Raw genomic sequence first — 53,316 nt, 5'->3', positions numbered from 1 at the left:
GCATTTCATTTGCAGAGTGTGGAGACTGACTTGCTAAATAAGCAGTATAATAAATGAATGCTTGAAATAATATGGTAATGATTTGAATGGCTCAAAACTCCTCTTATGATTTGTATGCAATCTATGTGGGAAATGGCATTTACAGCTTCACTGAGGAAGGTTTCTGTTTGCTCGAAGGCTCTCACTGTTTGTCCCAAAATAAACTCAGGGAAAGAATTTCAGCTTGCAGCATGTTTCTAGAAATCTGCATTTGTTATGCTCCTGTGTCTTCTTTATCATGTACCACTCCCTTACAGAGCCCTTGTCTTGCAGGTTTTGCTCTCAAAGCTGGATACCAGGCTGCCTGCAGCAATGGAATTCCCTGCTTCCTAACCTGAGCAGGGGCAGAGGTAAGCAGGAGGGGAAAAATGTTTTTTTTTTGCTAATCTTTGTGAATTATAAACTTTTTTGTAACATTCTGGTTTTGTATTGACTGAAATCTGTTGCTTTGGTTGGAATTTGTTTTGACTGTATAAAAAACAATTATTATAATGCTTAGATTTGTGAAAGTGAATGGGAAACTGCCACACATCGTTTAAAGTGCGTCATTTTAATTTTATGCTTGCATGATCTCAATTTGATAAAAACACTGATGCTTACCAAGTACAGCACAGAGTAGAGGATAAAGGACAGGGTGTGAATGGTTTGTCATTATGTCCTGGATCCTGCAGGGAGGATGATCCCAAGCCCTGAACTGCCTTTAGCTGGACAGGAGCTGTTTGGAAATGTACGATGGCCAAACAAGATGCCCATGGCAGGGCAGCATTAAATGTCTTGGCTCTGGAGAGCATTAAACACACAAGTATTTACAGGACCTGTGCCCTAGGACACCTCAGGCTGGAGGAATGTTTGGCCAAAGTAGCCCCTTGCCAGCTTCTTTTCAGGTGCTGCTCACACAAGCAGGGAGCAAGTGAGCTGCGCATGTGAACCAAATCTTTGCTTTGCTCACAAGCCAGGCATGCTCCAGCAGACCCGTGGAATCATTCCATGCACTGAGAAAGTCCATGGTAAATCAGGACCTGCTGTGTGTGCAGGCATGGACATACCTCATGAAAGAAGGCACTTAGGGCCCTAAGTGGCCATGTGTTTGCAAAAGCCAGTCCACACAGAGGGCTGCATGTGAGAGGTATTGGTTACTTTATACTTCTCCCCACATAAAAAGGCAGCTGTGTTGTTGCACTCCCAAAAGACAGCTGAGTTCTTGTGCATTGGAAAAATCAGCTGTGAAATGACTGAGAAAAATTTAATTGTGTATCCCAAAGGCAAAAATAGAGGTGTGCTTACACAGTGTGTTTATAGACTGACTGGATCCAGCACTTTGCAGGTCTTGTTCCTGCTATATGGAACCAGTTGCATTTTGATGAGGAATTCTGTTGTTGAAGGGAACATTTAATTTCTTTAAAGATATGTTTTTTTATTATTAGGTTATCACTGACTAGGTTATGATGAGCTGTATGAAAACACAGCCTGTGATATGTCAGGCAAGGTAGAAAATTGTGCTTCCTTTTCCACAAAGGACAGCTCCTGTCGCTGTCAGCAGGTAAGTAAGGCATACACACACACCACAGGGAAGCAAGATCCCTGAACTAGTCTTGAATCTGTTGTTGATGTTCTGCTTGACTTTTTAGAAGACTCCTCATATCTCCTGGGTTCTGTAAAACAGAGTGATAACATGATAGACTTTGATCTTGCATATTTAAATGCTTTTTGCTCCACCAAATCCTTTAATATCTTGTTTTTATGCAGTAAATATACTACCTAACTTCTTTAAAACCACAGCCAGCTGACTGGTTATATTCCTGCCAGGGTTAGTCACTAGCCTGACTTACAACTTATTACTCTTCTGGCTGATCTCCTCTTATGTGCCACTTTACCTGAGTTCCTCTTCTGAAATTGCCATTAGTGCTTAGGTAATAAAAGCCCAGCATCCTGTACATACTTCAGTACTTCACATCACTCAAGAATCTACCTGTCAGGATTTTCATTCTTCTCAGCAGCTTTTCTACAGATAAAATTAGCAACATGATAGAGGCTTTTATCAACAATTAGCTTATTGTAGAACATATTTCATAGACCAAGAAATGTGTTGTGTGCCATTTTGGAATGGTTTTGTGGTTTCATAACATCCTGTCAGCATGTAGGCACTGCAGTGAGAAGCACACGATTCTGATTTTGCTCTTACTCTGTGCTGGAATAGCTCCATTACTTCAAAGACACAGAAGTGAAATCAGAGTCAGGTTCAGTAGAGTTGCAGAGATGAGCTGATGGGCAAAGCAGAAACTGTGAGAGACTGGACAATTAATGGTTAATGACTCAAAGTATTCTGCACTTCATTGGGAGCTATAACAATTCTTAAATCGGCAGGTAAATTTTAATTCATCTTCCTTATCCATAAGTGTGTTTGTAGGCCTGAAGTTTTCTGTGTGGCAGAGTTGTTGGTTCCAAGTGCCCTCTTCCCCAGTACCAGGCAAGTAAGGAGTGGCACAGTACCAAACACCACGCTGCTATTTCATGATGTTGCTGCTGCTCACGTAGCTTCTCCCAAATTAGCTTTTGACTAATTGCTGGGTCCCTCTAAGAAAATAGCTGCTACTGCACAGAACCCAGTGCAGCTGCCAGGGAGGTTTGGTTCCTCTCCAGCTGAGGTCCATGCCACTGCAGCTACACAGCTCTTACCACCTGACCTACTTACAACAGTTTGGGCAGAGTTACCTAAGCTGCAGTCAAGCCCTTTTGTTTAGGGTAGATGAAGTCTCAGGTCCAAGTGCCTATCATAGCTGTGAAAACCACAGTGTTATCTATGTGCTCATAAATTTCTATGCAATTATTTGCATAATTTCCTGTCTGTAGTATGGCTAGTGTTAGGTCTTAGTTAATGACATGATTATACCTTGGCAGCTCACAGGTATTAACTTTTTTTCAGAAATATAAAATCTTGCTTCCTTAAACATAGTTTTTATTTTTGTTAAAAATAATGATGTTTTATATAGTAATTTTTAATGTGCTATTCCTCCTTTCTCTTGGCTAATCCATTGTATTATCCACTTTGGGTTCCCACTCTACACTTCATGGAGTATTGTAGACCTCATCAGCAGGACCAACTAATACTGCCATGAGGGTTTTGAGCATAAAGTCTGACATAGGTTTTGACATGTCTGCTCACATCCTGAGATTCATTCCCTTCCTGCTGTCCCTGAGTCAAAACTTTTGGGTTTAGGGATATCAAGGGAACATTCCTGCCTGTTCCTCTTATTATCCATTTATGGACCTGTTGCCCATCATTATGTGCAGCTGCTTTTCGAGCCTATTGATACTCTTTGTTATCACAAATTCTCATGGCAAGGCTGAAATGGAAACAATCAGCTTAAATACCATGGTTACACAGAGAATGTTTTTTGAATGTTTTATAAAAGGGACTTTCTACCATAAATATATGTCAATAGTTTGACTTTTTAGTGTAGCAGATAGCTGAAAACATGAAAAATAAGAAAAGCAGAGTGATACTTTTCTGTCATCAGACACTGACACACAAGAAAGGCAGAGGTGGGCCAGATAAAGGCACGGCCAGTCATGGGCTTCATCCAGTCACTTCTTTCCAAGACTCACCTTGCTGCTTAAGGTGATGATAAGCAGAGGGAACACCTATAATGCTACTACTTTTACAGCACTTTTCCAAAGGTTTCAGTGATTTGGAATTCAAAGATTCCAAAGTCTTTGGGTTTAATAGAAACTTGTGGTGGTTTTCCTTTGCAAAGTTATCTAGCTGCTTTTTGAATCCCTACAGTCTCAGCTCCCAAAACTCTTTTGTGGCAGCCTGTTACCTTCACAGGAATTCTGAAGCTCTGATATTTGCATGGGGTTGCTGTGAGCACCTTGTGTGCATGTGGAGAACTGCATAGATAAATGCACAGCTATTTTGAGCAACAAATTCAAAGTGTGTTTATGAGCTGTGAACAGAAAAGAGGGTTTGGTTTGATTTGATTTATTCACTTGAATTTTTTAGTAGGGCTATTGGCATGATAGGCATGGACCTGCTGCCTGGTTCCTGACTATAATAATGAAAGACAAACAAAAGAATGAATGGTGTACGTAACCAGGCAAGTTATATAAGTTGTGGGCTTACATAGTTACACATACATGTGGAATCAAAGATCATTTTTATAGTCAGAGCAGCTTGTTTGGGTGGATCCAAAGCTATAGCAGCGCATTAAACTTCTGAGAAAAACAGTCCTGGTTCTGCTGGACTCTTCAAAATGTGATGTTTTAAACAAGGCCTGCTTCCTGCTGCAGTCCATGGTGTGGCTTATCTCACAAGGCCAGGCCTGAGCCTTCAGTCCCAGCACTGAGCTGGAGCCTGCTGAAAAAGATGGGCTGCTGGAGGAGAGGGGAAGGTTTGTAAACAGCTGAAGTGGGGCCTTCTGGGTTTAATGTGTTCCATAACCAGTTCAAACAGGGCAGCAACTGAAAACCCCAGATGTCAGAGTTACACAACAGCTCCTTCAGGAAAGCAGCTTCAAGTTTTCAGTGGGCTTTATAATAAAGAGCATGCATTAAATGTTCACCCACAGATAGTGAAGTGTTTGCTTTGCTAGCAGTACACACCCACCATCGACTCTCAGCTCATCCTTTCAAAGGGGAGAGAGGGATCTTCATCCCTAATGCATGTTTTTACATTACCCTTATGTTACTGTGCGTGGGTTGTGTATAGCAGACTTAATGCAGCAATCTGTAGACCTGCATCAATTTTGTGCCTTTTTTTTTGTTCTTAAAGAAATGCTGTATTGAATGAAAGTTTGAGGCTTTTTTTTTTTCCACCTGTGCTAAGGTTGAGTACTTTGAATGAAAGAGGGTTTATTTTGAAACTTAGAGAAGTTTGGCATTTTCTATTCATACCTGTATCTTCATATCCCAGCAGTGTTCAATTATATCAAATCTATTTTAGCCACCTACCATAGGATGTGAGTAGCTACATCCTACAAGAAACCATTTCTCTCCTGCTCTGAAGGGAGTCAAGACACTGCCATCTCTTGTATTGAAGCTGTTTAAAGAACCTCACATCAGCTGTCCTGGTTTTAAACGTTTGGCATTTCTAACATTTTCTTATGGAGCTCTGCAAATTTAGTGTTTCTAATGGTCAGAGCTCTTCCACATGGCACTGGTTTTGGGCAGGGTATTTTTTTTACCATTTTATGGGGGTATAACAGCACTGTTACTCATTTTTCTGTCTTGCAATGACTGAATTAAAACCTTCAGTCTTTTTAAGCAGGTTGTTTTTATTCTGAAGAATGACTTAAAAGAGCCAACCTTCAGACTGCCTGGAAGGGTTTGGCACAGTCAGGGCTTAGCTGGCCAGTGTCTCACCTGCCTTGCTTTGTATTTCTCACTGGATTTTCTTCCCTCCTCTTTGACTCCCTCTGTCATTTACCATCAGCATGCTGATGTGTTCCCACCCGTGCTGAGGACTTTATCCCAGTATTCTCACATGATTAGAATAAAAAAGATGGAAGTTACTCAAGGCGTTCCATCTCTCATTCTCACACCTCAGTGTTTACCTGACCTTGGCCTCACTAAATAAACACTAGTGCCAACCTCTAAACAACTTTTCCACCAGCAAAAATCTTCTGATGAGAACTATCTGTGATTGCTGATTCATCTGCACTGGAGTGCTGTACAAGGATTTTAATAGTTGTTTTTTTTTCCTATCAGTGCTTGGTCAGTAAGGCTTGACTCAATATTCTTATTAATGAGGTGTCTGACTGTTTCATAGACTTTGTTTTTCATATTGTACTCAGTGTAATACCCTAAAAAATGAGAAGACACATCAGATGCTGATTTGAACTTATTATATAATTATTTCTTATACATTTATTTTTTATGGCAATTGTCTTATTATCTTACCTTATTTTTCCAGAGAATGAGAAAAATATAAAGAAATACAAATTCTGTTTCTGCAAGTTCATTGAATGATGAATTCTTAGGTTACTTTTCACTTTCCATGTTTGATCAGTGGCCTGGATGCAGAGAGGGAAGAGCAGAAGAATCTAAAAGCTGTCCCTAGCTAGCATTGATGTAACAGCACAGGAGGAAAGCAAATAGCTGGGACCTGTTCCTGCAGTGTTTAAGCAGGTGAGGAGGGTGCAGTAATTCCTCCAGAGGCTTTCTGAACCTTTTGTTTGTGTGTGTTGGTGTGAGGCCATTCACTGGGGTTCTCCACAGGTTACTGGGTCCTGCTCCATGCCCATACATCAACAGAAGCAACACAGCAGGGTGAAACCTCCCCTGGAGATTTCACGGCACAAAGTCAGAAAGAGCCTCTGTAGCCCATTAAAACTTCACTTTTTTAGTATAATGAGAGAGCTTCCATGTATTGCAGGGTCAAAATCTTGTACTGTGTCATAAACAAAATCCTACCCATTGAACTGAAAATGTCACTCATTTGGAGACTGAATTTGAGTTGAGTCTGTCAGTTATCCAGGGCTGATGCAGAGTTGCAGAGGGGGTGATGCAGTTCCCTGTGTTTAATGTCTCAATATCTTGTGTGCTTAGAACAAAATCATCACTTTGTACTTGCAGAGATAAGAAGTCTCTAGCACAGCCCAAAGTGTGAGCCTGGGTGAGGAGTACCCAAGTTATCCTGGCTACTACTAGGAAAACCACAAATTCTTTACCTGTTTTCAACAAATTTTACTTATTCCATCATCTCTGTTTCCTACTTCAAATTGAAGCTAATGTAACATAGGTAATAAAATTTAAAAGCAAGCTTATTTTTCTTCCTAATAAGACCAATCATTTTTCTGTATGGAGTTGCCTTCAGTGTCCTTGATGCAGGAATGTGAAATGTTTCTTTTGGGCAGCTGGGTGTAGCTCAGCACTGTGGTATCCTGATGGTTGGTGCTTTTTCCTGGTGGTCAGAACCCTCTTCTCTGGAGGAGACTTGTGACAGCAGATGATGCTGGTGAAAGCCTAAAATGACTGAGAAATGTGATGAATTGTCCATTCTGTTTCCTCCCGTACTATGCCTTTTCCCCAGGATTCTTGGTGGGCAAAAGGCTGTAGTGCAGGAAGAAATAGGTCAGTGCACTACATTTTATTCCACAGGCTCTGTTGGCAAGGTCCAAATGGTCCTTACATGAAAATTATCCAGATATTCTTGCTCTGACTGAACTGGCAGAATTTCTTTGCTGGAATAGAGATAGAAGTAGGCTCTAAGTCACTTTTGGTTTTGGACAGCAAGTGCCTCTTCATGCTGGGGCAACATAGACGCTCCAGCATGTTTTGAGTGCATAGTCCTTGTACAGAGTGTGTCCTCTTCCATCCCCTTTCAGATGGGAGGGGCAGATACACTGAGTTTGTTGCTATTACATATTTTTCTGGTGACTCCATGATTTATCACAAGCTTTCTCTCATAGTTTTTCTCGTATGGAGAGAGCTGTTTAATATAACTGCAGGAATGACTGGATCGTGGTAAGGAGCACGTAGAGCTTGCACCAAAGGGTATTTTGAAAGAGTTGACTTTTCCAAGAACTCCTAAAGGTAGTGAGGACTGACTTGGCTCTGACATTAAATAATGTAAATCTTGTATTTTGTAATAATTTTCTGATAAGCTACAGCCTCATTCAGTTAGCGTGGTAAGCAGTCCTACTTTGAGAACTCTATTATTTGAAGGTTCAACTTTCATCTAAATTATGCCACATACATGAAAATAGCATCCTCTCCTTATCAGCATGTAGGGGTTGGTTTTTTTTCATAATTTGTGTGAAATAAAAATAGAAGGTGTAAGAAGTGACAGAATTAATGTAGTACATAACTCTGGAGGCATCACTATCGGGCAGAACATTTCCTAATGAAATCATCATTCAAAGGAAACCTTGCTCCTAGTTACAGAATGAATATGAAAATGATAGATGAATATGCTTACAATAAAAGTAGGTAAATAGACAGAAGGCATGATTGAATAAAATTCAGCTAACTTGGGTAGTTTGCATTTCATTTTGTACTTATAAATCCACGTTATTGATGCCTAGCAGAGACTTGGAGTTTTCTCTGGGCTTTCCATCACTAATTCATCACTGTGGATTTCTCTGCCGCACCCCTGATTGATATCATATCACTGACTGTCCTGTGGCAACTGCTCCCCAGCAATTTGGCATGCCCTTATCACTCACTTTTAATCAGATAAGACATTTTCTTCAGCACCTGCTCTTATCCTCAGTAGGCTTTCTTAATCTTGCATAAATGTTACTGACAACTGAGTCAGTAACCTAGTGTGGTTATAGAGGTGTCCCCTTAAAAAATTAATTATTGCAATGTACAATAAAACTTACTCATAGTTTCAATATTTAAGAGACTTTTTTATGATCGCATTTGATGGGATCCATCAGGAATTCAGATCTATTTCAACGGAAGTGACTTTATCTACCTATGTCAAAGAAGGCACAGACTCATTTTTGAATTCTGCCTCCTCCTGCAATTCAGGCTGCCTTATCAAGACTGAAATCAGACAATTTTCAGGTGTTTCCTGCAGCTGTTCAGAGAGGAATACTTTAGTAGTTCCCCTTTCTATGTTTCTTGTAGTTTCTGTGCTCCCAGAAAAATGCAGTTTTGCCTTGGGAGACTGAGGAGTCAGGATCAATTACTCCACGGCTCTGCTGAACTCTAGAGTTTAAGGTCACCATCTGAATTTCTCCTCCCATGATGAGCAACTTCCTCTCACCAAGCATGGAAAGGCATATTCAGTATGACTCTGGACCAGAATGAGGAGTGGTATTTCTATTTTCCTTAAGGAACAGTGGTCATATAACCCACTTAAAATAGCCCAGGTTTTGGGTTTTCATTCTAGAAACAAAAGTATTCATGGCTAGCCTGAGGTATGAAAGATTTACTTCGAAGAACAATACAAAACTGCTGATGGAATTATAATGAAAATATGGAGGTAGGCTATAGGATGAAAAAGAAATATAAAAGCAATTTAATTTCATGGGATTTGGAAGTCTTGCCCTTTATCTATTTAAGATCTAATTTTATTAAAACTTTGCAGCCTGGATGCTAATTCATTTTTTAATGCATGTTTGTCTTTCAGAGTATTATTGATTTAAGCAGCAGGTTGCATGACTGTGGTCTAGAAACAGGAATTGGTGTGCACAGTATTTATATTTCCTCTTCAAGAAACAAAACCGGCCCCTTTGTTAAAGCTTCTTGTTTGCTTTTCTTGAAAACCATGCTAAATGTACGTTGGTTCACTAATGAATTGTTCCATGATCCTCACGATTATGAAGTTTGTCCCACAAGAACCAACAAGTGTCCCCACAGGCATTGTGTTCTTTTTCCAGCCTGCTGGCTGAGCCAGAGTTGGGCTGAGCTGCTGCTTAGCACCTTGCTAGAAAAAAAGACTTCTCCAGTCAGAGATGCTCTGTGTTGTTCCCTAACAGGGAGTTCAAACCAGAACCTGATCCTGAAGGTGGAAGTGGTAGTCATGTAAGAAACTGCTGGCTGATCTCACAAAGTGAGTTTATCACCTCTCTGATCCTGCAGTTTTCCATGTGCTACTATGTTCATTCATTCCTACCTCAAGCCTGGCCTGCATTTCCATGCTGCTGTTGCAAAATGCTACTTTCAGAGGTTCAGGGTATTCCAGGATTTCTTGGAGAAATCTACTGGTGAGTTTACTTCTGATTTTGAAATCAGGTAGCACTGAGATTCAGATAAAGCTAAGCTTATCTTGCATGTTATGCAAAAGGGACTTTATAGCTCAACCCTTGGTTTAGAAATATATTTCTTTAGAAATAATTCAAGCAGGGCTATGCACTCCCATATATTTACCAAAGAGCCTGAGTGTCTAATGGCAAATATGAACCTCAAACATTAAGGAAAGAAAATTTGCTTCTAACAGTTTCACCAAAAAACTTTATTCTTGTTTCAAATCACACAATGTTTGCTGGGTTTGCACATCTATTCTTTGAGTAACATGATTATTAATTTTTTATATTCCTTACTTTTTATTTAAAATGCAAATGAAATTTTATTCTCACAGTTACTGAGGAAACATCAGAGCAGTGTTTTCCAAATGATTCAACCCAAATAAAGCTCAAACCAGAATGAACCCAAAGGCTCAGAAGCCCTCAGAATTCTAACAAAAAATTCAGATAGGCTCAATCTTAAAAATAATAGTTTAAAGCTTTCCATTTGTTTTAGAAGACATCACACCAGAAAAGACTCCTGAGAGACTGAAATGAATCTTTTTACTTTTTACTCAACTAGATCTTGCTGCCTAGGAGATGCACAACTGGCATATGTAATTGCACAGTGTACCTGAGCTGTATTTAAAAATAGGAGCCCTGTGAAACAGAGAGGTGAAAGCTTGAATTAGCATGATTAACAGACAGCTCTATATCAATTTTATTTATGATGAATAATTCAGAGCATCCCAAGTCCCTCATCAGGTTGGCTACCATAATCCATGGATCACAGAACAAGCAAAAAAATTACAGTACCCTCTTGAAAATGTCACATTGTTTTGAGACTATCTAATCAAAACCATCCAAAAGTGTAGTGCAGTACCAAAGCAAAGTGTTGGACTGCCAGAAATGGGAATCCTGCTGCATTTCACACCCTCCCCTCATGTCAGCATGGAAAGGTGGCACTGTTGATGCCTGTGTGCTGCAGTCCTCTCTTCTCCCTGGAGCCTCTCCTCACTGGTGAGGCTGTCTGACTGAACTGATCCATGTTTCTGAATCCCAGCCAGCAGCACAGTGATCACTCACTTCAGCTGTTTAACACAAGGGCAGTAACCACACTGTCTGGAGTGTGGTTGTAAGTCCTGCTTTGATGGCCTCTGAGCACTGGCGTCCTGCTGTGTGTGTTTTCTCCTCAAGTACCCACATCAGGCTAATTACTTACCCAGTGTGCTGTCCCTAATGCTCTGCAGAATGAGTAGAGCAGCATCCCCAGCCATTCACTGCTCTTAAAAATTGATGGACAAGACATTTTCCTCTTGTGATTATTTGTACTCTTGCTACAGCAAGGAACTTCTCTGAAATGGGAATCTTTACCCAAAAGCTTCATGGTTTCCAACTTGGCAATTCTCTATGAAAAATGCTCACTGCTCTCAACAAATTTTAATTCTAACAATGTTTAAAGAGTGCTTTAAACAGAGAAAGTCAGTAAAACCCTACTCAAGGTGTCATTTGGACATTTCAAAAGCCAAATAAATAGTGAGACAATTGGGAAGTGATGTGTTGATGTGTGCTGGTGCTTAGCTATATGCAATGAATTAACTTCTTGGTTTGACTAATTTAAAATTCATTATGTGGACTCAGTTTTCTTATTTTTTTGAGAGGAAGCCATGAATGAACGCAACAAATTCATTCTCTTTAGCACATTAAAAATATATATAATTACTGAAAAAATATAATTACTGAAATTAGTACTAGTATTCATAAAACACCATTTCTATTCCTTGTATACAGAAATATAAAAATGACAATAATGTCTGAGCAACTTTCAGCCATGCATGGTGATGGTTTTATTCCCTTTAAAGAGGTAAAGGTGGGGGGGGAAAGAGTTGGTTGAATTACTAATACAGCTATACTTGTCTCTGTGAATGTTTTTGAGAAAATAATTTCTCATACCTGATGGAATCATTATTGACATTCGCAAGGAGTCTGGTGCAGCCTTTCACCTTTTTATCTGCAGAAAGTTCTGTCTTCTGTAGAGATTTATGTCCCCTTCGTTCTGGAGCTGTGGGAGCTCTCCCTTCACTCTGAGGAGGCAGAAACCTCATGGCAGACAGGCTTTGCTTCCAAGCAGTTTTCAGTATGGAGCAGTATAATAGCATTTCCATTATCCTGGAGTCATCTCCAGGTACTGGCCATGACAACAGGTGGGACATAGAACAAAACAACTCCTGGACCCTAAGAATGGTTTTTTTTGTATTTTTTAGCTCTATAGATGCTATTCACAACAAGGGGAGCATCTTTGCCAAGGTTAAATATTCTGAGAACAGAGAAATTAGCTTTATAAATACTGCAACAGGCCTGAGGGACATTTTTTTTTCCTTACACAATATTAATTTTAAAAGTAATCAAATCTCCTGGGAGTGCAATGCCACATGAAATGATTTAAAGTGTGTCAGAAGATGAACAGAAAAGTTAACATTACCACTTCATCTCTGCCGTTGTTTCTGTTATGCCCAAACTTCACAGCATACAATAATGCATGTAAGAGATCTGGCTGGCTGATGTCTGTCCATCCTGAGGCACAATGAAAGGAATCAAGAATAGAGCAGCTGCTTGAGTTCTGAACCATCTTGTTTTTATAGGCTCTTACATAAGCCTTTTTTCCTTCTGACTCTGTATTTACCAAGTCAAGGGTCTCTCTCGTTGTTCCATTAGTGCAGTACCTGAATTTACAGCAAAGCAAGGAAATATGGCAATAAACCTTATTAGCTGTTGTTGTAGATGGAACACAGTCCCAATGGCTCTCCAGAGCGAGCTGCATCCCTCTCAAGCAGATATCAAAGAGAATAAGATTATGTTCAACAAAAGAGAACAAGAAACTTTTCTTTCAAAATGGCGATTTCTAAACTGCATGGCATGAATGCCATTCTTTGGGAAAGCGAGGATTTTCAAATGATCTGTGTATAGAACCACTGATAAGATATGTGAGAAGAGGGGACAAAGTGCTCCTGCTCTCATTCCTGTCTCTCTCTCTCTCTCTCTCTCCATGCTCCTGGCAGGAGCCTGCGTGGGCCAAGGCTGCAGGGGCTGCCCCACTGTTTTCAAACCCCACAGCTGATGAACTCAATCATTAGTCTGACTTCAGTGCAACTCATTTAAAGGATCAGTGTTGCCACAGTTCAGTCTGAAGAGAGAAGCTGCAGTGTTTTTAAAAGCATGTTTCTTGCCTTGCTGTGGGTGAGGTACCTGGCTCATTTGTTCTTAATAAGTTGCAGCTCTGAATATTTCTGAGAATATTGAGATTGCCTCTCTGCTGCTTTGCTTTGCTTTCCTTCGTGTACCTACTGGAACTGTGATGTGTCTTTGAGCAGGCCTGTCTGCTGGCCACATTTTAACTTATAGTTAGGCTGACATTATTTATAACCCATTCAAGAGATACAGGTAGGCTTTCAGGTGCTTCTGGCCACCAGGTAAACGTTCATTGGGACTGAAACCTCTTGGGCTTCTCCTGGCTCTCAAGAGGTTCAGCACTGGGCTGGCACGAGCTTCCTCAGCACTGTCAGGAATGAAATGTTTCTTGGCACGTGCAGGAGCTGAATGCTGGGCACCTGGAGAACTTTAAAATTGAAATAGACACCTACTTAGGTTTAAGAGCCTTCTGAGCTGGGCAGCAGCTGAGCAGAAGTTTTTAGTATCACTGTTTGTAATTGCAGCTGACTTCTGCCCGCCTTGGATGCCTCAATACCTTTTTGGGATCTGGCCCTAAATGCATTAAATAATAAAGGACAGGCAATTAAGAACTCTTGCTTAACTGGCTCAGCCTCTTGAAGAGAGCTACAAATCAGCCTTGTTTCCTCCTCCTGAGAATCATTAGATCATTTGTTACAAGGGCGCAGGGAGCCTCTGCAGTGTTTCATGGCAGAAAGTGCACAGGGCTGCTCTGTGGAGTGCTCTGTGCTGTTGTTTACAAACCAAGTGTGCCACACTGAGCATCCCAGCTGGATGTTTAGTTTGAAAAGTGATATGTCTGTTGCTATTTAATTAGGACCCTGCAGCCCACCTTTCTCAGATGCAGCAGCTTATTAAAGCATTCCCTGATTGGGAATATGCAGATGCCATTGATGGAAGAAATAGCTGCCTTTAGTTAGAGTGAAAGGACTTTGCCACGTCTAGCCTGGACTTAGAGCGGCACACTTGGACCCCAGGGTTTAGGAGTAAGGACAGAGGAGACAAACAGGCTGCTATTCTCCTTCCAAGGAAAATGATGTTGGAAGGGGTGTTGCTGTGCTCCTGGTCATGGGAGAGGAAATTCTCCTCCACTGCTGCCTGTGTATCCTTCTCACATGGCTCTTCTCTGCAGGAATTTCAAGAACAAGTGGGCAATTTCTCTTTACTGCTGGCTTGTTTGGGCTGGGACAGAGGCCAATAGGAAGCAAAAAAAGTTGGTGCTTGGTACCTCTGGGAGAGGCCTGCAAAGAATAAGCTGCTTCCAGTAAAAAGACATGGCAGTGTTCAAGGCCAGGCTGGATGAGGCCTTGAGCAGCCTAGAGGGAGTGTCCCTCCCATGACTGAGGGGTGGGAATAGAAGATCTTCAAGGTCCCTTCCAGCCCAAGCCATGCTATGATTCACCAGTGGTGCGGCTTTCTCTCATTTGTAAGGCAATTAGTTCTTCTTTAAATTAAGGGAATTGAGGCTGCAAAGAGACTCCCCAGTAAGCTCTACCAAAATTGTAAAGATAAATCTAAAATAAACTATAGTGTGCTATTCAAATGCCTGGGTTTATTCTTAGTGTTGTTATCCACTTCCTATTTCTCTATTGCTGCACCCTCAAACTCACCAAAAACTGATGGTATTCATGTGAACTCTGGTACTGATACACTTGGGGAATTACATATTTTATTTATGCTGAGCTACAGGGGCTTTTCCAGAGCTCTTAGCCTGTTTGGTTTTTTGGCTCAAACATATCTTTCCAGAGGTGATAATCCTCTGTCTTACTTTGAAATATGAAAGATGAGTTTAGAAGAAGGTGTTTAATTAAAAAAAATATTAATTCTTTTTTCTTCTACAAAAGTTTACACTAACAAAGTAAAACACTGAGTACTGTTGCATTGGACCCATCTCCTCCAGAACACCTTTGTACTTTTAAGATGGGCACAGTGTTTGCCCTAGATGTTAATGTGTGTGTGTATAGAGGCAAGAGCTGTTTAACTGGTGAGAAAATTCCATTATGGAATAAGAAGATGGAGCTCAATCTTCAGCTCTCTTATCCTGACTTTGGGATTATTATCTCTATTTGATAGTGTGCTCTGGCTTTTGTGCAAGCAAAATTCTCCTGCATTTCCCACCTCCTCTGGCTTTCTGGGAAGTGACAAATCATTGTGGGCAATATCTTCCTTCTAAGTTCATTTTTCAGTTTCAAGATACTAGTTTTGCTCACTTAAAGACCTCCTTTTTTTCTTGTTAAGGTAATCACATCCTAAGCACAGAGGTACCCATAGAGTGGGAAATAATCATGACAATGAATCTTGCTCCCTACAAGAAGCTAAACAAGTCGCATGACTGAAGCCCGTGCCTGAATGACAAAAAGTTCTGGCCATGATTTGAGCTAATTAAGCCCACAGCTTCTGTATCTCCAGCTCTAAGAGAAAAAGTGGTGATAGCTCACCACGGTCATTGTGAGAATTAGTGCAATCATGTATAAATATTTTACACATTTTACTATGACACGTGCTATTTCACCTAGGAATTAATTCCTTGCTTTCTCACTGTGATGGGAAAGGAACAATGTCACAGAGAAAAGAGAAGAGCTGGATAAGTGTTTCTGATGGCTGTATTTTATTTACTAAGAGATGGGTATTACTCTAGAAGTATTTTTCTAGCCTTTTCCCTCACCAAACACACAAGTTCTTTTGTTGAGCAAAGAAAAGCTAATGAAAAACCTATGATAACAAAATCACAACAGCAATATGAAAAGAAACTGGGAACTGCTCACAGTCTTGATGATTATTATAATCTATAATAGAAGGAAATTATATTATTACTTTAATACACACTCTTGGCAAATGGAGTAAAAAAAACCACACCCCAAAAACCACCAAGCAATTGTTAAATTTTTAAAGGCATTTATGAAACTGCAGCAAAACAACTTTTCACTTCCATTTAACATATATTTATTTAGAGCTGGGAAATGGTATGTGGTATTAAAAACATGGCAGTGTTCCTTGTAGTAAATGCTTTCTGTCCTGTAAGCCAAAGAAAGGGTTCACACTGCCCTGTTTCTGCAAACCAGAGTGTTCATCAAATGTTCCTACAGTCACTACTCACACCCAATAAACCATAAGGAGTGTTATTAGCTGAAATATTATTGAAACCACTTATGTCAAGCAAAGGGGGAAGGAGAAAGTAAAGTGAATGCAGCTCCACTGGACACAGTCCTGCAATTCCCTTGTTTCATGAGAAGTTACTTGGGAAAGATGGACATTCAATATTTGGTGACAAGCTGTTGGAGTGTGATGTTGGTCTGAGGGTGAAGCAGGAATGCAGAATCACCCCTGTTCTGAAGATTGCCATGTTGGAATGCAAGACAGGGGCAGGGATGTTAGCTGTGCCAGCAGGGATGGGTGTAGGACGGACATTTAAATATTGTTTGACCAGAGGGGAGCAAGACTCTAAGACTGTGAGGTTTTGTTTTTTTCAAACTAAGAATTAGTCAAGATCAAAGGGATCATTATTTCACCACATTACTCTTGGTTTGTACTGGTGTCTCTGTCCTGTTAACCATTTAGACACATATGCATAAAACTGGCAGATATTCTGTGTCATATTCTGGCTAATCCATCCAAAAGGTGTCCATACACATCATTCCCCAGTTACAGGGGCTGTGCCTAAGCCTGGAGGATTTGCTGGGATATTCTGTGAGTGGCTACACTGACAGCAGGACTGATGCCAGAGCTGGGTGTCAGTCAGTGCCTGGACTGATCACCAGAGCAGGAAAACCAGTTCTCCCAGGCTTTTCAGCAGCCAGGAGCTGCTGGGCTGCATCCTCAATCACTCCAAATCCACCTTTGCTGCAGCCTGAGAGCTCCATCAGGAAAGCAGGGACAGAGACTGTGCTCAGTCTGTGGCCAGTTAGGGAGCAAAGAAACCCTTGGGGTGACTGTGAACAGCACTGAAGCTGCCCTGCACTGGGTCAGATGCTGCTACTGCTCCAGCTAGAAATTTTGGGATCACCTCAATGTGGTTTTTTTTTTTTTTTTCCTGTGGGGAGAAGGATGGAGGAGAACGGCATCATCCAGCATATGAGGGTTTCAATCAGTTTTCTGCTTCTCCTTTAGTTACTTTCCAGCTGCTCTGCACTTCCCTCTCAGATGCAACAGGGCCCCAGATTTCAGCTGCTGAGATGGAAATATGCTTAATAATAGATTATGAAAAAGACATGGTGAAAAATTCCAGTTTAGATGGAGGATTTGAGTGCCAGATTGTGCCCTGGGATTCCAATGCATATCTTCCATTAAAGCCATTAAAAATGTTTGCATTTTAAGGAAGAATTTAGACTTTTGACACAATTCTCTCTTTTTCTTTGGGAGCCAAACATTTTCTGTGGCAACAGAACATACTGTAAGAAGAATAAATATAATGCATTCAGGCATTAAAATGAATAACAGTCCTTGATCTATTTGCTGAAGATTACAGGCATGAAATGTGAAAGCTGTTAGTGGTTTGAAGAAAGATACTTGCTGTAATTGGCACTGCAACTTTGGTTTTATTACAAAATACGAAGGAGATGACCAGAGAGGTGTCCAGATCCTCACATTCTGTGGAGAGATCACAGTGCATCTCAAGTTCATAACTTTGGCCAGTGGTTTGCTGCTTTTTGAATCAAGAGATCCTAAAATCTCAGGGTAATGTATTTGTCACACTGCTGCTGCCTCCTATTCCAGTGGGGTCAAAACCTTGGTGGTGAGGGTGTATGGCTACAGGCATAAGGAAGATGTTTCCTGTATTCACAAGGTGCTCTATGAATTAAAATGGCATTGCATGAATGGAACACTTTGCTTCAAACACTCAACCCTTCAATTTCTGTATTGTTTCAAATTGGAGCAATATAAGGATGGATGTACAGAGAGAAGCCTTTTCCTCCAGAATGGAGATAACTCTCATCCTTCTCTCCCTCCTCAAGTGTTTGAAGCAGGCTCTTTCCCTTCCTTTCCTTCAGAAATGAAAGCAACTGCCTACAACTTGTGCTTCTTCCCTGGAGAATGAGCAAAGATAGAGCTCAACCCAGGAGTTTCTGAGCTCTCTGTTGCCTCCTGCTCTTCTGGGGCTTGCAGTGGATCTGCTGTAAGTGTAGATCCAGTGGTGATGGCACTGCAATTTTAGAGGAACCTGCCTAGCACCCCCTGAGTCGTGAGGTCAAGACAGACTTCACAGCTGGGCTACCCAGTACAATGCAGTTTGGTGTGAAACCTTTAGAAATTTGTGTGATGGCAGATTTCACCAGAAATTTAACTTCCTTTACAGACTGGTTTTTTTTCAAGGCTGGTTGTTCTCCACAAAGAAAAAAAAAGCTGTTTCATCAAAGTTGACTTTGAAAAAAGAAAAATCATTGTCCATCTCATCAGAGAATCCCCAGCTAGTTGTGAACAAACATTGTTTTTAACCTTCCTATTCCTTTATACATAAGGCATAAGTAATGCCTAGTGTGTATTTCCTTGGGATGCCATGTGTATCTTCCAATTTGGTCTCCTTGAGGAAAAACTAGCACGTTATGTTTTTGGCTGTTGGGCAGGCCATAACAGCAAAGCCAAGGGCGTTTCCTGCAAACACCAACCACAGCTAGATGGGGTGTGGTTTCCAATGATTTAAATACTTATAGAATGTCACCAGAGGGTGAAACAAGGAGGAGGGGGCATAGGATACAGCAGTGAAGGAGTTGTTTTGGTGGCTGTAACCTCTGGGGGACTGTACAGAGCTGTCTCCTCAAAGAAATATTCGGGAATAACTGTATAGTGGTGAGAAGAGGGGGGAAAGACCCTTGCTTCTTGCTGATATTGTTCAAAAAGTTTGAGATGCTTGCAACTGTTTCCAGAATTTATTTAGACCTCTAGATAACTTTTCTGATCTGTGGAAGGGATGGGAGCACCTCTAAATCCAACAGTAAAGCTCATCTGGGAGCAGACAAGTAAATGAATGCTTGAAGATTGCTTTGCCACGTCGCTGTGCTCTTCCTGCCTCCTTCAGATCTCCAGTGTATCAGACAAGCCATTTTCCCTTGATGTTACAATCCACCTAGCTGCTGTACCAAGTCATGTTTGGTGGTGGCATTTACTGAGTGCTTTCTGAGGCTTTTCTGGTCTTTATTCCTTCTGGTTACTCTTAGCATCACTGAAGTTCAGCTGGTCCAAGAATCAGTTGTACCCTGATGGATTTAAGAAGCCAGAACACACAGCAAACATGAATGAACTTTATTTAAAATAGAACCAATCAGTCCTTTTCCTCACCAAAGAAACAGACTGAGGCAGAAAGCTGGGATGTTTCTCTTCTGTAAAGAAGATCTCACACCAGTCATACCTTAGCTGGTTCCCCTCCTCTTCTTTTGTCAGTGTTAGGCATCTGCAAGCTGTGCTTTTCATTCCAGAGTGATGAAAGGGAACAACAATAAATTACAATGCCTTTTAAGAACTCTCCAAATCTTATCAGATCTCACATTTCATCCTGGTTGCTTTTTCATGTCATTCTTTTACTGTTACTCTAATTGCCACTCAAAATTTATTTTGCTGCTGTTGTGCACCTAGCACTTGCAGCTACTGTGGAGAAATTCTAAGGAGGCAGAAAGCAGAGATCCTCTCTCCTCCCTTTCTGTAAATTCCTGTTGCTTGTGAAATTCCCAAACTCACAACCTCCCAAGTTTCTGAAAAGAGTGGCCCTCTATGTACTCTGAGGTATTGTTACACTGTTAAAAATGGAAATCTGATGCTGCTTCTTGTGGGGTGCAGGGGAAGGAGCTGAGAAAGGTGGCGGTTTCACTCCAGCTGTCTCATGATGCTTGAATGCTGGGAGTAGAAAACAATATAACAAATACCTGAAAATGCAGCCACCTACCACTCTTTTATATAAATTTGAGATTATGAGCCCAACTCACTGTTGACATAAGCAGATGCAAATCTAATGAAGTCACTGCAGTTACTTCGACTTATGCCAGAGGTGAATTTGTCCCTATTTTTGGAAGGTGCTGGTTTTGTGCTACAGCATTGGCACACTGTATCATGTCAAAATCCTTTTGAGCAATGGCAGTGTGCCACTGGCTGAGTAACATGATGCATCGTGTCAAACATCTGCCTGATAATGGTCCTGATCTGCTTTTTGACAGGATGCATCATGCCACCGTACCGTGCCTGAAGGCATCTGATAGGAATTCTGTCAGGATCTGATAATAAGAAATGTGTGCTAACTGAATAGTGGAGCATTTCAGCATTCTGTGGAAACAGTGATCTCTGTGTTAGTGCATTTATAAATCTCTTCCAAATGCCTCATGTACTTGGGTGAAAAATTATCACTAATGTACTCCCACTTCAATGTGTCACATTAACATAATAAACGATAAATCATTTTCTATTTTAGTCCGTTCTGCTTTAAGGACCGATATTGGATTTTCTCTTAAAAATGATCAATTGGTATTGAAAGAATTTGTTTCTATTTGTGATTTTACTTGTTTTCTCAGTGTTATTAAGCATAAGAGGGTTTTGTTCAGGGTTTTTGGGGTGTCATTTTTTATAAACTAACAGCAGGCCTTGTTTTCACTGCATGTGAGAGCGTTTTACCTCAGACAGAACGGTGCTGAACACACCCTCCCTAAACCAGGAAACATGTTTCACAATCCTTCATGCTTCCCGGGGAGGATCTGCGAGGGTGGATAGCAGCCAGTCCTCCAGAGGCGAGGAGGCCAGGTGCCAGGAGACACGGCGGCCAGAGGAATGCCTGGAGGCAGCCTGGCCATGTGCTTGCGGTAAAACCCTGCAGGTCAGGAGTCAGGAGCAGGCTGGTGGCCAGGAGCAGCGAACTGCAGAGGGTGGTGCTTGGTATTGCCGGCCTGCGGTCCTGCGAGCGCCCCGGCGGGATGATGTCCTGCCTTGGGCTTGCTGCAGGAGGACAGGAGGGGAAAGAGATCTCTCAAATTAGGGGTCAAACAGAGATTTGCAGATAGCAATCAGCACCTGGATTTTCTGTTTTGACAAAGAAACCGGTCAGGAGCCCATGCATTTGGTATATGCAAGTGCATTTTACCCTTGCAGAAACTTCGCAGTGACTGCAAAAGTGAGAGCTTCAGCTGGAGTCCATTCACATCGATCTACAAAATGCAACAAGAACAGGCTATCAGAGTGCTGGTTAAAAAGCATAAAACTACCTTAAAAACTGTATGCACAAAACTTAAAAAAAGAAAAAAAAAAGAAACTAAACATGTATGCAGGAAATTGGACCTTTGTTCAAAGTATTGCAGTTTGAATGTTTTGAAGATATGCTTTCTACAAACAGGGAATGCTACTGGGGTCAGACAGAGCTATTTTAACCTTGTGTATTCATCTGACTGTTCTGGCCAAGGGGATGTGTCTGTGTGTTAGTGTGCATACAGATGCAAAGAGAGGGAGAGAGTATAAATGTAGAAATTTTGATCAAAGGTTTCAATTTCTGGCGACTATTAAATACAGGTAAACTTCAAAACAAATTTTGTGAAAAAGAAACTTCAAATAATTCACTTTAGACCTGATGAGAAGAATACAAGAGCAAACAAGTGTAAATCCTTCCCAGGCTCATAAGCTGGGATAATGCTAACAAGGCATAGTCTTTTCCATGTGAGGAATGGCATCGAAAGCCTCCAAGCACAGCACTGCAGCAGGGCAGCTCGCTGGCAGAAATGTGCACACAGAAGTAGGCCAGGAAAATATGTGAATACAACTGAAGTCATTACAACCAGATCCGAGTTTTCCATTTATTTTTCAAGCTGAGAAGTACACTTTTAATTTTTTTTTTATTTTTTATTTTTTTTTTAAACATTCAAATGTGGGGAAGGAAGAGTGACTCCGGGCTAGTTCAGCCTGCATCCCACATCCATCCATCCTCCTGTGGAACACGTAGGTTCCTCCTTCCTCCCCGATGAATTTCCAGGATGAATCCTGGGGAGCTGAAGCGTGGCCCATACAGGTGACACCAACTCCAGCGATCCCTCGCTGCTCCAGAAGAACTCAGCGGAGCGCCTCCCGCCCGCAGCCGAGGGCGAGGGGACGCCGCGGCCGTGACCCGCGGGCCGCTCGGCGCGGCGGGCGGGGCCGGGCAGGTGCTGCGCGCCCGCGGACCGGGCGGGCGGGGCGCGGAGCCGTCCCCGCCCCGCGGCGCTGCCGCCGCCGCCGCCGCGGCCGCCGGGGCGCCCCGCGCAGCCCCGCCGCGCTATAAGTGCGGGCGCGGGGCGCGGCGGCCGCCGAAGATGCGCTGGCAGCCGGGGCTGCGCGGCGCCCGACCGCGGCCGCCCCGCGCCGGGGAGCGGGAGCAGCAGCAGCAGCAGAAGAAGAAGGAGGAAGAAGAGGAAGGGGGAGAGGGCGGTGGCGCGGGGCGGCCGCGGCCATGAGCTGCTCGGACGTGGCCATGCAGCAGCCCGGCGCGGCGGCGTGCGGGGCGCCCCGCTATCTGGCCGCGCCCGCGCAGGTGAGCCGCGGGGAGGGCAGGGCTGTGCGGTGCGGAGGGCTGGGGGGTGCGAGGGTTTTTTGGGGAGGCCCTCCCTCAGCGGGTGCATGGCGCATCGCTGGCTGCCCTGGGCGGAGACCTCCGCTCCGGCCAGCCAGCGATGCGCTCCGCAGCCCCCGGCCTGATTTGGAGATGCGGGGAGCTGCTGAGGGTGCCCCGGAGCAGCGGAGCCTGGTAAGAGCTTTCATAACCAGAAAAAAGCACTGTCCCCCCCAAATTCTTGCATCTGGCGGGTGGATGTTGGCTCGCTCAGCTGGCGTGGGGCGGGAGGGAAAAGTTATTTCCTTACTCCTCGCCCGCTTCTGTCCGCCTTCCTTGCTGGGTGTCCCCGCTCGCCCCGATTGCGGGCGCGGAGCAGCGCCTTAGCCCGGTCCGCGGGCGCGCACAGCGGCGGAACCCGCGCTGCTCCCCGCGGACGGGGCGCGCCGCACCGCCGCTCATCCCCTGGAAGATCGTCTGCGGCGAGTTTCCACCAGCTGAATTTGGTGATCAGATGTTGTATTTTTTTTTTTTTCTTTTTTTTTTTTTTAAGTGAATCAGGAAATTCTTATCGGGCTGACAGCATTTTTAGACTATGCAGTGCGTGGGTGAAGTGGGACTAATATTGACTTGGCCCTAATGTAGTCATCTGAGAATACATTTTTTGGTTGTTGCTGCATTCCATAAGGTTTTATCATTATTATCCATGAAGATTGTTTTCTCCGTACATGGGAAGTGACCCCTAGTATCAACTTGCCTGGGAGACACGAGTATGGGCTAAAACATTAAAATTCCGATTGTCTGTTGCTAGTTTTTTTCTTTTTGTTGGGAGACAGAGCCCGTTTGCAAAAATGATACCTCAGTGAACTTGTCCAGGTTGCTCATGTTCACTCTAAACACGAGCTCTGGAAAACTTGTGAGTTCTGCCTCTTGCAGAGTGCCTTTGCTATTATTTCTTCTCTAATCTTGGTCAGAGCTGGCAAAGCTTCCGTCTATGCAGTAATTTTGCTTACAAAGTTTGTATTTGGGTATCCGGAGGTCCAGTTCATAGCCTGTGTGCTTTGGAGGGAACATGAATAAATAAAAACTAATAGCCTGATTCTCTGACTGAGAGACCTAGAAGTAGAAAACAGCAATTGAAACTCTGCTGAACTTCCTGACATTTTACTCTGGAAGTGGTTGTCTGTATTTCTCTTCCAGATCTGTAGAACACTTAGTATGGGGAAATCTATTAAATGACCGTGTCACGTTCAAGTGCTAGTGCTTTTTATTTTTCAGCATACGTATGAAATTTCTTCCTGCAAAAGCAGGGCCATTTATAATACGTTCTAGGGGCACCCTAATGAATACTGAAGTTTCTTGAAATTTTATTTTAAACAAACTTTATGCTGTTTAAGTAGAGGTAGATAAGAAAGGCAAGAAACGTAGATAGCTCTGCTAAGCCAGTACAGGTCCTGAGTTGGCCACATATCACATTTCCACCTAAAAGCTTTTAAAACATGGCTATCCTACGTGTTACTGACAATTTAATTTACTGAATCCTGGTTGCACTGGTTTTCCTGACACGCTTGGAACTGAAGGGTCTTCACAAGCTACTAGGATGCCAGACTGAAAAGCCAAGCTGCTGTTGCTGAAGAAAGTGTTGCACCCTCTACTTCTAACAGCTGCTGACTTTAGAGCGGTGTGTGTATTTTCTCTGAATCCAATGTTTTCTAAATTAAAAAAAAAAAAAGTAAACATAGAATGAGCCCCTCAAGCATCAAGATTTATTGTTTGGGTAATGAATGACATTTTGCAAGTGTCTGTTCCTTCAGAATTGTCCTGTCAGAGATGCTTTATCAACTGGTAGAGAACGTAACAAAAAAAGATGAAGAATCTGTTGCCAGGTTTTTGGTTCTTACACATGTGTTCAACATGTAAAACGCTCCTGCACTCTTTGTGAGGATGATGACCGTTGTAAAGAATGTTCCTCTTTGCTGGAATTAAAACTGGTTTAAAAATAACAGTGAGGGAAGATGAATTAGTGGGATACCTTAAAAATAAGTCTCTGCATTGGAGATGATAAAACGGAGCTCACCCTTAAAATATCTGAGGACTCCAGCAAGGCATTTTTCAGTGGTATTGTACTACTCTGGTGTCTTTCAGTTTGTTTTCTGAGAGAGAAGGCTCTTCCATGCTCTGGTGCTGTTTTCTTTTTCTTCTCAGGGCAAGGAGATGTAGGTGTGTCACTCTAACTAAAGCCTGTGCATCTCCACTACAGGTATTTGTAGTAAAACCATCTCAAATGTGTAATTGGTTATGCCTTAGACATCAATTTTGTGAGCTTTAAAGAGCAAAGCAGCTCTTCAGCTGTGGAGCTCAAGTGTCTGGGCTCTGGGATCTCTCTGGAGAGCCAAACCCATTGTGTTTCTTTGGGTCAGGGGAAATGCCTGCAACAAGACAAAGTGGGTTCAAATGCTTGTCTCCTTTTTTATTTTTTATTTTTAATGGGAAGTCTCAGACTGCTTTTAAATGGTGGACTAGTGTGCACCTGGGTTGTGCAGAAGTGTTGTAGCTTTAGGGGGTGCTCCATCGTGCCTTTTTAAAGTTTCCCCACGCTAAAGTTATTCCCGCATTTCTGTGTCTGTATTTTTTCCACCCTTAAAATCAGCATGGAATTGATTTTTGCCTTGCACAGAAAGGCAGAATTTCTGGAAATGTAGCTTTCACCCACCCTTAGCCAGGAAAGGACTTACTGGCAAATTAATTTAGATGAGATTTTTTTTTTCTTTTTTAAAGCTCTTAGTGGACTGAAGCCTGAATTCCTCTTGAATGTTAATGGGAGCGGAGGCTTAGCACCTTAGATCTTTGAGATTGCTCAAGTCCAGGGTGTTTGCTGGAGGGAAGTAAGCGAAACACGGATATACACATGCTCATATGGTGCCAGAATGAACTGATGAAAATGGGGTGTGGCCCTGATTTTACAGATAAATCGGGATTTCCGTGCTCCTTTGCCAAAAGACGGAGCGAGCGTGTGCCGGTGTTAGGATACGAACGTGTTTCTGTGTCTGGTGGGGAGCTGTGCAGGCGTCAGGGTAAAACCCTGCAGAGTGGCACAATTAAAATGCTCTTTGCTGTCCACTTTGCTGAGGGGCTGTGCAGCTGGAATAGTGAGCTCTGGCTTTCCTGTGGGTTGGGTGAGGGATGGGTGTAACGGGATTCGGAGAGGCTTGGGGAACACGTAATTGGAGCAGAATCCCATTGTGTTCCCGGCACACAGGGATGGCTTGTCCTGTCACGACAGGCTGGGCACAGCAGGCTGCAGGGCTGAGGCTCAGGTAGGACTCACCCAGGCTCACTAACACACCACCTTTGGAAGGGGAGCTTACAGTAAATGGTAGTTTTGGAATTTCTCCATGGTATGTAGAGGCAAGCCAACAGCTAAGCCAAAGCTGTCCTTGCTGAATCAAGTCTTGCATAAGGAGTTGTGATATGCTCAAGTCAGACTTTCTGCTGGCAGTGCTGAAGACAGACTTTGTCCAGATAAGGCCTTGTCTTCATTAGCAATTTAGGTCACTAACTGGGCTCTTCCTTCCAAACTGACAGAGTTGCAGACAAGGACAGGTCATATTTGATGCTGTGTCAGCTGGCTGTGGCTAAACCCCAATTCACATACTGTAACTTGTTTTTTCAGTGAAATTCTTTGCACCATGTGTCCCCAGCTTTTGAGGATGGGCTTGTTATACTGCTTATGCTGTGTGGCAGTCTGCAGTGTCTAATGGCAGGTAACGGCAGAGCATGGCTTCACATCCAATTTTTGCAGTTCAGATTCTCTCTCAGGGCTATTCCTTTGCTGTTTGCTCTACTAACTTCTCTGGAAGCTGTATAACCTATATAACTCATCTACTCTCACATTCACAGGGTGTCAAACCTGGGTTAGGTCCTGCCCTGTGTGTGAGGTTTTCTTGGTTGGTTTTGTTTGGTTTAATCCCATGAGACATCACTGATTTGAAAAGTTTGGCTCACTTTACTCTGTCATTCTGACTGGGACCAAATTCTACTTGATCTTCCTCTAGCTACATAAAATTAGATCTTTAAACTTTTAGGATACATCTCTGTTTACATACACAGCAAAAGGTGCATAAATTCATTCTTTCTTCACTGCTTCCTTCCATGAGCAGAGCCAAGCAAGACCTCCTGGCTCTACCTCTACAAATCCAGTGGCTCAGATGAAAAGAAGCTCTCACCTTGCTCATTTGTGTGGGTGGAAATTACTGTTTCATGTTTTTAGGGCAGTGCCATAAACACATCTTTCAGGCCCAGCATTCAGTGCCCTGATTGCTTGGAATTGTCTCCTTCCTTGAATACTTTCTGTGTTATCAATAGGAGTCTGCTTGGCAGACAGCTCCACAAATGGAGGGCTGTCTGAGGATTTGCCTCGAGTTTGTTGCTGGAATTCCTTCTCAGAAGCTGATGTCAAATGACAGCCTTTTTCTCAGGGTAGGGTCATATAGTGTTTCCTCAGCGTAGTTATTCTTTATTTTTGGTTCCTGTTCTTTTTCTCATAATGGAAAATCTGTAACAGGTGGCCACAGGCACACCAGACTTTCATGCTTGGGAGCATAAAGGACCATATACTGTATGGTGGCATGTATGGAGATAATAAATTGTAGGAAAAGGCAACCAGTTTATGTGAAAAGTAAGAGCTGCCCTGAATTTTCGATTCAAACTTGGCTGAAGTAAAACCTTCTCTGCTCTCAAAGTATGGTTGTTTTTATTTTGTTGTTATTTTGCTGGCTACTAACTGGTTTCTGCTGGAAGTGAATTTTTTTGGGTTTGCAAAGAGGAATGTTCTGACATTTTTACCAGACACTCTGGGTGAGACCCGGGACCCTTGAAGTCACTTGGACTTTTGCCACAGGCTTTAATGTGGCCAACATTTCGCTGCATGAGAACCGTTTTGCTTGGTTCTGGGTAGGGTATGTCAGAAAATAACAGGAATCTTCAAGGCAAGGATTTTGTGTGAGATTTTGTACTAAGTGTTTTCTTATTTTCTAATTTTTTTCTTGTTTTCTTGCTCAGGAAGACAGGATAATAGAAAATATGTTTAGAATAAACTTCCTTTTAAATATTCCCATATCAGCAGTGATATGGTGTTGGCCTTCAGTTTCCTTTTGTTGTACGATTTGAAGTGAAGGGTTTAAATTTTCTTTGGAATTGCCTATTTGTGAATATATGAAATAAAAATAATATAATGTTGGTTGAAGCTGGATTCAGCCTGGGCTGTACAGCTCAATTTACCAAGAGATTGTGCTGTTTCATCCTCCATGAACTAGGGTCTGTTATCTAAGGGATATAGACACTGAGTTTCCCTGTTTTCTACTTAAATTATATATTCTGAATTTAAATTCTGTATCCTGCGTCTTGGCCAAGAGAAGATTTTGGGTGTTTGTTTTGTTTTTCAGAGGCTGTTTAATATCAGTCTCTAGTGTAAGGAAGGGAGAGGTGTATTTCATGAATATATTAAAGTACTGGACATTGACAAGAGATAACACTGTGTTTGGTCAGAAATACTTTGTAAAGATCTTACAGATGCAGTTGACTGCTTAAATATATGCTAGAACTGTTCAAATGAAAAAGTACAAGTTAAACTGGGCTAGCTGAGGTTAGTGACCATAAACCTACCCTGGTGTTTGTGGGTTTTTTTGTTTTTGTTCTCTCACACCCCATGATTGTGGGACAAATTCGTCTTGCATAGTTTTCCACTCACACAACTGCAGTCAAAAATACTGTGAGAAGGTTATTCTTAAGGTCAGAACAAAAATTAGGGAATTTATGTGCAAACAGAGTATTTTAGGTGAGTTGGGGGAAAAAACCCTCACATTGTCAAAGGATGTTTACAGTGGAAAGATGTATATACATTGCGAACAAGGAAAACTTGTTGAATAACTTTCTCTCCCTGTAGTGTCTTACTTAAAGAGTTTTGCCATTACAGGCTGATAATTTCTTCCTGAAATGCCAATTAATTAGATCTGTGTCTGATCACAGGCTTGCTGTTTGGAAAAATCTTTCTATTTGGAACCCTCATCCTTTGCTGCAAACCACACCTTTGCACTGTACATAATCCACACACACAAGGCCTTGTTCTTGTCCATCAGTCCTACTATCTTTTTTTGTTGGATTAGAAATTTTTTTTTTTTACATTAAAAAAAAGGTCAGATTTGGTGGTTTTGAAAGGAGCAAGTGCTCAGAGCATCTTTTAATGACTGTCCATGGGCTGGAGGGGAGGGAAGAGAGTTGAAATGGAAAACGAATTAGATTCTTAAGCTGTGGAAGGGGGAACATTCCTGTGCAGAGAAGCCACTCTGGAGATAAGTTTTAATTTCCTGAGCTCCAGTCCCTGTATAGGAACATTGGAAGACTTCCTTCCTGATCACCGAGTCAAGCCAGGGGCTGTGTTAGCGGTGTGTGTCTGTCTGTAATTGCGTGCTTGTGTCTGCATCTGCACAACTGCAGCATCAGTGCCGGCACCTGTAGGGATGGGAGACAGCTCTGAATGCCTGCTGCCTCTCTTCAAGGTATGGCATGTGGAGATTTCTCTAGAGCATCTTTTTCAAGCTTTGTCTCTACTTAGAAAAAAACACCCAGGAGAAACCAAAAATGAGGAAAGCACCCTCCCCAGCCACTTGTCCTGCATTTTTAAGAGGATCTGAGTTGTGGTGCAGCTTCAGGAATGGCCAAGTCGCCGAGGTGGATGCGTTGCAGAGTTCCAGTGCACGTGTCTCCTGTATGTGCAGTGTTGCTAGAACTGTTTCTGTCTTACTGAGGTCTCAGGGGTCTGTGATTACTCAGACAAAACCATGAAGCTCAGTTTGAGTGATATCCTAGTAAGCATTTGGGTAACAAATATTTGGAGAACTTTCCTGAGACGTTTGTTTGTTTACAGAAGGCACGAAGCATTTCCAAAAAAAGTGTAGTTTACCCCAAATTCTGCATTTGCAAAAATATGTTTACACCCTCAGACTGTTTCATTTTAGCAGTTCTAGTTTTTCTAGAGACTGCTTTATTTTGCTGTTCATCTATTTTTGTTTATTTTATTTACTTTTATAAGTGAATCCCAGCAGTTCTCCCAAAAGTTTGAGTAATATCGTGCTAAACTGAGCCACAGTATAACTTTGCTTTGTGAAGCACAGATTTACTGGAAATTCAGGACATTGCCTGGTTATCCCCAACTGAAATAAAAATGTATGTGTCCCACACTGCAGTTTGTACAACAGCATCTGAATTAATGGTATCACTGAGCTGCTTCACATTTATCAGTTAACCCACTGGAATGTCAGATACGTTGCTTAAGTTGCCGTGAGCTTTAAGTATAATAGGTTTTAATTCCACTTGTCAATAGCTCTTTCTTACAGTTATTTTTTAAAATAACTGTTCATAATTAAGACTTTGCCCCAGAGCATTTATTTTGTACTGCAGTGAGAGAATTTCTGTCAGATTATATGATTTTAGAAAGCACCGAATTTAAATGTAGTGATGGTACACAAGGTCAGAAAATGACTTTCAATTATTTCTAAATTGTACAAGCATATTTATTGTAAAAATGGAACTTTATAGAGTGTGTAGTTGTTTGACTTTTTCTATACAACTATTTCAGAAAAAGGGTAAAAAAGCCATAAACTTAAAGAGATTCTGATGGTGCTAGAGTGCTGCCAAGCAAGCCATTAAAGATAAGTCAAACTGTAATTCTATAGGAATGCTATGAAATACTTCTGCATATGGACTGTAGTTGTTTTTGGGTTCCTGAAAGTGCTTGTGTGTAAAGTCAGCTGTGGAAATGGCTGGCTAGCTAAAAGCTATGACTCCTGCAGCTTGACTGTTGTGGGGAGAGGTTTTTTTCCCTGTGAAAACAGTTGTAAAGTGGAACATCTGAAAAATATGTTCCATGCAAAATGGATCTTCACACACATTTATTTTGACATTTAGGTTTGATTTGAGGGAGAGAGAGAGAATATTCTGAAATAGCCATTCACAGATGGCTTGTGAGGGTTTTAGTTTTTTATATGCTTCTCTGTGTTTTTGGTTTGGGGTGGATTTTTCTGCATGTGTTTGCGGACTTGTCAATCCCCCTCTTCCCCCAGATCACATGTTTAATTTTTTATGACTTGAATCTTTTTCCCTTTTCCCAAAAGCTGGTGTTAAAAAAAAAAAGAAAAAAGGAAAAGAAACCCCTTCCACCCCAACCTCAAAACAACAACAAACCACCCTAAACCAACCAAGAAGCCAAGCTCTCAAACCCCTGACCAGCCCCCAGTCACCACCCCAAGCTATAACTTCCTGTGATAAAAATTCTGTCATCAGTGAGTGAAAATATATGCATTTTGTGGATTTTGGTAATACAGTAGAAAATTTTTCAGGAAGCAGGAAACTCTCCCACCTTTACAGCTTCAGCAGTAAGTGTGGGGAATCCAGAGGGCCCTGTATGCTCAGCTGGAGGAGTGTGCCCAGAGAAATCTGGTGCTTGCCCAGCTGGATGTGTGAAATGCACTTGCTGTGTATCTGGCCACCCTTCCACAGGGCTGGGCTTGACCTCTGTAGCCTTTATTGATGGAATATCCTCCCCAGGTGGGAATCAGGAGGGAATTGTTAGAGCCTGTCTGCTTTCTTTTGAAAGTATTGAGTGAAAGCTGGTGCTGATAAATTGTTGTTGTGAAACATGTCTGAGAAGCAGGTCCATCTGTGTGAGAGAGGAATAGACTCTCAAGTGGGTGCTGGTATTCTCTTCTTTGTGAAATGCCAGTGTGTAGTATCCAGGTAGTCCAAATTTAATTACAAAATGAATAATCTGTGTATTCAGTTATTTTTTGTTAAGGAAACTGTATGTTGAGCTTCTGCTGAATGCCATCACTGATGCATCTCTTGTTTGTTTTGTTTCTAATCCCAGAAGAAGTTAGCTGTGTACAACAAGATGCAGGAGTCTCTGGAAGTGAGCCTTCCCAGCAAGCAAGAGGAGGATGAGAAAGACCAGCCTGCCGAGATGGAGTACCTGAACTCTCGCTGTGTCCTGTTCACTTACTTCCAGGGAGACATTGGTTCCGTGGTGGATGAACACTTCTCGAGAGCTTTGAGCCAAGCCAGTAGCTTCAATTCAGAGACTGCCCTTTCCAAGAGCAAGGCAGGGCTGAATCCTCTGTGGAGAGGTAAGAGGGGCAGGAGCTCGCTCTCTGTGGCGTGGCTTACTCGGGCTGCATTGCAGTAACACACAGTGCATTGCAGCTGAAATTCTGCTTCTCTGTGGAAGTGGAAACCTCCCCCTCAAATCTCCAAGAGCTGAGGAGCTTCTTGGGTTGAGTGAACTGAGGTGTTAAAGTGGGAGAGAGGAGCCAAAGGCATGAAAGAAGCAGGCATCTCCAGCTCCTGCCATATCCTGTCTCTGCCAGGGGCTGGGAGGGAGAGGGCTTCACAAACGTCTGCTGCGAGGTTGGAGGCTTGTTTTTTTTAGCTCCAAGTGTGAAACTTGGCCTGTGAGGCAAGAGCAAAGCTGTTTGGGGTGCTGGCCTTGGATGTGAAGGAAACCTATGCAGCCTTCTCAAGTGGCTTTGCCAGGTGATCAGGATTTGTCCACGGCTGCTTTCCAGGCGGGGAGGAGCCAGCGCGGTACGGAATGGGCTGGGGGGCAAGCCCTGGTTCCCGTGGCTGCAGCCACGTGGTGTTTTCCACTGCAGCTTGCTTGTGGGAGAGGTACAGATGATGTTATGGTTTGCTGGGTATAAAATGGCCATGACGTTACTCTGCCTCCAAGCAGGGAGCAGAAATGTGGCAGGTTCTGCGAGGTATTTACTCGCTGTCCTAACACAGTGATTAACAACGCTGTCCTCGTGTTATGCACATAAATACTTACATACTTTATATGTATTGGTGTGACAGTGAGCAGATCTTGCCAGAGACACTACAGACGACAGTGAGCAGATCTTGCCAGAGACACTACAGACAAGACTTCCAAATTGGAAAAGCGTGGCAGTAAGATGCTGTTTCCATTTTGTTGGATGTGGCAGTCTGGGTGTTTTTTAAGATCCCCATAGCTGCATTGTTTCTGATCACATCCTTACGTGGACTGGCAGAGGGGTGCAGACTAAGCAAATGAGTAATGGTGAGCAATGGCCTTACACTGGGTTGATAAGAGAGGTGCTGGTGGGATCTGAGCAGGAGCAGCGGTGTTCCTAATCAGTGATGTGGAGGTGAGACTGCGCTGATGATAGTCACAGATACTAAAGAGAGATGGGATATTTGGAAACAACTGTGAAGAGAAAAATAGCACAGAAGAGCTTGCTTTCCAGAAGGATGATGACAAATCCGAGGAAGTTTAAGGAAAGGTCAGCACAAGTGGCTGGGGAGCTGGAGGAATTTATGGCTTGAGCTGGGACCATTAACGTTAATGGGAAATTTTCCATTGACTCAACTGAGAGCAGGATTGAACCTATGCTTGCTAAAAAGGAGACTGGAGCGTTTATAAATGGCCCAGACAGGCTATAAATGTTTTAGCAGCAGGATCGAGGCAGTCCCCAGAGACCCCATGCCCACAGCAAGCCCTCTTCAGCAAGCCTGGGGATGTTCCGTGGGTGCGGTCGCGTGTCTTCCCTTTGGCCTCAGACATACCCTGTTGTTTTTCCCTGTCCCCCCTCTGTGGTTTCACAGCCATCCCCAGAGGGGTCTGAGTGGCCTGGTGTGAGGGTTCTCCAGCCATGCTGCCCCCTGAGCCCGTGTGCCCCATGCCCTCAGTGGGGAATGGAGGTCAGCATGTCCTGAACATCTTCTGGGAATAGAGTAAGGAGATAGGTGCTGTGCCATCCCTGCACCTGCTGGAGGGGCATGGAGATCCCTGGGGAGGCTGCTGGAAGATTACAGCATTTGCTGCTCCAGAGAAGAGAAGCTGACAGGAGCTTTTATCAGGCCCAAATAGGTTTCTGAAATGTTCCTGCTTGAAAGCAAGGTGGAAGGAGCAACACTGTCAGTTTAGTCTTCTGGTTTATGCACAGTGTCAGAGATGCTCAGTTACAGCACATGAATGTGAGCTTGTGTCCCATTACCTAAAGAAGTTAAATTATCGTTAGCTTGAGGTTCTTCCATAAATAACCTTCATGGGTAGTCAGAATTGCTGTCAATTTCTTACTCAGAGATAAACTAGAAAGTATTTTATTTTGCAATTTTGGGAGATGCAGGTTTCAGTGGAAAGTGTGTGAGCACGAACTGGCTCCCCAGCTTGCTGCATTTTCTCCTTTATCTGAAAGGAGGAATTAGCAATGTTTTTGGGGTTTTTTCATCTTTTTTTGTTTTCTTTTATTTAAGGCATTCTGATAAAAAGGCAAACTCTGATTTTTATCCAGGTGATATTACAAGGGGTTTTTTGCTTGTTTTGAGGAGGGATTTTGCTTACATATAAGAACAGAACCTGTTGTTCTGAAAAGAGCAATTTTTTATCATTTGCGTGTTGATCAGGTTGGGCTAAAATTATTTTGAAAACTGATTTTTTATAAAATACAGTTCTGTATGACAGGCTCAAGTAATGTGAATATTGAATTTTAGGTGTAGCTGCCTGAATTCTTTTGCTGGTGCTAATGATACCTTGACACTAATGTTACTTTAATGGTATTTTTATCAACATGTTTTTCCTTGCTGAAAGCGTTGGGTTGTTTTTCTGTCTTACTTTTCTTTCCTCTTGCCTTAAGTGAGAGCTGATGTTGTGCTACAGAAAGCTCCATATGTTGTCTCCTTTCCAGTGTGTGCACTTCTGGTGTGTTTTCAGTGTGTGTTGTGAACATTTGGGTTGACCACTGTGAATATTTGTATAAGCCACAGCTTCGTGGTCCCTGGGATGTTGCCTTGTCCCTGCCTCCCTGTACTTAGGGTAGGAAGTTGTGGTGACTGTAGTATCTTTCTTGGCAGTTTTTGTTAAATGCCTCCTGAAAGGCCATGGAAGATTTTTGAGTTTTTAATTTTTTCTTTTTCAAGAGTAGTGTGGACATGGCTGTTTCTCCATGTTCCACAGAGGCCAGGTATCCCTGAGCACTCGGGGTGGGTGAAATTTTCCTGCATGTTTATGTGACATGGGCTGAGCCTTTGTGTCCAGTGGCAGAACTGACCTTTCCCAGTGAGAATGGCCACACTCAGTGGTGCCAGTGAGGACTGGCCCCTGACAGTGTCAGGCAGCAGCGATGACTTTGTGAAACCTGCACAGGTTGGAAAAATGGAGATGACCAAACATGTTTGCTGTGGCCTGGACCTCCTGCATGACTGGTAAAGCCAAGCTGTTATGCAATCTGGGATGAATTCACGTTGGCAGATTCTGTGGTTTAAAGTGCTCTCTCCTGTTACTAAAGCTGTCCTGCAGATACTTTGTGGTTTTCTGTGCTTTTTTGAAGTGCAGAGCTTTGGATTTAGGGCTTTTCCATGCAGATAACAGCCAGATAGTTTTCAAAAACTCGATTACAGAGGTTAATTTTCCAGAATACTGGCAGAGCATTGTCAGGCTATGCTCTTCTGTTAAGTAGTGTGGAAAACAACAGACTGGACATGAAGTTTGCTGCTTTTTTTTTTGTATCAGCCCTGCTGCCAACAGCACAAGCCATACATACTCTCCATCTCAGTGTAATCCCTTTTTACAAGGAATGGTTTACAAACAAGGAACAATACCAATTTTGGAGGAGTGCTGAGGCTTCTGTAATATGCTTGAAGCTCTCTGTAGTCTTCAAGCATGAATTGCAATAAAAATACATTGCTAAAAGCAGCCCAACCTTTTGAAGAAACCCATGGAGTGCAGCTTGCCAGATAAGCTTGCAGCCTCTGAAGCATTTTGGCACAAAGCATCCACAATGTTTGTCCATGGTATGTTTGCAAAATTTGTTTCCAATATCGGAAGTTAATCAGACTCAAAACACTGCCTAAATCAAAGCCAACTGATGTGCCGAAAAATTTCTATGATTTTAATGGATTTTAAAACAGAGACACAAGTGTCCTAGTGATGCAGTCAGAAAACACTTTCAAGTTTTTACTTCCAAAATATTTTTGTATAAGCAAAGTTCAGAGGCAGGAGTGTTTGAAGAATCTGTTCATTCTCAATGGTGTCTTCACCCAAGTCTCATTCCAGCTGCTTATTAAACAAAGCAAAACAAAAGGTGATTTAAAAAAAAAAAAAAACTCTTACAAAAGTTATGAGGAACAGAGGATTCCTCGCCTCATCAAATGCTAAACTTCCCTGGCTTTATTTCTCCATAGGCCATTTTTATGACTGTTCTTTCATCAGAGGTGAAGTTCTGTATTTTTATGTTTCCATCTTTGACCAAAAAAAAAAGTCCTATTGGAGCTGAGAAATATTGCATGAAGCAGTACTTTCTAGCATGAGCTGGCAAGAGGATTGTGAGAATGGAGAAGCCAAGACTTTGCTGCACATCAAAAACACTAACTGCTCCTTCAAAAGAGGAATTTTTAGAATGTGATTTCATAATGTAGAGGTATTGGAACCCATTTAAATATAAGCTGAGCCCTAGCTGTAAGAAGCAGCAAGTCTTTTAGTTCTGACAAAAACCTTTTTGACCTACATAGATGGTTCTGCTTGTAGGATCCTATTGGGTAGAGGGCATCATGATATATTCTATGAAGGAATAACATAAGCTGTTAGATATGACCTTTATCCCATCAAAGCATGCAATTAGTTTGAGAAAATCAGGTATTCTTTTAGCCAAATGTTTCCTGTTCTGCAGTGTGAGCTGGTTCTCTTTCCTCTGAAGCATTTGCAGCCGCAGCAGCTGCCTTTCCAAATGATGTGCTCTAGTCTGCGCAAGAGTTAGCATCTGCTCACAATTTCTGTACCAAGATCCTGAGAGGGCTCTGACTCTACAGCCTGAAGAAGAAAAATCTTCTTGAGGCGGGCATCTTATGTATGTGAAAACCTGATGGGAGGGAATGAAGATGGGGGGAGCCAGGCTCCCTTCAGCAATTCTTGCTGACAGAACAGGAGGCAATAGGCTGAGATTAGAAAACAGGAAATTCCATCTGAATACAAGAAAACTTTTTGTTTTGTTGGATTTTTTAGGTTGGTTGTTGCTTTTGGGTATTTTTTTTTTTTTGAAAGGCTGCAGAGTCTGGAGCTCTTTCAAAATCTGACTGGATGTGGTCCTGGACAGCTGCTCCAGGTGACCCCCACTTGAACAGGGGAATTGGACTAGACAATCTTTGTCACTCTAGACACGAAACACCACGAGCGCACACACCGCTGCTCTGAAGGTGGAAAAAGGGAAGTTTATTTTCTGACTCCAACATTTAGAGTTTTCCAAAAGTGACAGTAGATTGGAGGGAGAAAGTGCCACCTCTCCAATGGCACTGGACAAACCAACAGTCCATCAAATTTCCTCCGTAAAAGAATGCAAAACAATAAATGATTTACAGAAAGCGTGTGAGAAAGTTCGTTACAAGAACGTAAACATCGGAAAGCTTAGAAAAACTTAACAAATCAGAGCAACAAATCTTCCTACCTCAAATGTCCAGTGATTCTGTATTTAGAGAGTTCAGCCTTACAAACTTCAGAGAGCGGCAAATCATTGTGGGGTTTTTATTCTGGGATGTGTTGTTCAGCTTCAGTCACACTTCCCTTCTTTCCTCCCCACCAGAAAGCTCCACGATTTCAAGCCAAAGGAGCGGATTCCCCACCTCCTTCTGGACCAGCTCTTACCAGCCTCCTCCTCCTCCCCCCTGCTTGAGCGGCGTGCACCCCGATTTCCCCGTGACTGCACCAGGCACCTTCCCAGCAGCAGCAGATCCCAGCAGCTGGCCGGGACACGGCCTGCACCAGACTGCCCCGGCTCCTCCGCCGGCCGCCTCCGAGGCCTGGCCCTACCCCTTAGCGTCTCAGGTGAGCCCCTCGTACGCACACATGCACGACGTGTACGTGCACCGCCACCACCCTCACCATGCCCACGTGCACCACCACCACCACCATCCTCACCATCATCCCCAGCACCGGGAGCCGCGCTACGGCTCGCTGCTGGTGCCCTCGGTGCGCGCCGCCGCCAGGATCCCCGCGGCCCAGCCCGACGGGGCCAAGGCCGAGCCCGCCGCTGCCGCCGCCGGCGCTACCTCAGCCTGGGCCGGAGCCTTCCACGGAACCGTGGACATCGTGCCCAGCTTTGGGTTTGATACAGGTAACATGGCTTGGTTTTTTTGTTGGGGTTTTTTTTTTTTATTTTTTTAAATTTTGTTTGTAATTTTTATGTTGTTGCTGTTGTCATCGTCTGTGACTTGCTTGAGCAGACATGAACTCCCCACAGCTGAAGCAGGGTTGGCTCTCAACAAGGAGACATCCTCATTGAATAAAGAGCCTCTGAACATGTTTTTATAGGCATGCTCTAGCTGAGGGATATTCCAGTTTTTCCAACCTGCAGAAACAGGTACAAGTGCATGTGAAATGGAGCAGGAAGCACTGAACAAAAACGTGTCCAAATGATTCCCACAAATGTGGGAATCCCTCATGTAATTGCTGTCATGGCAGCTCTCCCTGTCTTCTGCTGAGAAACCTTGGTCCCATTCAAGCCAGATGAGTTGTGACACCATCTGCAATTTTTGTTTGTTTCTTTTAATTTAAATATTGTTGGAAAATCCTTCCATGAGGAAGTTCTCAGCTAGTTCATATGTGCCTTCTGCTGAGAGACCTTTATCTGCCTTGGTCCCATTCAAGCCAGATGGGTTGTGACACAATCTGCATTTTTTGCTTGTTCCTTTTTATTTAAATATTGTGGGGAAATGTTAATTATGCTTTCATGAGGAAGTTCTCAGCTTGTTCAGCTAGGTCATATGTGCATCCACCAGTATTTAGCTCCAATGAACTAATACCTTGCAGTACATGTGGACTGCATCTTGAGGTGGAGCAGCTCAGCATTCCTTCCTGTGTAGTATCCAGGTGTCACATGGAGAACAGAGGTGCTGATTGAGCTGAGCTTGCCATCAATCTAAACATCTTTCTATAGGGTGTAGGCAGAGGTGTGTGAATTAAATTCATTTCACTGCAGGGTCTGCAGTCTGAAGTGCAGAGCATGAGCTCCATCTGTGTCTGTGAGCTTTGAGTGGCAGTCTCTCACCTCAGTATCAGAAGCAGTCTGGCAGCCCTCAGGGTTTGAAGTTTCTGGCCATCAGGTGACTGACAGTTCCAGTGCATCTATCCTGGAGCTCATGGGCCCCACTGAGGGCTCCTTTTTCCATTTGATATTTATCTCACCAGCAGCAATCCTTGCAGATCAGTATTTCTTAAAGACAGTATGTTATCTGATTAAGGAAACACTAGGTTTGTATCTTTGTTCCCTTTTCCTTAAAGTATCTACTTGTCTCCATTTTTGATAGCTCTCTCTGACTGGTTCAATGTCTGAGAACCATTTCTTTGCCTTGATTTAGTGGCAGGGGAGCCAAGAATTGATGGGGGGAAAAAGGCTGTTTCTTAAAGATGAAATACTATGAACCTAATTCAAATCTGTCTCTTCCCTTTAAAGCAATTGGGAACCAGTAATCTCCTCTAAATACTATGCCACTTGCTGTCTTGATGCCAATAAAACTAAGAAAAAGCTTATCAGTATTCTTAACAGTGGACAGTTTATATATATAAATAACATTGCTAGCTAAAGCAGCAAAACAAGAATAATTCTGTTTTATGCTTTTGGGTACAGAATGCTAAACTAACCAGACTGGGATCTTGAGATTTTTCCTTTGTGACAAACGCCATAAGGGGAGTGAGCTGCCCTCTCTGAAGCATGAGCAGAGTGTCACTGTCACTGGGGTAAGGGACAAGTCCTCCTGGACCCAGCCCCACCTGCAGAGCCCTGGTATTTGGCTTATCCTTTTGGGGGTGGAACAGAGAACTGTGTAAGGAACTGTTAGTCAGGAGAAGCCTCTGCCTGGCTTAGGTGCAAGTCCAGCCTAGACTGTGAGTTGTTTTTCTCTTTAAGAGCAAGTACCTCAAAAAGGACTGGGTCCTAGCACTGCCTTAGAGAGCAAACACAGCTTTGGCTGCCTGCTCCTTGTGAAAATCCCTTTGGAAGGGTAAAGTTGGGTGCAAATTTAGTCAGGATCCTGATTTGGCAGTGCCTTGCATGTCACTTGGTTCCTCCCACTGTGGGAGACAGTGGGAAGGATCTGAGCTGTTCACTTCTGACCCATGCTTGGTTGTGTGGGTTTCAGTCTCTGAGTTCCTGTGGGGAAAAAGAAAGAGGGGAAATATGTGACTGGTTTGAAAAAACCAGAGAATCTCAGCAGACCATTGTCTCACTAGTTTGACACTATTCAAAAGGGTCACAACATTAAAACACAACAGCAAAACCCTGTCAGGCAGCCCCAGTTTTGGAAACAAGGGTGCAAGCATTGGAACACAGCAGGTAGTGGAAACTTGTGACATTACAATTATTTGCTCTCTTGCCCTGCACACTCATCTCTCCCATGCTTTCCAAGCAGAGGCTTGCTGGGAAGGGCAGGAAGGCTGAGCTCCCTTTTCAGCCCTGCCTTTAGCTTGTGCAGTTGAGACAAGTGCTTTGGTTACAGCCCTCATGGCATGGAAAGAAGAGGGAGCTTAATTGCCTCAGGGTTTTGTGTGCACATCCAGCAGAGTCATCCCAGGGAAAGTATGGGGAGAGGAGGGCTTGCTCAAGTACCACATGGAGTCACATCCAGCACTTGCTTCATCTGCACTGCAGGGAAAGCAGATTATACTGGATACATCTCCACATCACACAGCATTTTGCTACATTTAACCTCAATGTCAAAGAGCAATCTTAAGAGAGAGGCTACAAACTCAAGAGCCTGAAGAGTGAACTGGCTTTTAGTGACATAAAGTGCTTTCTCCAGAGTAGGGTAAGGACATAGTGGCAAGAATATGTCAGTTCTGAAAGTGTTTGTTCATGTATCCCTGGAGAAAATAGCCTGTGGAGCTTTCAATATATCAGATTCCATAAATTTCAGGTGATTTATGTTAAAAAAGTTCATTTAGTCTATACCTGGACATTGCCTTTTGGAGTCCTTCACTTACAAACTGATTCTCCCTCTTCTTATCATGGGCCACATTTCTTGTGCTGCTGTCACATGGATTGTAGGAACATCTGCAAAATTCCTCACGCTGAATTATGTGGAATGATGGTGTTGGGATCAGGGCAGGCTGGCTGTAATCTTACCCTCTTCCAGCTACATTGTTGCATCTCTGCCCTGCCAAGCCAAATAATCCATCTCAAGAATGGATGATGCCGAATCCCTCCAGAAGTTAAGAGGAGGTTCCCACTGCATGCACGGTGTAGTTTGGGAATTTATGGCTCAGAACACATTGTGTGGGACATCAGCACAGAGCTGACAAACTATTGATCTGTCTGGCACATCTGTTTGAACTTACATGGTCCTGTTTTAGGGGATGAAGGAGGATTTAGCTACCTGATTGCCATTAAATGTGACTTAATCCTCACCTTGAAGGCTGCAAATTAACCCTTTTGGAAGCTTCTGTATCAGTCCAAGTGCAATTAAAGAAAGTGCTGGTCTGCATCAAGAGCTGTTAATAAAACCTGCTAGGTTTGTGTCTGCTGGTGTGTAGTGTCTCTCCAAAGTGCACAAGCTACAGTGCTCAATAAAAGAGTACATTTCATGGCAAGCATTGATATAAACATGCTGGAATAAGCAGAGATTGCTTGGATTTAAGCCTGAGCTCCTTGCCCTGCTGGTGTCATGCAAAGCAAGATTGGGCTGTCCCCCAGCTCTGCCTGTGGCTCAGGGCTGCAGCTGTAACCCAGTGTCACTACTAAAGCTTCCTGCTTGTGCTTAAGCCAGCTCCAGCACTTCAGATCAGGGGCTGGGGAGGGGAATTCCTGTCTCTCAGTGCTGCTGGTGGTTGTAGCCATCAGTGCTTCCCTCGGGAGCAGGGTGGGAGGTGTCCTGCATCCCAGACCCTTCAGGTGAGCAGTGGGGTTTGGCTGTGCTGCAGGCATCCCACGGGGAGGAGAGCAGAGCATCTTGCCTTGCCACTGCAGAGCCTAGGAGGATATCCTGTCCTGCTGTGGGACAGATGAGCTGGAAGAGCCTTCCTGCACCCCCAGCACACTAAAAGCAAAGCAGGACTTTGGCATGAGTGATGGCTGTAAATCTATTAAACTTGAGGTGTGCATTCTTCATCAAATAAAGTTATGCACACTGCGGTGAATAACTTGAGATTTAGGTGAATTAATCAGCATCCTTTAGTCCTGATTTACTGTGGAAAATTCTCTTTTGGAAATGCCTGTATATCAGTGTGCTGACATACACTGAATTACATACATTGAATACATTGAATTTGGAGTTTGAGGGGCCAATCCAGTCCCTTCTATACATTTGTCTCTGTTCACACACATCCCACGAGTTTGTCACAACTCATTAAATGTGCTTAGATGTTCCCACAGAACCTGCATAATATTTGTGTGGCAGTTAGCTCTAAAGTAGGTGGCCCAGGGAAGGGGAATTTTGCTGGAGTGGCAGTGCTGGGTCAAGCAGTGCAAGTGAGGATTTCCTTGCTGAAAGGAAAGCACTGCAGGTGGAAGCTCTGGGTGAGTAGCCAGCCTTGGATTCTGTGTTAGGACTGCAGATGGCCTTGCCTTGAAGGAGATGGGAATATAATGAGGAGAAGGCATGGAAAGTGTTCCACATTCAGTTCTGTAAATAGGACAACTTTGGTTTTTTGGATTGTTTTCTCTTGCTGTTTAAAGTCTGTAGCTATACCTTAAACCTCCTTGTTACAGCTATTTGTGCCTTGAAAAGACACCTGCCAAGGGAGGTGTCTGTTCAGCTAGTTATTCCCTTTCTACCACTTGCTGCTGTCAGATGGAAGATCTCTTAAACACGTGTCTGTGTGTCATTTTTTTAAGCTGCTGGGAGCCATATAACCTGTTTCTCTTCTTAGAGGCTTCCATGGCCTCTGGTGTCCTTTAGTGGTCCACTGGTGAACTTAAACAACTTCTTTATGCTCTGAAAGTTTTCTGCTTTCTAACTTTTTTTGTTTTCCTTTTTTTGGGGGGGGTCATCTTTGTTTAAAAAATTGTAAACAGCAAGGGAAAAATAGCCCAAAATTGTCATCACTAGCTTTGAGGGAGCTTTGAAGGGAACAGCAGTTCATTATGGCTGTGTATGATGCTGCCAGGGAAACAAAGAGCTCTTAAGCAACAAGGAGACATCTTCATTGAATAAGGAGCCTCTGAACATGTTTTTTTAGGCATGCTCTAGCTGAGGGATATCCTAGGTTTTCTAGTCTGAAGAAACACGTACAAGTGCACGTGAAATGGGGCAAAAAGCACTAAACAAGGTTTGGGCACAACTGTGGGCTCTACTTTCCCTTTTTCTTCACTGCTGGGCACACAAGTGTTAGTAATCTGCTTGGGAATCCTCACAAGGATAGAGCCATATGCTGTCATCTTTTATGTGAGTGCTAATTGCTTTGCAGCTCAGCTCTGAAACGTTGATCATCATTAAATATTTAACTGCTTATAATCTTAAAGCAAGGAGGTAATCGTCAGATGTGAACCCTCCATGCCTGCCTGTAAGTTTTCTGAAAACTTATGGGTCTTCCTTCATATTCACAGTGTGACTGGATTTGGAAATGAGATCCATGCCTAGCACATGGTTACATGACACGGAGCTCTGGTGGCTACAACATCACAGAGGTCTGGAGTTGCACCTATTTACATTAGTGGTGAAATTAACCCAAAATTCTTAGCAAGTCAGGTGCCTTGGTACATTGCATAGCAGGAATGATGACTTTTAGTGGGAAATGTACCTTCTTTTCATGAAATGTGGTTTACTTGCTTCAAAACATCAAAGGACAGGTTTTAAATCGTTGAGACTTGGAGTGCCTTTCTACCTCTGAAAATACGTGCCTGCATCTCTGTCCTTTACTTTCCCTATAAATGAGCAAGAATGTATCTTCTTTGAGACATTTAATCTGCACCTGCCCTTCTATTGTCTGCATTTGAGGTTTATGCCCTCTTAGGTGTGAACAGAGAGATTGGATCCCTCTGGAGCAGAGAAATCCCAGATTATAAGGCAGGTTCCAAGTCTATAATGCTAGAGCCACAGCATAGCACCGCATTTATTAGATAGTCCTCACTTTTTTACAAAGGAAAATGTTAGAGGAACTCATAACAAATGCAAGCTGAAAACCATTAATTTTTCCCATGTGGAAGCACTAGCCATTCTTGGCTGGAAATCTTGCACTCTGTAGGTGAAATTATTTGGGATTTTTTGCCTGCTGCAGGAACATTTTCCCCTCTCTCCTCTGCGAGGTGAAATGCCACAGAAACTGTGAAATACTGAAGTGTCCCAGGCATTTTCTAGAGGAGGTGGTGTCTGTGGCTGGACCCTGCCTGGAAATACTGCTCTGCTGCCTACTGGATAATTGATGCAGACCTTTATGGGGTTTTTTTTCACTCCACGCCATGTTCCACATGAGCTCAAGCCAAGGAAGCGCATGCAGGAATTTTATCACCACTTCTGAAATGCTTAAGCCAGAATCAAACTTCAAGATAGTTTAATTTTACCCCTCATAAACCAAAAGTTTGGAGCAGTAACACTGTTGCTAACAAGTCCTTTAAACTGATAAATTGTCATTTGGTGGTTTTTTTTTCTTTTTTAAAATATTTTTTAATTCAAAACTTGTTTTTCTTTACTTCAGTTGTTTGGGGAGGGGTAAGAAGAAACCATCTGATTTATTAATTTACTATTTATTGATATTAATTATTTTCCTTTTCTTTTTCTGAAATGTAGGTCTACAGCATCAGGACAAGAGCAAGGAAACTGCTTGGTTCTGAGGTGCAGAGAAATTAAGACCAGCTAGAGCTGGAGTCAGCAGAGCTGGGTGGGTGATACAGCAGTGGCTGACTCCTTCTGCGTGGAGCAAAGGACACACATGAAGATGAAGAGCCAACTATTCTGGTTTTGCTATTGAGCCTTTTATTTGTAAGGCCATTTATGGGTCCCACAGTGTTGGAAAAAAACCAGAAACCTAACTTTTCTTTCTTTCCTCATCTGAGCCTGCTGCAGCTGGGCAACCTAACTCCTTTCTGCTCCTTTAACAGTGTTTTGTTTTGTTCAGCTTGATATTTTTATGAACAGTCTCAATAGTCAGGAAAAAGACTCTCCCTTGACTACAGTGCGCCTTCTTTCAGGAATACAGTATTTTGTAGCTCTTTGTGCATCTATTTTTGTAGAAATACAGAAAGTTTGGGTAAGGATTGATGGGCTATTTTAGGATGACATATTTTTTTAAAAAAAAATTGTAAAATTGTTAAGTTCTGTTTAAAGAACTTGCTCTCAGAGAAGCACTGGCAAAAATGTATAAAATGCTATTTTTAGATGTCTGTGATGTGTTTGTGCATTTTGGGTTTTTTTGTTTGTTACCTCAAATGTCTATCTTTCTTTTCTTTTTAAAGAGCTAAACTCCTTTGTTTCCACATTACTGAATTCTGATGTTTTTGTCCTTTTGTTCTAGCTTAAGCAAGTATAATTCGCACCTGAAGTTTCAGCCAAATATTTTTTTCCTGGTGTTAGATTGTAGTAAAAGTGGTTTTGTTTTTCTTGCTTCTAAAGGTGGCTTTGTGCTGTGCTGACTGTCAGAAGCTTGCAAACACCTTTAGCATAGAGCAAAGTTTGAGGTTACAGCAACTGCATTTCCCACCCATCCATTCTTTCAAAATGGACCAAATACTCTTAAATCAGACACGAATATGGGCCTCATCTATGATCCACTGAAGCTGTTGAACACAGTTCTCTGTGGGTTATGGTGCTCATAGATACCAGTAAAATCTTAGAGGCAGGACTTTCAGCTAAGCCACTTCAAGGTAGTCACTTACAACATCAATATTCAGGGAAAATGAACAAAAAAAAAATAAATCCAGATTTATAAAAATGTGTGGCTTGTGGAAACAAAAGGTTGTCACAACCAGGAGAACACAAGGAGAGCTCCTGTTGCCCTCAGGCTGTGTTTGCCTGGGCTGGGCTGTGCCGTGGGGCTCGCAGGACCCAGCTGCAGCGCTGCATTTCATAACCAGCCAGGCCTGCATGCACTTGGGCCATGTGGAGCCACAGCCCCTCTGCTTGGGAACCCCCCTGGCCTGGGCCTTGGCTCTGACTTGGTAATAAAGGCTTTGGTTGGAGCCAAGGTGGGCACCATGAATCCTGGGTGAGGGTGCCGTGGGCCCCAGCAGGGTCGGTCTCCGTGCCCAGCCCTTGGGGACTCTAGCGTGGGCTTAGGTGGGACTGAGGGGAGCCCAGGGTCAGCACCTGGGTTGTTGGGTCCTGGATATTGCCTGGAGATGTTCCCCTTCTGCTCTGTGCACCCAGGGTCCCTCTGTAGTATTTCCTAAGGCTCTTACAAAGCATCATGTTTCTGTCACCGCTGCTCTCAGACATCCCTGTTTGAGAGACACGCCGGCCAAGTGGAAAAACCAAGATACAAACACATGGCTGAGATAAGAGTTTAATTTTAAGGCACTGAGCATTGTAAATGTAGTTTTGTCAGGTGGAAACCACATGGATCTGTGTGTGAAAGGGGAGGGGGGTGTTGGGAAGTGCCTGCCACTCCGAGGTTCCCTGCACTGCTGCTTCCCTCCAGGCTGTTTGAACTTGATCCTACGAGGTGTTGAGCATTCTCCCTTGTCAAGGGAGAGGGCTTGACATGCTGGCACTGGAGGCATTAGGATTATATCACAATTTGGCAAGACCCTTAAGTCTCTACCTTGCTGATTTGAAGTTTGAGACAGTGTATAAATGCTGAATGGACTATGCTTAAATATTGCTTTAAAGTAATAAGGTTGTAGTCTCTGTGTTGGGATGATGAATTAAATGTGGTGGGGTTTTTTTCCTCATCTTTGTAGTCCATCAGTATTTCTTTCTCTCAATAAATTTCACTCTCATGACAGTTCTCTATATTATTGCTGCTCTGGTGGAGCTAGCTCCTCAATTTGCCAATAAATTCATAATGCAGTGGGAAGACTGTATGGGAGGGAATAGAGTACCAGCTGCCACAGTTCACTTTCTTATCAGGACAGTACAGTTCAGGAAATATCTCAAGAAAAAGAGTTCTGACTTAGGAATGTTGACAGTATTAGAAATACTGGGAGGAAAAAAAATTGTAACCTTTTTTTTTTTACTTTTTTTTTTTTCTTTTTTTTCCCCCCCTTGGACTTGGCAAAAGTGGAAATTAAAGAGATGGTGTGTCCTCTTTAAACTTCAGGGATGGAGAGTTTGGGTGGCAGGGGAAGCAAAAGAAAAGACAGCATTTCTTTTTGAGGTGTGTTTGACTTCCTGAAATAGTTTAAAGCCTAACCAGAGCAGTCTGCTCACTGCTTTCCCCTTCACAAGCTCATACTGTGGGAGACCTCCTCTGGTTCCCTATAGATGTCAAAGCAAAACAGGACAGGAACAAAACAGGCCCACAGTTTGCATGGGAATTTCTTTCTGGATTGTATCTCTGAGTTGTTGGTTAGTGGAGATGAAGAAGTGGGGAAGCTGTTGCCTCTTCCCCTCCAGGACTACTGCTCTGCACAGAGTTTCTGCTGCTGAACCTGGGACTGAGCAGGTGGAACTTCTGCAAACTCTGGGTGACAAGTGCCAATAAAAACCTGCTGTTGTCTCTAGCCATTCATGCACCAGTCTGTCAACTTCAAAAGAGAAAGAATTTTCTTCTTTTCCCCCTCAGTCACTGATTGTCCCCTGAGCTAACAAGCGAGAAAGGAAAAACCAAAGTGTGTAGCAGTAGGCCTGCTTCTACAATTCGAGGGATGGAAAAGGAAAGAAAAAACCAAACCCACCCTTCCCTGTGACAAACTTTTGAGTTAAATTCAGCAGATTTCCTTCTCCCTCTCTCTCCCATACACGCACACTCACACACACGCACAGAAGTGCTTATGAGAAGCAGATGCTGCCATGGTTTTGCTCTTGGAAGAGGAGAGGAGCACTCGCCTGCAGTGGTGGGGAATCGATGGCAGCCAGAAGGAGCAGAAAGGTTGAGCCTGCTCGTGTTTCTGCAGATAGGAAAAATAAAAAAGGCCCTTGAAATCAGGTCACAGATAAGTTGTGTGTCTAATGCATTACTAAAGGAGTTGTTTCATTCTTTTTATGTGTGGTGTGTTCTGATGCTGTCCCAAGAAAGTGGATGATTCATTTTGAGAGGGCTTATAAAACATGTTGTACTCTGTCACTGTTTCTGGGAGAACATAGAGAAATTATTGTTTTATTTCAAGAAACTCAAAATACTGACCTTAAAGTTGTCCAGGCTTTTATTTTATTCCTGATAATGTTGAGAAATCTGACATCAACTTTTATGTCTTCATTTGAAGACTGGAAGGGTTGAAGTTGTCCACCAGTTTTTCAGAGGCAGATGCCAGTTTTTTCCAGTGGTCCATTTCCATCCCAACAAGAAGATGGAATAGTGCAGCCACTGACTGCCCAGGAGATTTGGTTTCTGGAATTTCTGGAGAGCTGAATAAGCTGCGCTTGGCAATAGTAGAATGGAGTCTGTTCTGATTCCTTCCCTCACCAGACACACAAGTTCAGGGGGTCCTCAGTGAATAACAGTTCTCTCTCAATCATCCACACCTGCATCAAAACACTTTGGAGAACAGATCTCTCATCACAGCATTCACAGAGGGATGGGAATGTCACATTTCCTCCAACCTGCCCTTAGGATTGCCTTGCCCCACCCAGCCTTTCTGCTTCCAGGCTGTTACATGTCTTGCTGTCCTTCTCCCAAAATTCTTCATGTGTATGGATATATTTTTCTACAAATATATTTATTCACATTCACATGTAGCTATACCTGGTTCCCTTTGTTCCTCTCTCGTGCCTCAAATGCATGTCCTTTGGAAATGAAGTGAATGACTTCATCAAATCTCATCTGAGATGGAAAATGTAGGCATTTAATTGCATTCTCTGTTAACTCAGGAGTGAATTTTTTCCCTACTTGTTAAAAAACCCAAACACAACAAAAACACATTAAAAAAGCCATTTCAAATCACCTGATTTGTATCTATAAAGATGATCATGAAATCAGCAGTTCTGTAGAGAGGTGCAATATATTGAGTTTCAGCAGACAAGCCTATGTCTGAATATGATTATTTTAATTAATTTCAGGTACAAGCTTTTGCTCCATATCAATGGACCAGCAACATATATATTTCCTTATAAACAATTTAGAAATACATATATTTTTCAAGTGGAATTCTTGGTTTTAGTATGTCAGCCTCTGAGCTTCTAAAGAGTATTTGGATGATAAATATTGTTTGTGTGTGGGTTTTTAAAAAGAAGTTGATGCATGTTGTTTGGAACTAAAATCTCATGTAAAGTGGGAAAGTATTTAAAAATAAATACTGCTTTTACATAATGAGCCCTATGGGCACAATCTGAGAGTTGTGGTGCAGGAAGATGCCCGTTTAAAAAGTGAGGTTCTCTTGCCTGAGCAAGTTCAAAATCCAGGAGAGGTGGGAGTGCTCTTGGAAAGGTTGAGCTGGTGGAGCTGGGAGCAGAGAAGATCCTCTCCAGAGCTGTATGTACGTGGTTGGGCAGTCACTGCTCAATACACTAAATTTAGGCTGTGTTAGCAGGTTTGTACTTATGGGGTGAAATGGCTGCCAAGGGGAACTGTAGATGTCCCTGGAAAGCCATGTTTTAGCCCCTTTAGCTGCCCTTGGTCTGCTCAGTGCCTGTGACCGTCCCAGTTCTTGCTCTGCAGCCTCCATGCCATGCTGGTGGGACATCTGAATCTGGAATCTGGACTGGACTTCCCTGGGAAATGCACCTTTTTTATTTTTTCTTTTTTTTTTTTTTTAGCTCCCAATAAAGAAAATTTAGGGATGGGGGTCATTAAAACACTCCAGTTATTTCATGCACCTGCTCAAAGGCTCAAGCCTCCAATATAAATCAGCTGTGCACTGTGGCTGCTTGCCTACAGAGGTCTGAAAGTTGTTTCCTCTCTCAGTGTCTTTGGAAACCTCCAGTGGCATTGGGGTGGTTGGGACCAGCCTTGAATGCCTGAATTGCAGTCCAGTGGTGGCCAGGGCTGGTCCAGCCTTGATTCAGGTGAGCTGGGGCTCAGGAATTTGGTACCTATAGACAAGCAGTGTTTATAGGAGTTTGAGGTTTACAGTAATGAGTGAAGTATCTGCAGAACTGTGCTGCACTTTCCCTGCTGGCTCTTTGGAGCTGTTGTTTAAAACCATCAGTCAAATCAGGGTTCCTCTCTTCCCCCCTACCTGTTTTTCCACCTTGCTTCCCTCAAAACTCCATTGGAATTTTTGCCCTCTCATCAAAACTGATGGGGGGTTTGTGGGGGGGCTTTGTATAAAGAAAGGTGTCACTGTTTATTACTGAATAAATAATTTAATGTGAATTTTATTGTTATATTTTTTATGTAGCATTTTCAGTTTGATCTGTATTTCTCAACAATTAGCTAATTCTTTCTTTTTATTCTTATGCAACTGAAGAACTCATAAATCTCTTTGTAAATTTCTGCATCCTGAGATTCTATTATTTGCATGAGATAAATTTTTAGAGCCAAGGATTTGTCTTCTGTTGAAAACGTTGTAAAACAAGTGATCTAAACTGGTTCTGTACTAAATTAAACAGTGAAAGCCTTGCATTGGAAGGGATTTTAAGCAGAGATTTCATGAAGGCACAGGCTTGCCTTCTCAGACCCTGTCAAGTGCTTATGCCACAATGTCCTCTTTAATTCTTAACATTTTTTTTTAATTACATTAACGCCATTTTACAATCAGACCTAGTGGAATCACAACCTGAGACTCCTTAGTGTAAGACCCTTTTTTAATTTTATCATTTCCTGGCAGTTTTGACAGTCATCAGGCGGAGATTTTCCATGCAATTTATTTACCTCAAATTGATTTTTTTTGGCAAAGTTCAGTAATTCCCGCTAAGGAGGTAACTGCCCTTGCTAAAATTATTTTACAACTGTTTAATTAAGAAATGTTTGCATGTCTGTCCTCTGGCTCGAGGGCTGAAGGTTTGGTGTTTTGGTCACAGATACATCATTTACTGCTCCAGCAGTGGGGGGAAAAAAAACCTCCAAGCTTTGGCCAAGCACTCAGCTTTTGAAAAATTGCCACTTGCACGCAATCAGCAGGGAGCTGTTAAGAATTTAGTTGCAAAACCCTCTGAAGATCCTGACCATATGGGATGTGCTCTGTTTCAGAGCACAGGGAGATGAGCAGGGTTCTTCCCATACGTCCTGCCCCAGAGCAGACAGCGAGCGGGACTCTGCAGAGTCACTGTGTTCTTCCTTCTCAGGCTGTGAGGAAGGGATGGAGAGAGCTGGCAGCCAAAAACTCCAGGAGAAGGAGCCCAGGAAAGGGAGAGAGAGGGTTCAAAAATCTTTGTGTTTGAGAGAATGGGATTGAGAGCTCCTGGGACAGGACCAATCTCAATAGTGGAGATGTAGATGGGATGCGGACTGCTGGAAAATAAGCAAATAATGCCTCGTGACGAATGATCTAGAGTGGGATGTGGAAGCTATCAAAAAGTACCAGAATAATGTGGGGACTTAGAAATTTGGAAGGAAAACGCAGGATAAACATTGCAGAAAATGTCTTTCTTTGAACTAAGGTGTGGTTTAGTCAGTGAGAAGAGGCATGGGATCCCCCTTTGCTTTAAGACAACCACCCAGAGAGAAATGTACTTTAGGAAGCAGGAGGGTGTTAAGCTGGGAAATGAGATACCTGAAATGCTTTTTCTTCTCCCTATAACTTCTACTCCAGCTGCATTGCCCCACACCTGGCTTGCCAGGTGCTCACAGGGGTTTTTTCTATGCTCTCATTGCATCAAGAAATGAAAGCAGGGGAAGTGATACATTATTTTGTGACTGATTTTATTAATGAAAATCTATGTCCTCCATTAATGTGAATCACTGGCGCTCTGTTGGTTTTAGTGAATTTAACACTCGTGGAGAATCTTATCAGTTACATCCAGATAAATCATGTTTTGGGTGTTATCAGCTGGAAACTGGGTCCCAGATGGGTGCATGGGACTCTCCCTTGGAGCCAGGGTCTGACTGGGTGACTCCAGGGGTGCTCAGCCCTGGGGAAGGTCACAAAAAAGGAGAGGAGTGGGACTGGCCTCTGTGCTGGAGGAGCAGAGAAGCGTGGCCTGGGGCTGTGGCTGGGTGTCCCTGGTGGGACAGGGGTGTCACCAGCCTGTCCTGGACATTGCAGGCGTGGTGGGGCTGGCCATCCCAGCAGGAGCTCAGGCTCGGAGGGGTTATGCTGCCTGCGTGACGTGGGAGGCCGGGTGGGGACTGAGACATCTGGTGAGAATTCCTCACGGCTGAGCTGTGCCTTGGGCTGGGATGCCGAGTAATTTAGCTGATTTCTTTTTTGGGGTTGCTGGGAGGAGGAGGAGGAGGAGGGGGGCTGGATGCCACAGCCTTCCAGTAACTGTCTCTCCTTCAAAATATCACTTTTGCTTTCTTTGAAGACAAGAAAGAAATTATATTTAAGAAAAACAAAACAACAAACCAAGAACTGCCCCAATGTGTTTGCCTTGACGATAACTGTACATCTGCAACAGTTTATCACTATGGGAAAATGAGTGGGTAATGATGTTTTGATGTCGGCTGTTGCATGTACAGAGGTATCACAGGCTTTGAAAATGATTTGTTATGTGAATGCCCATAGTAGCACCGAGGTTCAAAGGGAGGTGGTTTGTTTTTCGTGCCCATTTAGTTATGAATAACACCAGCTCTAATTTCCTCCTCCCACCAGCAAGCAGAGAGTCCTGCATTGGAAGCCAAATATAGCAACAAAGATTTCTATCTCTGGCCAAAACCAAAAAAATCTGTTCCCTTTTAAGAATAGCACTCCATTCTTTTCTGATGGAGATGGATAAGGAGGAAAGTCAACTTTAAGGAAGCCAGTTTCTCAGTGGGAAACTCCCTGGTCTCTCTCAAATGGCCAGTGTAAAAGGTATGCACTTATTTCTTGGCATCAGTGTAGAAGCCAATAAGGAGGCTTCTGTAGAATGCCATCAGTAAAGCCCTTTTGGGGTTGCAGTCTGGATAAATCTTCCCTACTTGCTGGTGTGTTTTTCCTACACTGCCCTGTCTGTCTTGTGAGCAGCAGGGCCCGTGTTGAATGGGAATGCCACAAATTGCACAACTACCCCTGCTCGCTCTGCACCCTTTTCTTTCTGGTTTGCTCTTGTGGAAAAGTTCATCCCTTGGCTCTGAGGCTCAGCCCCCTGCTCCACCTGACAAAGCAGCTTGAGGAGGTAATGTGCAGCAGCAGTCAGCCCATGATCCCTCCTACCTCCCTGGTTTTCTCACTGGGGGAGGATGTGGGAAGTCATCCCTGTGCTCTTTCCCGTGACTTCCCAGCTGTGTTGCGCCCTCAGAGAGTGACTGTGCCCAGTGGGGCTGCCCAGGCCCGTGGCTGGGAGAGAAAGGATGCTGTAGAAAGAAAAAGCAGAAATGTTTGTGGTAAAGCTCTTCCAAAGCTCTTCCTCAGGTGGTGATCTGACCTTTTTTGGATGGGAGCTGATGCTCCCTGAAGATGAGCATGCACATGGATGTCACTGCCTGGTTTTAGGCTAGGATATGCTTTTGGGAGGAGGCACACACCTACACCCACACCCCCTTTCTGATCTTGAACTCGGATGTTTTTAACTTCTCTCCACCATCTGAGGAGGGCTATTCAGCCTTTCCTTCGAAGGACTTATTCCTATTCCAGCCTACCCCCCCACCACCCACCCATGAGCAACTGGCATGTGTGACATGTGAGCAGAAAAAGCCCTTTCTCTAATGGAGCAGCTGTCCTTGTTTCAGAAGCGTTGCTTCATTCATTTGCAGACTGTTTGGCTGAAGGCCTTTGCTGTAAG

At 43.1% G+C, this 53,316-nt stretch overlaps 1 protein-coding gene across 3 annotated transcripts; it reads left to right on the top strand.

Annotated features, from left to right (window-relative positions):
* Window positions 1-322: 322 nt before the first annotated feature.
* VGLL3 (vestigial like family member 3) lies at window positions 323-48,820 on the top strand. 3 transcript variants are annotated; one of them, XM_036382777.2, is made up of 4 exons: window positions 323-389; window positions 31,352-31,607; window positions 37,071-37,601; window positions 44,206-48,820. In XM_036382777.2, exons 2-4 carry the CDS (start codon window positions 31,376-31,378, stop codon window positions 44,247-44,249), a joined length of 807 nt encoding a protein of 268 aa, XP_036238670.1. In that variant the 5' UTR covers window positions 323-389; window positions 31,352-31,375; the 3' UTR covers window positions 44,250-48,820. The 3 variants fall into 3 exon arrangements, with proteins under 3 accessions (XP_036238670.1, XP_036238661.1, XP_036238653.1); XM_036382768.2 differs by lacking the exon at window positions 323-389 and adding an exon at window positions 22,180-22,410 and having other exon boundaries at window positions 31,355-31,607; XM_036382760.2 differs by lacking the exon at window positions 323-389 and adding an exon at window positions 22,180-22,410.
* Window positions 48,821-53,316: the final 4,496 nt, after the last annotated feature.

This window comes from Molothrus ater, chromosome 2, assembly GCF_012460135.2.
Source record: "Molothrus ater isolate BHLD 08-10-18 breed brown headed cowbird chromosome 2, BPBGC_Mater_1.1, whole genome shotgun sequence".
Classification (NCBI taxonomy): Eukaryota; Metazoa; Chordata; class Aves; order Passeriformes; family Icteridae; genus Molothrus; species Molothrus ater.
This window is presented reverse-complemented; position numbering and strand designations above follow the sequence as displayed.

Excerpts from the sequence above, each read along its gene's own strand:
- VGLL3 (XM_036382760.2), top strand. The coding sequence starts at position 22,330 with ATGAGCTGCTCGGACGTGGCCATGCAGCAGCCCGGCGCGGCGGCGTGC. Across the intron at positions 22,411-31,351 it reads ATCTGGCCGCGCCCGCGCAG|AAGAAGTTAGCTGTGTACAA; the intron begins GTGAGCCGCGGG and ends TTCTAATCCCAG. Across the intron at positions 31,608-37,070 it reads GCTGAATCCTCTGTGGAGAG|AAAGCTCCACGATTTCAAGC; the intron begins GTAAGAGGGGCA and ends CCTCCCCACCAG.